Genomic DNA, 72,089 nt, shown 5'->3' on the forward strand with positions numbered 1-72,089 from the left:
AAAACAAGAAAGAAGGGGGAAGCTAATGTTAAAGCATGCACAACATTGTTGAATGGGTTTTGTTTCAGTTGTTTCCTTGCTGCTGAGGTTGCCCTTGGAAGTTAGACTCCAGATTCTTCAGGCTTTGAATAAAGTTTCGTACCAGCTATTCTCCAGGGCCCTTCTAGGCCTTTGTCTCTATCTGGGGCTGCATCCCTGGTCTCTCTGGGTTTGAGGTTTTAGGATTCCTGGACTGAACAGCTACTGTTTTCCTCAGCTTTCCAGACTTCAGATAGCCATTGTGGGACTATTAGCCTTTGATCATGCAGATCAACCTGATAAATCCCCTCTTATATTTCCACCCATCTGTGTCTCTGGAAAACTCTAATTCACTAAGTCATCCCATGGCAGAAGGCAGAAGGGCAAGAGAGAGACCGTAAGGGGCTGAGCCTGTCCTTTTAAAAGAGCCTACTCCGGTGATGACAGCATTAATCCATTCTGCTCTGATGGCCACATGAGTTCTTAAAAGCCACTCCTCCAAACCTGAGATGTCCTCCCACCATTTCACTCCTTGATTCATTGTCCTCTTGGGGCCCAGCTCATGGTTCTTTCAGCACCAGCTTGCACCTTCATCCTCTTTGCTGATGTCAGGCGGGTAAAAGGGTGACTCATTTCTTCATGTTTCCTTTCAGTTTCTGGACCTCTTCAAATACAGCAAATCATTCCTGCTCCACTTAACCCACCTGGTCCCACCCACACGTCCTGGCTCTTATCATCACCCAGAACCCTTCTACCTCAGTGACTTACATGTTCAGCTCTCTTCTCTCTTCACTTCCCCATCCCTTGATCTTTAGCCTCATACAGGTCACTTAATCCTTTGATCTCTTTGATTTTCTTCCAGTCATTAAGACTTTCTGGCCTCATTCTCAGACTAGCTAGCCTAGATCCATCCAACACACTTTCCCTCCTACCCCAAAGCCCTTGAGCCCTGTGCTGCCCCTGCTCCTGACTAAAATCCTCTGAATGAAGTTTCAATCCTATAGCTACTTTTTCTTCCCCATGTGAGAGGAGATAAGAAGGGGTACAGGGGTATAGATGGGTAAAATAAATCAATGTCAGAAGCAAGGAGACCAATTGATATGTTATGGTGTATGTTCCTCTGAAGTGGACCCTACTGGGCAATAGCACAGGGATGGAATGACTACAGGGAAGCCTGGCAGAAGCCTTGCCAACTGACTCGACAGTGGGTATGGAGATTGGTTATTAACATTTAGTGACTGAAGAAGCCTTCAAGTTTGGGCATCTGAAAAAGAGTGGCACATCCAGGTGATACTGCTTTGGGAAAAGGATGGTAAGCAGCAAACTATTTCAGGACAATGGGAATCTTGAGCTTGGGAGAGAAAGAGATCACAGCAGATGAATGTTTATGTGAGAGCTGACCTAAATCTCACCCCCACAAAATTTTACCTTGTCAGTAGAAATGTTTTCATACCCATTTTTTGAGCTTTTGTGTAGACATGTTCACCTTTTATTTTTGCAAAAATTTTTTTCCTGGTTTAACATCTATGGTTCAGTTCTTCAACAAAGAAGTGAGTCCTGCAAAATTATACAATCCTTCTCTCACCATTCCCTTGAAAAATAAGAAGATACAAAGTGAAAGTGAGATCGAAGACATACAATGGGGTTCTACTTAATTTAACCATTAAAACATAGAGGGCTCTTTCACTTTGTTTTAGCTCTAGAATCAATTTTTAATGTTTTACAAAGAAAAGAGTAGAAGTAAAAGGAATATTGAAAGCAATACTAATAAATTTCTTGAAGCAGGTATAAGTCTTCTTTATTGCTCATTCTGTTGTTCATTCCCAGCTTTTGGATTTTGCTTCTGAGAGAGGAACCCCAAGCCACCTTCTTAGAACAAATCACAGGATAGGAGCATTGTTCTTGAACGTAAAGAAGGTAAGATCCTGGTTCATGCTGCATGGTGGGATGGTTGTTTCCTCTTCTTTTACATCTCCCCTAAATTTTCCCCCCATTACAGGGCACTCTACCTTTGGGCTACATCGCCAACCATATATATATATTGTATATATACATATATAATATTATATATGTAATATATTAAAATTATATATGTGGAATATATATTACACAAATACATACATATATATCACCTCGTGCTGGCTGGAATGCTGAAGTACAGTTGAGGCTCAAACATCCATCTTGTGCCATGAGACAGAAGGTATGCTAAGCATGATGGGACAATGAGATACCAGAGCCTGAGTCTCTGATCATTATGAAGCTACCCTGTCAACTTTAAACCACTTAGCTGGACTCGGGTAAGCCATTGCTATTTGGGAGTCTTTTGTACTTTCAGCTAAATCTATTCCTAACTAATACAAGATACGTGATGCTTATGTTCCATCTATTTACTCTCTGATGAGTTTTGGAAGCCCTTAGGGAGGAACTTACTTGCTAAGAGCTCATTTTTCATATATCTCATGGCATTTGCTCTCCCTCTTCTCTAGGTGTTGGTGCCCCTGGCTAGAAATCTTTGACCTCTACCAACTTACTTCCTCATAACAGTATCACCAATATTTGATGCTTCGATGAACAAAGGTCACTGTTCAGACTGCGCTCTGCTCTGTGGAGCACCACTTGGAGGCTGAGAGCTACACATCATCTGTATTGCTATGGGAGAGTAGCCTAACCTATTTCTTCCACCTATAAAATGAGAAAAATGATAGCATTCACCATATGGGGTCATTGTGAAGACTGAAAAAAGTAATAATAATAAAAGGCAATATTAATTGAGCACTTTCTATGGATTGTGTATAAATCCGTTCATTAAATATTTAATAGATGCGCACATCATGTTTCCAGGATCCTGTCCCATTCGTGGTACCTGCAGAGGTGGTGACAGTGTTGTCCATGCAAGTCCCTGTAGCTTAACCCCTGGCCTCTTCTCCCTGGGACACATCTGATTCACAGGACATTCATCTCCTGGGACAACTCAAGTGAAAATAAACTTTTCTGTGCTCAAAATAGTTGTTTCCCTATCCTTAACCCTGACTTACTGTCCTTAAATCAAATAACAAGAGGCATTCCCAAGTGTCCTTAACCCTCATGTAAAGGGAAGACAGTATACCAGATATTCTCTGCAAGCCTGTGTATTCTCTCTTACTGACACCACAGGAAACCCTTGAGTTAGACCAGAGTGCAAGTCTGTGAAGGGAAAATCAGAAACTGGGATGAGAATCACCCCTTTTTCCTTAGGAGGGATTAAAGAAATTAAAAAACCATGTCAAAAGACTAGGGACTGCTGCCCTCTAAACATGGGCCCTGGGCCATTTAATCTTGTAGGCCAGACTCACGGTGTTATTGGGAAGCTGATAGAAATCAGCAGATCTGTATTCTCTACAGGAGGCTCCATGCTGCAGAAGAGCAGGTAACTCAGACTTGTCCTGGTTTGGCACTGAATAGAGGCAGCTCTGGGTGAAAGCTGGGGTTCGTCTTCACAAGGCGCCTCTGGCCTGGGATCCCTAAGAGCAACCACCTGCCCAATGGCTCACGATAATCTTTGTAGAAAGAGAGCCAAACTCCACTACTTGCTTTTTCCTGATGCTCTGCTGCTTCAAAGGGTAGCTGGGGTACGGGGTCCAGCACTCAAGCCTGCCCTGGCTCTGGACCTCTTATTCTGTGTTATGGTTTAGATCTGAAATGTTCCCCAAAAGTTTCTTTGTTGAAGTTTTGGCTCCAGTGCTGCAGTGTTGGGAGGTGGAGCAGAGGAGGGAGGGTGCAGTGTTGAGAGGTGATCAGATCATGAGGGCTCTGACCTCATCCGTGAATTGATCCATAGATGGACTCATCATGGCTTATTGGGAGGTAGTGGAAACTTTAGGAGAGAGGGCCTAGTTGGAAGAAATAGGTGTTAGGCAGTGTGACCTTGAGAGCTATGTTATGATCCTGGCCCCTTCTCTCTTTCTGCCCCACCCCTGCTTCCTAGCTGCCATAAGATGAGCAGTTTTGCTCTACCACGAGATCCCTGCCACGATGCCCTGCTTCACCACAGACCCAGGAACATTGGAGCCAAGCGACCATGGAGTGAAACCTTCCAAACAATGAGCCAAAATCAAATCTTAATTTGATTGTCTCAGGTAGTTTGTCAGAGCAACAGAAAGCTCTTACACTTTGTCAGGAAACAATATCCAAAGTGGGTTCACTGAAGGAAGCCTGGGGCTTAGCTCAGCACATGATATCACTTGGAATGGCCAGGAGAGAAGGGCACTAACGACAGACATAATAATTTTGTGTCTATTTAATTTATTTTAATAGGTTGTTTTTGTTTTGTAAAAAAGGATTGAACCCAGGACACTTAATGTCTGAGGCACATCCCCAGGGTCTCCCTAAGTTGCTTAGGACCTTGTCGTTGAACTTGCAATCCTCCTGCTTCAGCTTCCCTAATCACTGGGATTATGGACATACACATGCCTAGCTGGAGACAAAAATTTTGTGAGGAAGTAAGTGAAGCTCCTATTAAAGGACCTTCCTTTTTATTTCCTTTGCAGTTAAAAAATGTCTCTGTGTGTGTGTGTGTGTGTGTGTGTGTGTCTGTATATACATGTTTTCACAGTCTATATATTCCTCTCCCTTCCCATCCCCATGAAGTAGAATGACAACTTCTAGAAAAATAACATTACCAGAGATATTTTGTCCTGGCATTTTTGAAATGGTCTCTATTTTAGCTGTTTTGGGACAAAACATATTTTCTGATCTAGTCAACAGAGTATGTGGTCTCTGTGCTTTATCATATGCCCAGTAGTCTCTAAAATAATCATCAGTCCCCACACCATGCTCTAGAATCACTCATTTAAAGTTTTTTTTTTTTTATTTTAGTTGTAGATGAACACAATAACTTTATTTTATTTATTTTTATGTGGTGCTGAGGATCAAATCCAGTGCCTCACACGTGCTAGGTAAGGGCTCTACCACTGAGCTACAACTCCAGCCCACTAAAGTTTATAAATACTACACATGTGTGTGTGTGCATGTGCGTGTGCACTTGCATTACTTTGAACCCAGAGGTGCTCTACCATGGAGCTAATACCCTTTTTATTTTTTTTTTGGAACCGTGAATTGAACTCAGGGACACTTAACCACTGAGCCACATCCCAGCCCTATTTTGTATTTTATTTAGAGACAGGGTCTCACTGAGTTGCTTAGTGCCTTGCTTTTGTTGAAGTTGGCTTTGAACTCGCAATCCTCCTGCCTTAACCTTCCGAGCTGCTGGGATTACAGGTATGCACCACTGAGCCTGGCCCCTTTATTTTTTATTTTGATATTGGATCTCACTACATTGTTTAGGCTGGCCTTCAACTTGCAATCCTCCTGCATCAGCCTCCCAAGTCCCTGTGCTTACAGGTGAGTGACACTGTGTCCAGCTCAAAAAATATATTTTGGCCCTCTCCAAAACTAAGGTTCCCTACTTCACTCTGTTTGGGTTAAGATGGCACTGTAGTTTGGATCTTGAACCCCCAAAAGCCCATGTGTTGAAGGCTTGGTCTCCAGTAAGTGGTGCTGTTGGGAGGTGTTGGGACTTTTTGGAAGTGGGGCCTGATGGCAAGAAATTAGATCATAGGGAATGTGTTCTTGAAAGGGATATTTCCATCAATCTCTTCCATTTCTCTCTTTCACTTCCTGGCAGCCATGAAGCGAGCAGTTCCTCCTGCCACTGTGCCACCACAGGCTCAAAACAGTACGACCCAGCAACCACGGCTTCATTCAGACTAAAACCATGAGCCAGAAAAAAATCTTTCCTCCTTGTAAGTGGATTATCTCAGGTATTCCATCACAGCAACGGTAAGATGACTAACACAAGAAGCATTGCCATTTTTTTTCTTTTTTGCCACAAGTATTATGAAGTGATCAGGAAAAAAAAAGGTGGGGGAATATGAGATTAGGGTTGGGGAGAATGGGAAGGCCAAGGGGGAAGGGATAGGTGGGCCATTATTTTTCAAACATACAGAAACCTTTTGGTTTCCTGGTTCTTAGATTATAAGTTTTAACTAGAGTTACTTCTAGCTTTGTAGGCCTGGTCCCAGCTTTAGACAATTCAGTGATTTTTCACACCAGATGACCTGAAACCATAGAGTGGCAGGCCTTAGGATTATCTCCAATTTTTGCTACTCGAAGTATGGTCCAGGGATGGCAACGCATGAGAAGTTGTTAGAAATGCAGAACCCCAGACCTTGCACTATCTCCACAGAGAAGAAGCTACATTTCACCAGGATTCCTAGATGATTTCTATGCACAATAGCTTTTGAGGGGGATTATCTAGAGGACATTCATTGCACAGACGTGGAAACTGAGGTCTGGACAGGCTGAGGAATGTGGCCTTGATGTCTACTTTTGTGATGGGTTTGAAAAGATGAACTTTATTTCCCTAGTTACTAAACCTGGCTTTTGAGCCCAGACTTGTGCTCTATAGGAGAAACCATATTCTTACCCAATCAGGGCAACTTGGCAGTATGGATTTTTTTGTGGTCTTGTTTGGGTAAATAGTTAATTCAGGATTGTCCCTTTATTTTTTCTCCTTTGATCAATGCCAGAGCCTCCCAGGGCTGGGGTTCTAATCTGTGGTTCTGGAGTCAGAGAGGTGGGGCAGGAAAGCCATGGACCATAGTGCTACTGGCTCATCATCTGGATCCAGAGGGAGGTGAAGGTGGGATTCCTTCCTTCCTTACCTCTCCAAGCAAGCCCTACATGAGCATGAGGAGGCATCCACCTGTTAGAAAAGATATATTTTAGTACACCACAAAAGGCTCTGGCAGATCAACCAGCCAGGGCTGGTTGATCCATGGTATTCCTCAGTAGAAGTCAACAACGACAGAGATAAGATTCCTCTCATGTGTGTTGGCTGAATGACTTTTCAGGAAATGACCGGTTCATCAGAGAAGTCATGAAGACTGCACATTTCCACCAAAGAACATTTTTATGTTCTTAGGGCTAAAGAACTTAATAGATAATGAAATAATATGAGTTCCTTGTTGGATTTTGTATGTCTTTGCTTCTTAAAAATTCATAAATGTCTTTTTCAAGGGACTTTACCTAGGTGATAATCCTGAATATGGTCTTAATTTCTTCGAACAGATGGAAGAATTAGTTAATTTACAACCTCATCTTAAATGGGAGAGATCATCTCTTTAAAGTCAAGTGCTCCATTACATAGCAACCACAGGTGGGGTTCATGCATCCTCTCTACTCCTGCTCCTTCGTTATGAAGCTTCTCCAGGGAAGTCATAGATCTCACTGTTCATCAATTCTCTTCTAATCTAGGCTTCATAGTTTGTGCTTTCTTCTTCAAGTTCTGGATAGTGACTGATTATATTTCCAAAATGGACACCTTAATAGCTCTCATTTCACAAGGTCCTCTAACCATGTGATTCTCTCACTCCTTCATCAAGAGGTGGAGACTGACTCTCCTCTTTTTGAATCTGGATAAGTTAGTGACATGTTCGGTGTAGGGGAAGTGATACTGGATAACTTCCCAAACTAAGTCACAAAGGTGATGCTCATCCTCCTTGTTCACTGGAACATACACGTGTGTGAAGTGTTGAGCTGCCTTTGAAGAAGTCAATATACAGCAGGGCATGCCTTGCAATCCCAGAGGCAGATGCAGGAGCATCATGAGTTCAAAGCCAGTCTCAGCATCTCAGCAAGGCCCTAAGCAACATAGTGAGACCTTGTCTCAAAATAAAAAAACAAAAATGGCTAGGGATATGGCTCAGTGTTAAAGTGCCCCTGGGTTTAATCCCAGTACCAAAATAATAATAATAATAATAAATAAAAAAGGAAGTCAGTACACTATGAAGCCAGAAATGTCTATGGAAAGATGAAAATCTACACAGGAAGTCCATGCAAAGATGCTGTGGTCTTCAAGTTGTCCCCACTGTACTACTTCTCTAGGGCTGCTATAACATGGTAAAGCTGTCCCCTCATATCTGCAGGGAATTGGGTCCAGAAACTCCTGCAGATACCAAAATCCACAGATTACAAAGTTCCTTATGTAGAAGGATACAACATTGGGCTGGGGTTGTGGCTCACTGGTAGAGTGCTTGCCTAGCATGTGTGAGGTCCTGGGTTTGATTCTCAGCACTGCATATAAATAAATGAATAAAATAAAGGCCCATCAACAACTAAAAATATATATTTAAAAAAAGGATATAGCATTTACACATAACCTATGCACATCCTCCTGTATATTTTAAATAATCTCTAGATTATTTATAATACTCAATACAATAGAAATATGATATAAATAGTTATTATACTATATTATTTAGGGAATGGCAAGAAAAAAATCTTTGTGCATGTTCAGTACAGAAACAATTTTTCCCAGATATTTTCAGTTAGTGGTTGGTTGAATCTATTAATGAAGGACCCTCATTAGTAGATAGAGGGTGAACTGTAATGTGCACTGTGTGGCTTAAGTCATCAGAGTTGATTCCACCGAGGACTGGGATATAGAACCTGTCCCCTGCCTCTGTCCTGGCTCCTGGGGGTTTGCTGGCATTCCTGGGCTTCTGCTCCATCACCAGTCTCTGCCTAGATTTTTAAATGGTATCCTATGTGTATGTGTGTGTATATCCCGATTTCCCCTCCTCATGAGGACACCCATCATATTGGATTAAAGACAACACTGCTCCAGTATGACCTTAATTCTTGTGTTGGATATTGGATATGATTAGAATGTGCTAGAAGCTTTGTCCTCCTGTGGTGATGCGGAAGTGGTAGAACCTTTAAGAGGTGGGCCTAGTGGAAGGTGTTTAGGTCATTAGGGGTGCTCCCCTGGTACCCTGGTGAACAACCAGGACCCTGAATTCCTCTGGCTTCCTATATTTTCATGTGAGCATGAAGCTGACTCCCTTTCCATTTCTCTACAGTGTTATGACTCAGCAAAGGGGTCCCTTACCAGAGGCTGAAAGGATGGGGCTGCCATATCTTGGACTTTCAGCTTCCCAAACAGTGAGCTAAATAAACCTCTTTTCTCTATGAAGTACCCAGTTTCATAAATTTTGTTATGCAGCAGAAAATGGACTAATACAATCCTAATTTAAGTAATGACACATGCCACAGTCTCATCCAAGACTGTAACGTTCTGTGACACTGAGGTTTACAGCATCAAGAAATGAGTTTGCGAGGAACATAATTCAGTCCTTAAAATCAACTTGGGTATCAGACAAGTGAATAAAAAACCTTATCTGACTACAGAGAAAAATGGTCCCCATGGTGCTCTTTCCAAACTCCTGACCAGTGGGATCTATACCAGTTTCCTAAAAGTGCCATAACAAATTACCAGAGTCTGGGAGGCTTAAACAACAGAAATTTATTTTCTCAAAGTTCTGGAGGCTAGAAGCCCAAGATGCATGTGCAGGCAGAATTGGTTCCTTCTGAGAATTGCTCCTTGGCTCCTGGATGGCTGTCTTCTCCCCGAATTTTCACTCTGTAAGTGTCCTTGTTCAAATTTTTCTCAAAAAGACACATGTTCTATGGGAATGAAGCCAGTCTTTCCTACTTTCCTCGTGCATAGTATTTGGCTTCTTTTTGATGGTGCTAATCTCTTTAGCACCCACCCCTTGTTGGCGCTAACTTCAAATATGCTCCTTTTTCTAGCGAAACCATAGGAAGTGAAGCTGCGATTCAGTCAGTGTCACGTTCTCAACCATTAAGAGCAAAGTCCTGAGTGAAGGCATTGCAGGACAGTACCATGCATTTGCTTGCTCAGCAAGCACTTATTAAGCACTTACTGCTGCTATGTGCTCTAGGGAGGAGGATGATCTGAATCCAGCCCCTTCCCTCCTGTAGCTAAAGTTTGATGGGGGAATCTGATACTTAATTATTCACTAAAATATGGTGTCATAAATGTTGCAGGAAGGAAGAGTATAGTGCTGTGGGAATGTCACATGCTTGAAAATCAGGAGAGGCTTTTCCAAGATAGAGAATAAACTCCCATCTGAAGGAGGTATGGAGTTGGCTTACACACAAGTCAGAGGAAAAATCAAGTCCAGGATGATAGAGTAGCACATGTGTGGGTGGCCAGACAGGTCCAGGACTTGGATACTCTTTAAGATTTGAAGTTGCCAAGTTAGTAGGCAGGAGGTCATAGGCAGGAGGTCACAGGGGGTGATGAGGGCCTGGTGGGTTAGGTAGAGAAACACTGAGAATGTGAGTGAAGGGTTCAAGACAGACCTCATACCTGGAGCTGCTTCCCCTGGCAAGGATAAACCCCTAGACACAGGGAGCTCCCGACTCAACCAGGCCTCAACCCTGTCCCTGTAATGGCTTGGAACAATACTAACATAGTTTCTAACAGCTCAAGGCACGTCTCTAGGAGTCCCCCACCCCCTACCAAAGTGCTTGCTGGAAAGCTCAAGGCTGCCAGGGAAATGTACAGTTCAAACCAACACCCAAAGCTGGGCTCTACCACCCTCATGTGTAGCTTTTACTAGAAAGGTCTTATGATTGTGAATCCTTTCTCTGTGACCTTTGCCATGCACATGTATCTCTTGCAATTCAGAGTGTCTTTCTCCAGGACATGAAAGCTACTCCTTTCAATGTAATCATCAGGAGGGATGGAGCCCCTCTGGGGGAACAGAATCCTTACTTCCTTAAGGGCCGGCCAGCACCAGAGCTGGCCCAATCACATCCCCACAGACAACCCTGCTGAGCCTCACTGCCTCTCCTCCCTGCTCCCTCATTTTCCCTTAAAAATTCCCAGTTGTGTCTGACAAGTCCAAGTTGAGTTCAGTTCACACTGGACTCTTTTCCCTATTGTAATAGTTACCCCTGACGAAAATCTGACTTTACCACTTTAATGAGAGCCTGGCTTTGTTTATCTTTGACAACAGTCCTGCCTATAACAAGCTCACTGGGCTGAATTCCTTTATTATGAACAGTTGCTTACAGTGTGAGAGCCCCCACAGTCCAGCACCCTGGGCCACTACAAAGTAGGCTGGAACTCCTGGGCCCAGCATGGCTTGCCATACCTCTGTGCAGAACAAGAAACTGCTGGCTCACTGAAAACAGAGCACATTTATAAACAGGAAGCTGAGTGTGTGACCACAGACATTTAGCATCTGATAGCAATTGCTGAATGTGGTGGGGGAAGAAAATTTGAATTAAAAAAAACAAACACACACACACACACACACACACACACACAAACTGCCACTAAATAAGAAGTCCCTAGCTCATGGAAACACAATCTTCCTATGGGTCATTTATTAAACGCTTAAATAAGGAGAGTTCTTATTTGGTTAAACCAAGTTGGTAAGTCAGGCAGGCTGAAGTATTTTATGGTGTCCCTCAGAGTGTGTGGTTTTCTCTTTTTATTCTTCTCTTCTCTCCCTAAGCAAAGCAAAAGGGCTCTTTGGTGAGATTTTGGTGTCCTGTGTAGAAGAGATTTGTTTACCTATGAGCTCTGATAGTCTGCCCACCCCACGCCTGGAGCTCTGTGATAGCACAAGTGATGGTCACTGCTGTACAAACACCAGCAGGGCCAACCTGGGCACAGACTGGACAGTGCAGGGTTCAAACTTGCTTGGATCCAGCATGGTAAAGAGCGTGTGAGAAGACTGGACTCTTCTGAGTTTCAGCGGCCCTGGAAGAGGCTCAGTTTATTTAGCGATGGTTGGCAGTTATGGGGTTGGTTTCTAGCAAGCTGACCCAAGGAAAGAATCTGATGATTATTTTCTAAAAGTTTATCCTCTGGGAATTGACACCATTGCTGCTTTTGCCATCAGGATAGAGGTCTCAGCGATGTTTGGAATCTGTCCCCTTCCCTTCCATGGAGTCAGCCTATGGATGATAACAGCACGGTGCCTGATTCACAGTAAGTTCCCAGTGGGGTGTGACCATCAGTGTTATATGTACTGTTTATTTAACTTTCACAATAACCTCAGGAGATAGGTTTTGGCAACCTGAGTGGATAAATATTGTAATGTCCTTATAGAATCAGAAAGAAGTGTGTCTAGGACTATGGCTCATGTGTACCTGGTTCAGAGCACAGCCATTTACCTAACTTGTCACTGAAGTTTCCATTCATGCTGTGTCTCTTACTTAATATTGACATTGTAATTAGTAGTGCTAATATTCAAGTATTATTACACAGTAGAAAACCCTATTTGGCTATTGATCAGCACCTCACAGAGCAGCTGATAGTAATTGCTCCTCTATTATTTACAAAGAAAATGTTCTGCCAGAATTTGCAAACAGCAGTGATTGTGTCCTCCAAGTGCCATGGACAACATATTACTATTGATAGTGCTAATAAAAACTACCTTTTTAAATATACATTTTGTTGTTGACAGATTTTTATTTTATTTAATGTGGTGCTGAGGATCGAACCCAGTGCCTCTCACATGCCTGGCAAGTGTTATACCACTAATCCACAACCCTGGCCCCTAAAAGCTGTCTTTTATAGAATATTTATGATGTGCTGGATATGTTTAGTGCTATAACATTCCATATAGATTCAAAACAACCTTTTGCCATAGATGTTATTATTAGCTCCATTGTACAGATGAGGTTCAGAAATGCTAAACTAGATTTCAATCCAAGCCAAATGATACCAGAACTCCCTGTTTTCTCCAGGCATGCTATACCCTAGGACCCTGGGGTTTTATTTATTTAAGAGCAGGTTGCAGTTTCTTTGTTTCATCAGAGACTGAAGAAAGGACTGAGCAACGACAGTTACTACAGACTTTCTTAAGATTTGCCAGAAGCAGTCCCTGACACAGGCTTCTGTCACTGATTTGTAAAGGAGGTACTCATAGTAAAGAGGAGGAGAAATGGGACTGCAAGAGGAGGAAGCCAAGCCAGAGTGCAATGTCAGGCCCAGTCCTGAAGAGGGAAGTTTCCACCTGACCCTACAGGGAGCTCTGGAGTTTAAGTTCTGGCTGAGTTTGTCCACACAGAGAGCAAGAGAGCTGGGTATTGAAAGAGGTAAGTGTAGAGTCAGCCAAGACAGCCAAGCCCTCTACTGAAGGGCTGTCCTCAGGGCATATGCATTCTCATGCATTTCTAACTTTCCTTCCTGAGGCCAATAGCCTGAGGGAGATCCTCAAAGAGAATTCCAAGTCTGAGCCTTAGGAGCAAGCCACAGAGCCCTGTGATCCACAGAAACAGCCCTAGCACAGGACTGGTACAGGTTGCATCCACTTACTGTAAGTAGGGCTGTTTCTGTGGATCACAGCAAGCTTTATCTACCAGAACAAGAGTGTCTTTCTCCTGTAAATAGAGCCTGAAGAAAAGCAATCTGTATGGGGGTCTCTAGTAGGGGCTGACAAATTTAGTCTTCAGCCTTCTTTCGCGCAGCTTTCCAACTAAGAACTAGTTTTACATTTTTAAATGGTTTAAAATAAGTCAATAGAAGCATATATTTTGGGATATGGGAAAATTATTGAAATTCATATTTTTAGGTCCATAAATAAAATCTTAGTGGAACATATTTCCTATGACTGTTTTCATTCTAAATGGCATCATTGGTTAGTTATATCAGAGACCCATATGCTCCACAAAGCTGAAAGCATCTACTATCTGACCCTTTACCGAAAAGGTTGGCCTGGTTCTTCTTCTTTAGTGTTAGAGAACTAGGCTTTCATTCTGCTGCTGCTCTACCATTCTATTATTATTATTATTATTATTATTTTTATTATTATTTTGTAGTTGTACATGGACAGCATGCCTTTGTTTTATTTATTTATTTTTTAATATGGTACTGAGGATCGAACCCAGTGCCTCACATGTGCTAGGCAAGCACTCTACCCCTGAGCTATAGCCCCCTCCTGCTCTTAACATGTGCTTTCACCTCATGGCCCAAGACAGTTCCTTAAGCTCTAGCCATTGTCTGTATTCAAGCCACTGCAAAAGAGAACGAAGAATTTGATTTCTCCATTCAAAAAAGTTTTTTCTCAGCAAAAGAAACAATAAGAGAGGTAAATAGGGAGCCTACATCCTGGGAACAAATCTTTACTCCTCACACTTCAGATAGAGCCCTAATATCCAGAGTATACAAAGAACTCAAAAAATTAAAAAATAAGATAACAAATAACCCAATCAACAAATGGGCCAAGGACCTGAACAGACACTTCTCAGAGGAGGACATAAAATCAATCAACAAGTACATGAAAAAATGCTCACCATCTCTAGCAGTCAGAGAAATGCAAATCAAAACCACCCTAAGATACCATCTCACTCCAGTAAGATTGGCAGCCATTATGAAGTCAAACAACAAAAAGTGCTGGCGAGGATGTGGGGAAAAGGGTACACTTGTACATTGCTGGTGGGACTGCAAATTGGTGCGGCCAATTTGGAAAGCAGTATGGAGATTTCTTGGAAAGCTGGGAATGGAACCACCATTTGACCCAGCTATTCCCCTTCTTGGTCTATTCCCTAAAGACCTAAAAAGAGCATGCTACAGGGACACTGCTACATCGATGTACATAGTAGCACAATTCACAATAGCAAGACTGTGGAACCAACCTAGATGCCCTTCAATAGACGAATGGATAAAAAAAATGTGGCATTTATACACAATGGAGTATTACTCTGCATTAAAAAATGACAAAATCATAGAATTTGCAGGGAAATGGATGGCATTAGAGCAGATTATGCTAAGTGAAGCTAGCCAATCCCTAAAAAACAAATGCCAAATGTCTTCTTTGATATAAGGAGAGTAACTAGAACAGAGTAGGGAGGAAGAGCATGAGAAGAAGATTAACATTAAACAGGGATGAGAGGTGGGAGGGAAAGGGAGAGAGAAGGGAAATTGCATGGAAATGGAAGGAGACCCTCAGGGTTATACAAAATTACATACAAGAGGAAGTGAGGGGAAGGGGAAAAAAAAACAAGGGGGAGAAATGAATTACAGTAGATGGGGTAGAGAGAGAAGAGGGGAGGGGAGGGGAGGGAAGGGGGGATAGTAGAGGATAGGAAAGGCAGCAGAATACAACAGACACTAGTATAGCAATATGTAAATCAATGGATGTGTAACCGATGTGATTCTGCAATGTGTATACGGGGTAAAAATGGAAGTTCATAACCCACTTGAATTAAAGTGTGAAATATGATATGTCAAGAACTATGTAATGTTTTGAACAACCAACAATAAAAATTAAAAAAAAAAACAAAACACCTTCTGAAATGGAAGGAGACCCTCATCGTTATACAAAATTACATATAAGAGGATGTGAGCGATGTTCATAGCAGCACAATTCACAATAGCAAGACTGTGGAACCAACCTAGATGCCCTTCAATAGACGAATGGATAAAAAAAATGTGGCATTTATACACAATGGAGTATTACTCTGCATTAAAAAATGACAAAATCATAGAATTTGCAGGGAAATGGATGGCATTAGAGCAGATTATGCTAAGTGAAGCTAGCCAATCCCTAAAAACAAATGCCAAATGTCTTCTTTGATATAAGGAGAGTAACTAAGATCAGAGTAGGGACGAAGAGCAGGAGAAGAAGATTAACATTTAACAGGGATGAGAGGTGGGAGGGAAAGGGAGAGAGAAAGGAAATTGCATGGAAATGGAAGGAGACCCTCAGGGTTATACAGTGGAGGGGGTAGAGAGAGAGGAGGGGAGGGGAGGGGAGAGGTGGGGAGGGGGGAGGGTGGAGGATGGGAAAGGCAGCGGAGCACAACAGACACTAGTATGGCAATATGTAAATCAATGGATGTGTAACTGATGTGATTCTGCAATCTGTGTATGGGGTGAAGGTGGGAGTTCATAACCCACTTGAATCAAAGTGTGGAATATGATATGTCAAGAAATTTGTAATGTTTTGAACAACCAACAATAAAAAATTAAAAAAAAATAAGAGGATGTGAGGGGAAAGGGAAAAAAAAAAAAACAAGAGAGAGAAATGAATTACAGTAGATGGGGTAGAGAGAGAAGATGGGAGGGGAGGGGAAAGGAGCGGGGATAGTAGGAGATAGGAAAGGCAGCAAAATACAACAGACACTAGCATGGCAATATGTAAAAACGTGGATGTGTAACCAATGTGACTATGCATTCTGTATACGTGGTAAAAATGGGAGTTCATAACCCACTTGAATCAAATATATGAAATATGATATGTTAAGAGCATTGTAATGTTTAGAACAACCAATAAAAAAAACCTTCTGAGAATCACACTCTGTATCACACATTGTATATGACCAGAAGTTAGTTTCCTTACCATATCTAGTAACCTTACCTATAAAACCTTGCTCCAAAATCTATGAGCTCAACAAAAAAATTAGTATTTCATTTTTAAGGAAAAAAGAGGAATATATGTCTTGAGACTATTTGCAGTTCTGCCTCACCTAGGTAAGAGTATCAAAATAAGAAAATTTGAAAGAATATTATGTAATAACACAAGGTATAAGAAAAACCAAGTTGTCTAACTTTTTACGTTTTGATTACAATGTTTCTTCTCACAGATCCAATCATTTCCCCTAGTCTTTAACAGCAGGATATCAAATTGAAACACCCTAGTTTCCTTCCTTCTTGCCAGCATTTTGTTCCTACAAAAAGAAACAAGTGACCAAATAAAAAAGATTAAAAAGTAGACTTATCCAATATTACCACAAATAGACAGAGGAAGACTGCGGTCAGAGGCCCTTACAGTTCTCATTGAGACCACTGCAGCAGCCTCCTTTGCAACCATGCAACGGAGGGTCCAGACTTCTTGCCCAAACGTCTACCCTTGGCACATCTGCCCAAATTCCCGTTTTTATCTGTCTACTATGCATAGATCACCATATTGATTCCTGTTTGCTTCCAGCAGGTGAAAGCCCTTCTCTCCTGTGTATCTTCTGAGGCCTTCTGCCTAATCCTTGGGCATCAGAAATTGCTGTTTGCACCTTGCTCTTCATATTCCACAAATATCACACTCCTGGGAGGAGTTGTTGCTCCTCTTCTTCTTCCTCCTCTTCCTCTTCCAACTCCTCTTCTTCTTCTAAATATATTTAATTATCAAAAGAAACTTTGTTTAATTTATTTATTTATATGTGGTGCTGAGAATCCAACCCAGTGCCTCACACATGCCAGGAAAATGCTCTACCACTAAGCCACAACCCCAGCCCTGGAATTGAACTTCTATATTTAGATTCTAGGGGCTACATGAAGGATAGTTTCTGGGTTCCCTGTTGTCACCAGCATCCTTATACCCAATTCCCACTTTAAACCTAAACCGGTGGTTCTCAAATCGGACCAATTTTTTTGCCCCCAACAGACACTTGGCAACATCTGGAGATATTCTTTTAATTGTCATGACTGAGGCAGGTGGAGTATATGATTGGCATCTAGTGGGTGGAGGCTGAGGTGCCATTGAACATTCTATGATGCACCAGATGGCTCTTCTAAGAACAATTATCCAGTCCAAAATATCAAGAGTACTGAGGTCAACACTGGCCTGTACTAGGTCAAGAAAATCTGCGATTTTTAACAAATAATGCTTTACAAAGATAGCTGTGCACTGAAAATGCTTTTAGCTTAGTGAGAGACACAGGAGAGTAAACAGGGATGATTCACAGTGTGTGTGCATGACCTGGGGAAGCATAGGGTGCTGAGGACCTCAAAGCCACAATAATCAATTGGGGAGGAGTTGAGGTGAGCAAGGAAACGTGGCAAAGGAAGTGGAGATGCAGGCTGAGACCACTGGAAGAGCTGGAGTCAGCCAGGTGGAAAAGGAAGTGCCCTGCCCCAGCCAGCTGGAAGCTATCATGCTCAGGGCCCAGAGACCAGGAATCTTCATTCCTTTGAGAAACTTAATTTAAGGAGTCTTAAGGCGGCACACAGGAAGTGACTGAGAAAGCAAAGCCAGGGTGAGAGGAAAGCAAAGAACAGACCATGAATAGTCTTCAAACCCAGTAGTGGAGTTAGAGCTTCCCTCCGGGGCAAGCAAGGGGGAGTCCCCGGGAAGCCAGGTGCTTCTATCTGGGAATCTGATGAAAGACAGGGACAGTGGGTGGAGTATGGACACAGAGGAAGTTGAGGCTTCCTTCTCAGGCAGCCCTTAGCCCTCACATCTGCTTTGTGAAGTTTGTGATTCTTGCTATTTAGACCTGTTGAGAGAACCCTAATTTCCCCCCAGGAAATTTCCTTTCCCTCTATCTCTGATCATGATGGGGATTGAAAGTTGGGAGATTGGTCTGAAGTTGAGATTCCAATTACAGATGATACTCAGGGTCATTAGAAATGGAAAACATTCCTCTGAGAGAGGCTATGATGATAAGAGGGCTTGGATAGAACCCTGAGGACACTTCCATTTAAAGAACAGTGGAAAAAAGATCCCAAGGATACTAAGGGAAACAGAGAAGTAGGAGAAAAGTTCAGGCTCTCTGTGCCGGGGGTCAAGAAAAGATAGTGGTTTTGCAAGAAGAAAGAATATAAAATGTTACAAAGAAGTTGGAGGGATGTCCTCCTGGGATTGGCGTTGGTGGCTTTGATGAGGATGCTGGGCATGGAAGTCAGTTATCAATGAGGTGAGGAGTGAGTGCGAGGGGACGTGGCAAAGGAGTAGACAGGGGATGGCGCCACCAGAATCTGGTAATGGAGATAGAGGCGATATCTGTGTTGTAGGTTGCTATGACAAAGAACTGAAAATTAATTGGTTCAAGTAACAAAACATACTGGGGGAGTCTGAGGTCAAGTAAACAGATGGTTCTTTCTGAGACATTAGCTCAATGCCTCCCCCAGCTTCTACTGGTTTTCTGTGAATTTTTGGTGTATCTTGGCTTATGGAAGTCCTACCCCAATCTTTGCTTCCTTCTTCACACAGCATTCTGTGCCATTACTTCCCCTCGTATACAGACAACAGTTATATTGGATTAGGGAGCATCCTAATGACTTAATTTGAATCTGATTTCATTTTGTCACATAGGATCACATTTAAAGATATGGGGAGGGGAGTTAGGGCTCAGATGTATCTCTTTGGGGAGACACAAATTCACAATTTTTTAGGATATAAATGTAATATATATATTCACTATGAAATTTTAAATAACAGTGTTGTGTCTAGAGTACAATTTTAAAATTAGGTTCAAAGAAAGAAGAATGCCTCTGAAGGATGAGAGAGATAGGACAGAATTTAGAGGGAAGGTAGTCAATTGAAGGTCTTTGTTGTTTGTTAGTTCAAGATGAAAGAGTATGTGGAAAGATGGACGGAAGGAGCCAGTAGAAAGGGAGAAGTTGAGGACTGAGGATAGTATGTTTAGAATAGTGTAGCTTTTTTTTTTTGTAAGTGTGTGTATGTGTGTGTGTGTGTGTGTTGCTGGGGATAGAACCCAGGGCCTCATATATGCTAGGAAAATGCTATACCAGTGAACCACATTCTCAGCCCCTTAAAATGTTGTTCAGAAAAGCATTTACAAAAGAAAATGCACCACGTTTCCTAATATTTATATAAATATTTAAAGCACATAAAACTAGGGTGTTTATCACCTATGGATATACTTGTAACATATAATAAAAGTTTGAACATACATACATGAAAAGAAGCACACTAACCTTAGGCTAGAGGTTACCTCTGGAGAATGAGATAGGGGATCGGATGGGTGTATTGTATTTATCCTGAATGCTTTCCATTTGTTGTTTAGTAAAAGAGACAAACTTGACTTTACAGCAAATAAAGCTAAATGTTGACATCTGTTAATATGGTAATAACCAGTACATGAATATCAGTTAATATTTTTGGTATTTTGCTGTATATTTGAAATGTCATCATTAAGCATTTAAAACATTTTAATAAAGACTATCACTGCATGTAAAAGCACAACAAAAGATATTCGTTTAATTATATCATTTTATTTTTATTAAGAGTGTGTAAATACAGCAGATATTTTAATACCAGTTTTACTACAACATAGAACATCATGTATCTGTTTTTGTGTATATCTCTAGTTATAACTGTTTTCAATTCATCCTCCCAAAAGTGTTTTTCATAAACAGATATAGATTCCTTATTTCATTGTAGATCTGTATTTTCATCAAGTGTGGTCATTTGGCTTCTATTTTTCTAAATTAGAATGACTGACAAAGCCAAATGATGGTTTCCTTAGGTCAGTAAATGTGCTGGGCCAGCACATCATGGGGGGCTGCCAGGAGGCCAGGCACAGGTCTGAATGGTCCCAAGAACCCTGGCCTGGAGACAGGGCAGCCACAAGCCCTAGGCAGCTGAGAAGACTCCTCATCTTTCCAGTTTCTGAACAAGGCAACATGCCTGGGAACTGTCCCAACAATGCTTTCAGCATTCCTAATTCTGTTTCCAGTTTTGAAAGAACTTTAAAAAAAAGTTTGACTTAAGAGCAGGGTCAAAAGGTAATGGATTTTAGGAATAGCCTACAAGTTACAGGAGATGAGTCTTTGTCCAAATTGGTGTGTGTTTATATAAACTCTGTTACGGCCTAGCTATGTGCTATCTAAAACCAGGGGGTTCTCTAATGACCTGACCATATTGTGCTACCCACTCTGCTCTTATGGATAAGGTCTCTCAGCTGAATAACCCTCTTGTTATCTTGGGGGTAGGCTCAGTGTCTGTTTTCTGGAAGCCCACAGAATTATTAGAACAAACCAATCGTATCCTTCCATAGAAACCAGGGCTCACCCTGCCTCCTGCACTACAAAGCCCGCCCTCCCCTGGCCCTGCTTCTTTACCCAGGTCCAGCCCCATATGGGGCAGTTTCTCCTCCCCCAGACTGACACTGCTGCTGTCAGTCTTGGGTGCCAGGTGTTTGGTCAATCCATAGATGAGGGGTGGAATCCTTTCTTCACAAATCAGTGGAAATCAACAGGATGATAAGAATGCAAATAGCAAGCTGGTAGATTTAAATCCAACCATGTGAATAACTGCATTGATTGTAAATGGCGTAAATATGCCAATTAAAATGTAGGTTTCCAGATTGGATTAAAAAGCAAAATTTAATTATGTTCTGTGCACAAAAAAATCCACTTTAATATAAAGATGTAAACTGGCTAAAAGTAAAAAGATAGGGAAAACATGCCACACTAACATAAATCAACAGAAAGCTAGAGAGACTGTATCAGAGTGGCAAAGATATTACCAGAGATAAAGAGGGCCAGTGATAATGGGGTCAGTTTGTCAAGATGACATTACAATCTTAGCTATTAGTGCATTAAATATTAGAGATTCAAAATTTATACAGCTAGTCTCTACTGCAGAATCTAAGCAAGAAACTTAGGAGCCAGGTTAAAATCCTGAGCAAATGATTGACCAGATTTTCATGTCAAATGACTAATTTCTGAATCCCATATTAAGATTCTAGGGTGGAATTCTGATAATTTCCACAGTATCTTGTATGTAACCTCATTATAACATTTACTACATTGTATCTTAATTGATTGTCTAGAATTGCATATGATTTGCTTTTGTCACCTGATGGTGACTTTTTTAAAGGCAGAGATCCATGTCTTACTTAATTTTGCATTTCATGAAAATGACAGAGTCCCAGACACAAGGAGCTAAATAAATGTTTTTACTATTAGTACTACAATAATATTCAGGGAAAACTTTTCAAATGTAATACCAATTTTCTAAGATAGCAGGTGTATGTATTCTTTATATTTTACAGATGAAAAGTGAGAGAGAATAAGTAATTTCCCAGATTTTATTTAAGTATTGGGCTACTGAGTTATTCATTATATTATCTGCACTCAATTTAATCATAATTTGAAGATGATTCAACTTCTAACATTAAGGTACTTGATGAGGCAGATGGCGCATCTTAAATATAACTTCTATTTTTAGGTGTGTGAATTCTGAATAATTTTCTAGGTAATCTTCTGGAATTGCTAATTTAAGAGCTATAAAATAAGGAGGTACACAGTAGTATGAAGTATTATTTCTAAGGACTATTTAGGCACTATTCCATGTGACCAAACTTTTGAACCTTGGGTCACTTCGAATGATATATTTTAAAATTCCCAAACTATTAATAATTCTATGTCCCTATCATCAAATGTAATGATTAAGGAGTCATAACAGCATCTATAACAATTTAAACCACCATATTAGACCTAAGCATGATAAACAATATACAATTTCTTTCCTCCCAAATGATCATGTATATTTTTCTTCCTAAAGATTCCATTCTGAGAGAATAATATCTCCATTCTCTACACTTGATTTCTAATGTGGAGTTTAATTATTGAAGTTCTCTTATGGCCAGGAGTTAGGAAAATTATGTTCTTAATCTTTGATCCTATAATCTGCTTTGAAAGCAAGAATAATACCAACGTGCCTTATGAATTCCAACTTGTGACTCAATGCTCTTTAGATTTAGATACTCAAATAGCTGTTGCCTGCCAACTCCCATTGAAACTTATGCTGCCAATGAAAGACATACCCCCAGGAAGCTCTGGTCTGGCCAAAGGTGCTGGCATCAGCAGCAGTGGGGGATATCTTTTGTGCTCATCTGAATTTTAATTCCTGAAGCCTCTGTAAGTCAAAAGGTACTGCTTGCTGGAGAGGAAATGTTTCTTCTTTTCACTCAATATGAGGCAAGTTCCGTGACTTTTTTATAAACACTTTCTGGAGGAAAGGTAAGAATTTTTTCATGTTTAGGGTCATGTTCTTATAAGTCATATAAATGTGGCAAGTCCAGGGGCTGTGTATGTTTTGCTTTTTGGTTCTCAACAGAGAAAACTAATAATGGGAACAAAGACTGGAGACAGGAAATAGGGCTAATTTTAGAAAGAACTGAAACAGCTCTCCTACCCTCTGCAATGCCCCTTCCTGCTCCAAACAACGCTTCTGCTCACCCTTAAGGACCCAAGAAACTGTATGGGAATTGATCACTAATGACCTGTGGTTTTGACTACCTTCCCCTTTAAAAACCAATTACTTTGGAAAACCATCCCTTTAGAAAAGTGAATTCTTTCATCATAACTACCCAATTGTCCTCATAGTAAATGCACAAACTGGGGACTGCAAAATGCAAGTCAGAGACATGTTTGAGATCGACTCACGTTTGGTTTGACAATTGCTTCATGACTGAACCAATTTGTATTTTCTTTCCAGATACCCTGGCACCCATTGTCCTGCTCTGGGCATTATCTTCCAGACTTCTGTAGAAAATGGGAATTGTGATTGCTGAAGTTAATCTCCTCTATTGTGTGAAAAAATAAATAAAGCTTTTCTGGCATGTTTAAACATTTTGCTAAAGGCTCTCAAGAAACAACATGAATGGAATCATGCTAAGAAATTTCAGACTCTCGTGTCACATGCAGGAATGTGGTAGAAATAGCTCTGGCCAGATAGAGCTCAAGTTTATTAATATCCTTTCACATATGGCCAAATGGATTTGGGTAGCTTTATTTTCTTGATTCTAGAAGTCAATTTAGTTTCAAAGAATAAAGACATAAATTTGCTCAGTGTTAGTGGTACAAACCTGTAATCCCAGGACTCAGGAGGCTGAGGCAGGAGGATGACAAGTTTGAGGTCTGCCTCAGCAACTTAGTGAGACCCAGTTTCAAAATAAAAAATAAAAGGGACTGGGGACATAGTTCAGTGGTAGAGAACACCCCTCTCCCCGTCAATCCCCAGTACTAGAGAAGACAAAAATACATAAGCTACAGAATTGTATTTTAAATGAATAAAGATGAATTATTGTTTAGAGTATTCACTCTGGAGAGACCAATGAATGGTTTGCCTAAGTAAAGTGGTATATCAGAAAAAGTAAGAGGGTAGAAGTGGTATGTGGCCTGTCCTGACTCAGCAGAACCTGTGACCAGGAGATTCCAGGCTCAGGGTTGAAGAGCCTATTTCTACAAAGGCTTTAGAGTGTGTGAAGACAGTATATTAATTATAAGTACTTCTTCCTTCTCTTCCCCTTATTATGATTATTTTTTAAACGTTCTTCTGTGGATTTGGACAATTTAATAAAACTATTACGGACTGTTATGTAAGAAAAGAAACAGGACCCAGGCAAATTGGTTGAAGTATAAATGCATTTCTGGCAACGTTTTTCTTGCTCCTCTGTTATTCCTGGCTTGGCCCATGGAGCACAGTGGGAAGACAGGTTGTCAGTTGCACATTCTCTGTTTTCTCACAGACAAAGATCCTGGAAAGACAAACTTTGCAGGTGTCTGCCCTGCACACAAATGAGGCAGGTGACCCAGTTGAAGTTTGGAACAAATGCTTCCCAGTAATATCCAGTATTAAGCTAACATTAAACAAAACAAAACAAACTCTGATTCAATTTGTCCCCATTAGGCTAAAACTCTGATCATCACAAAACAGATGGCTTAAAGCAATAGAGTAGGAGTTGGATTACTTTATAGCATAATTTAAATTACTAATAAGCCAATTCCTACGTAATAGGAGCTTAGAGAACATTGACAATTAACTTGCCAACAAAAGTCTTAAAAAAAGCCAACCAAACAAACAAAAAAACCTTGGGAGCAGTGGTACATGCCTGTAATCCCAGTTACTCAGAGGCTGAGGCAGACCTGCAAGTTCAAGGCCAACCTGGGCAATTTAGAAAGGCTCTGTTTCAAAATAAAAAAATTGTAAAAAGGTTGGGTGTAGCTCAGTGGTAGCGCATTTGCTTAGCATGTGCAAGACCCTGGGATCAATCACACAAGAGAAAAAAATAGAGGAAAAGAAAAAAAAAATACAGTTACAGGAAGTTATGATGGTTTGTGTGGTGAAATAAAAATAGACCCAAGAGTCAGAGGACCTGAACTCAAGTCCTGACTCTACTTACTATGTGCTTCCTGCCTATGAACCTTGATTTAGCCGTTTAACCTCTTCAAGTATCAATTTCTTCATCTGCAAAAAGAAACAATAATTATAAGTACTTCACTGGGTTATTGGGAAGATTTTACAACATTTTATTCTTTAACTTAAAAAAAATAAAGCCTTTTTGTTGTTGTTATCATAATATCAGAAGGAAGAACCCACACTAATATCTTTGCAACGTGTTAGACTTCCTGTCTTTAAGATGTTTATGTTATCACCCTGATACCTAAACCAGACAAAGACACTTCAAAGAAAGAAAACTACAGACCAATATCTCTAATGAACCTAGATGCAAAAATCCTCAATAAAATTCTGGCGAATCGGATACAAAAACATATCAAAAAAATTGTGCACCATGATCAAGTAGGATTCATCCCTGGGATGCAAGGCTGGTTCAATATACGGAAATCAATAAATGTTATTCACCACATCAATAGACTTAAAAATAAGAACCATATGATCATCTCGATAGATGCGGAAAAAGCATTCGACAAAGTACAGCATCCCTTTATGTTCAAAACTCTAGAAAAACTAGGGATTAACAGGAACATACCTCAATATTGTAAAAGCAATCTATGCTAAGCCTCAGGCTAGCATCATTCTGAATGGAGAAAAACTGAAGGCATTCCCTCTAAAATCTGGAACAAGACAGGGATGCCCTCTCTCTCCACTTCTGTTCAACATAGTTCTCGAAACACTGGCCAGAGCAATTAGACAGACGAAAGAAATTAAAGGCATAAAAATAGGAAAAGAAGAACTTAAATTATCACTATTTGCAGATGATATGATTCTATACCTAGCAGACCCAAAAGACTCTACAAAGAAACTATTAGAGCTAATAAATGAATTCAGCAAAGTGGCAGGATATAAAATCAACACGCATAAATCAAAGGCATTCCTGTATATCAGCGACAAATCCTCTGAAATGGAAATGAGGACAACCACTCCATTCACAATATCTTCAAAAAAAATAAAATACTTGGGAATCAACCTAACAAAAGAGGTGAAAGACTTATACAATGAAAACTACAGAACCCTAAAGAGAGAAATAGAAGAAGATCTTAGAAGATGTTCATGGATAGGCAGAACTAACATCATCAAAATGGCGATATTACCAAAAGTTCTCTATAGGTTTAATGCAATGCCAATCAAAATCCCAACGGCATTTCTTGTAGAAATAGAGAAAGCAATCATGAAATTCATATGGAAAAATAAAAGACCCAGAATAGCAAAAACAATGCTAAGCAGGAAGTGTGAATCAGGCGGTATAGCGATACCAGACTTCAAACTATACTACAGAGCAATAGTAACAAAAACAGCATGGTACTGGTACCAAAACAGGCAGGTGGACCAATGGTACAGAATAAAGGACACAGAAACCAATCCACAAAACTACAACTATCTTATATTTGATAAAGGGGCTAAAAGCATGCAATGGAGGAAGGATAGCATCTTCAACAAATGGTGCTGGGAAAACTGGAAATCCATATGCAACAAAATGAAACTGAATCCCTTTCTCTCGCCATGCACAAAAGTTAATTCAAAATGGATCAAGGAGCTTGATATCAAATCAGAGACACGCCGTCTGATAGAAGAAAAAGTTGGCTACGATCTACATTCGGTGGGGTCGGGCTCCAAATTCCTCAATAGGACACCCATAGCACAAAAGTTAATAACTAGAATCAACAAATGGGACTTACTCAAACTAAAAAGTTTTTTCTCAGCAAAAGAAACAATAAGAGAGGTAAATAGGGAGCCTACATCCTGGGAACAAATCTTTACTCCTCACACTTCAGATAGAGCCCTAATATCCAGAGTATACAAAGAACTCAAAAAATTAGACAATAAGAGAACAAACAACCCAATCAATAAATGGGCCAAGGACCTGAACAGACACTTCTCAGAGGAGGACATACAGTCAATCAACAAGTACATGAAAAAATGCTCAACATCTCTAGCTGTCAGAGAAACGCAAATCAAAACCACCCTAAGATACCATCTCACTCCAGTAAGATTGGCAGCCATTATGAAGTCAAACAACAACAAGTGCTGGCGAGGATGTGGGGAAAAGGGTACACTTGTACATTGCTGGTGGGACTGCAGATTGGTGCAGCCAATTTGGAAAGCAGTATGGAGATTTCTTGGAAAGCTGGGAATGGAGCCACTATTTGACCCAGCTATTCCCCTTCTTGGTCTATTCCCTAAAGACCTAAAAAGAGCATGCTACAGGGACACTGCTACATCGATGTTCATAGCAGCACAATTCACAATAGCAAGGCTGTGGAACCAACCTAGATGTCCTTCAATAGACGAATGGATAAAAAAAATGTGGCATTTATACACAATGGAGTATTACTCTGCATTAAAAAATGACAAAATCATAGAATTTGCAGGGAAATGGATGGCATTAGAGCAGATTATGCTAAGTGAAGCTAGCCAATCCCTAAAAAACAAATGCCAAATGTCTTCTTTGATATAAGGAGAGTAACTAAGATCAGAGTAGGGACGAAGAGCAGGAGAAGAAGATTAACATTTAACAGGGATGAGAGGTGGGAGGGAAATGGAGAGAGAAGGGAAATTGCATGGAAATGGAAGGAGACCCTCAGGGTTATACAGTGGAGGGGGTAGAGAGAGAGGAGGGGAGGGGAGGGGAGAGGTGGGGAGGGGGGAGGGTGGAGGATGGGAAAGGCAGCGGAGCACAACAGACACTAGTATGGCAATATGTAAATCAATGGATGTGTAACTGATGTGATTCTGCAATCTGTGTATGGGGTGAAGGTGGGAGTTCATAACCCACTTGAATCAAAGTGTGGAATATGACATGTCAAGAAATTTGTAATGTTTTGAACAACCAACAATAAAAAATTTAAAAAATAAAAAGATGTTTATGTTAGATTGTCTGACCTGAATTCTTAGGTTTGATTTCATCTCCATTTTGAAAGGAGAAAAGTTCAGCCAGTCACATGATTATCCCAGATGATTTGGGCAATGACCACAACCAATGAGCTACTGCTTGTCCCTTGTGGTCTGCATTTTGATGTTTTTAAGGTGTCCTCTGTATGAATATGGGAAGAAGTGAGAGACAGTAGGCTTTATTTGTAAATAAACTACACCCCCTGTAGTTGAATAGAAAGAGTCATGGCATTTGCAGGTAAATGGATGGCATTGGAGAAAATAATGCTAAATGAAGTTAGCCAATCCCCCAAAAACAAACGCCAAATGTTTTCTCTGATATAAGGTGACTGACCGATAATGGGGGCGGGGGAGCATGGGAGGAATAGATGAACTCTAGGTAGGGCAGAGGGGTGGGAGGGGAAGGGAGGGGGCAGGGGGGGTAGCAATGATGGTGGAATGTTATAGGCATCATTATCCAAAGTACATGTATGAAGACATGAATTGGTGTGAACATACTTTATATTCAAACAGAGATATAAAAAATTGTGCTTTATATGTATAATATGAATTGTAATGCATTTCACTGGTATTTAAAAAATAAAATCAATTAAATATTTTAAAAAATAAAATAATCCAGTAAAAATAAAAAGAAAGAAAGAAAGAGTCAGCTATTAAGCAACAAAAATCCAAGGTGACATCATCACAGACCACCACTCTGATGTAGATGACCCTCTTCTCATCTACTTTCTAAGAGTCAAAGGTTTAGGATGTTCTGTTTCTCTCATGGAGCCACAATAAGGTATACTTTTAACAGAAGTTTCTTTTTTGTATCCTAGTGTATAACTTTCTGATGTATCTGTGTCCCTGAGACTGATTTGGGGGGCCTTGTTATTAAAGGCATGTGGGAAGTATGGACAGGACTTGCAATCCCATTTTTTAAGAGACTAATGCCCTTGAGTTTCATCACCCTTTTAGATTTGTTATCATCTGACATTAAAAATAGTTTCCAAAAAGAGCTGAAAATCAGATTTATAACAAAGAATTTTTCAAATCCATCATCTCTTATTTAATGTTACAAGAATCATCCCTGGAGCATGCTCCTCTATATCAGGGAATAATTTCTGGGTCAGATAAACTTTTCCATGAAGGCCAGTTCATGATGCTTAATCCTTGATCAGAAAGAGGATTGGGATATACAGGAATAATGAAAGGGCTCTCCCTTTGGCTCCAGGTGGCTGTGGAAGAAAGGTTGACAATGCTCAGCTAGGAAAACTCTCAGACATGTGGGTCCTTAATTCTCTGTTCTGGGCTCTAATTTCACTTCCTGTTAGAAATCCTCATGAGGTATTTGTGTAATCAACCCCGTGCCAACAAGGAGAAGGTCAGCAGAGTTGAAGGCAGTGGGGCCCGACAGAGAATCTAGATGGTACTCCTGGTCCCCCCTAGTTCCTGTGTGACAGAAACACCCAACAGGTCATCCTTGAGGACACATGGTTGGGATGAGATGACTGAATAATGAAGTCTGGGGAAGAACAATTTGGAATGACAAAGACTCAGAGAATCTATCCTGTAGAGACAACAGGAAAAAAACCACAGGACCCTACTAAATCAAGAAAGAATCCAGCAACAGCCCACTGCAGATCAGGCTCTCCACAATCAAGACCACCTAGCACTGGAGGAATCTGGTGGGCCTGAGACCCTTTTACTCTACTGGTGTTCCCTTCACATTCTAGACACTATCCAAGAGAAAAACAAGTGAGTCTAGACAAGAGCAGTTATCCCCAAAGACTCAGCATTACCCAAAGAAGCATTTAAATTCTAGCAATATATATCCATATATCCCAACGGCAAAGCAAAAAAAGCATCATGAGAAATATCAGGTCTGAAAGTACATCTCTGCATTCTGACTTGTTATGTTAGTAAATCTGCAAGTTCATCACACAATGTTTCCTAAGCAATATGCTTCATTCAAAATTTATCTATTGAAACCTTCCTGTGTGGCAAACATGAACTAGGGACTATAGATTGAATAAAGAATGAAGTGTAGTAAAGGCCTTGCCCTTCAAGAAGTTCATGGTGTAGTAAAAGAGCTATCTCAGATACCATCACCTGGGCTTAGTTAGCCCTTTCTCATCCACCAGTTCTCAGATCCATCAGGGCGACTAACCCCTGACATTTCCCAAGACGGGATCAGGTGACCACTCCCTACTATATGGTATGATGGACCTTTTCTTTGTAGTGCCGAACCCAGTGGTAATTTCATAGCTATCTGAATGGCATTCACATTCTGCTCTAGACTGTAAGAAGCATGAGGCTAGAAACTATATGGTTCTCCCCTCCCTCCTTCTTTCCCTTCTTCCCTCCCTTCCTCCCTCCCTTCCCTCCTTTCTTAATTCCTTCCTTTCTTCCTTCTTTCCTTCTCCCTCTCTCCTTCTCTCTTTTTGCATCCTGGGTCACACTTACCTTGTTGACATTTTATCTCCGTTACCTGACACATAGAAGGTGCTCCATAAATTCTTGTCCAATGAATGCATGAGCAAACAGACTGTCACAAGGACAGGCAAGGACAGCTACCACAGCACATGTTTTAAAGTTTTCAAAGCCTCTTCACACACATTATCTCACTTGACAAATAAGCAGTTGAGGGAGAGAGGGAGTTAGATTCCATTCTTAGGATGCTGTTCCAGCTGCTTTAAATAGAATCTGCCTTCAGGAGGGAGGTCCTAAAGCAAGCTTTTGGGGCCAGGTTTCAGTGGGCTTGTGATGAATGGGGCTTTGTGATACGCTTTCTGTGAAGCATGCCCCACGGGGAATGGGTTTTATATGTATAACACATATACATTTTTATGGGCACTGCACAAAATAGGGGTTAAGAAGTAAAATGAATGGAAAAGTGCCAAAGGGGACATACTTGGGAAGTTTGTAAACCAGCAATGGTCAGGAAAGAATAAGTAACTAAAATAAGCTAATGCAAGGAAGGAGGAAATAATATCTGGCAGTAAAATAGATAACCTCATGGTTAGAGGGAAAACAGGAAGCATAATATTGAAGAAAAATTGCCCCCCAAAAGTGCAAACTCCAGAATGTCAGTGTCATTTGGAAGAAGGGGGTTAAGAGATCAAGGACCACAACCATGCCATCCCCGCCACCACTCTCCTGAGTACTTTGATTTGTGGATGTACTTAGGTGCCTGGGGGAAAGACAAAAACACAACACTCAGGAACATGCTCTTGCCTTATTTCTTCTTTGCATCTATCATTATCATTAAGGAGGCAGGGGTATGGAAAAGAACTCAGAGAAATAAGAGATTTGAAGATGAAAAAGAATTAGGTCAGAGGGCCCCTCAACCTTTCCTTTTCAGGTCTCTGAGTAAACTCTGGTCTTTGGTAATGTTAACGCTCTCTTTACTGCTTCCTCAACTGAGTGCAGCATTCTGCAACACTTTTTCTGTCTCTGGAATCTGAGGGAAGAGAGAGAGAGAGATAGACAGACAGACTATTAAGTGGTTCAATGGGAGATGCAGGTTCAATGGGAGATGCAGGTTCGATGCAAAAAGCATGCCCCTGATCATTTCATTACTGTTCCCACCTTCTTAACTCTCTATTCCTGTACTTACTGTATCTCAGTCCCACTTCTCTTCCACCAAAATTGCTGTCATTCCAAAGCACATTGTTAGGAGTCATTCATGGCATCTAGCACTTTCTACATGCATTATCATTTGTGCATGCATTTGATCTATTTTGTGTATAATAGATGCAAGGCAACTGAAGGCACAGATTCCCACCTATGGAGATTTATCATCTAATTTCTGACTCTTCAAGGCACTTCTCAGTGCCTGGAATGTAGTAGGCTGTCAATATTTGTTGATCCGAATTGTTAAAACCACATTACCTTAAACTACTTAGTGGCGTTTGTCTTCTGTTTTTCCTTCTCTCTCAAATATGTCACAGGAAGAAGAAGAGGAAAAAAAGGATTTCATCTGACATAGCCTTCCAAGGATTTTATAGAAATTCAAAACACATATTGGATCCAAATCATGAACTCATCAACTTAGCATGTATCCAAGTATTTGGAGGAGACTGGTAAAAAAAAAAAAAAAGAAATAAGCTAAAATAGAATATACTTTTTCTGTTTGATTTTCATGAGAATATTTCTAAATTTTATACAAGATATACTTTATATATAATACTTAGTGTTATACATACATTATGTATTAGTGCATATATATTTTTTACACAAATGTATTTAAAAGTGAAGTATGCTTGATTGAAAAGCCTCAGCCCAGAGACAAATTTTGAAAACTACAATGCTGCTCCTTAAGACTAAGACCTAGTTCCTGCTGATAATGGAGATGGAGAGGCTAAATTCCCTCAGCTTCGCCCTTGATGTTGTTCCAGCTAGCTCCCATTAACTGACCAGAGAGGAACACATTGGCAAGGCACATACATGCCCACACAAGCAACACAGAGTCCTGCCTGGGTTCCTTGCAATCGTGTCACTGAAGCAATAAAGGCATGTTGGAGATCTGGCTCTGGCTTGGGTCAGCTAGGACCTCAGCTCTTGGTGAAAATATGGAGAGCCTGTGGAGGCCACTGCCAAGGTCAGCTTGCACAGTGCTGTTCCTCCTCTTACAATCAGTAAGTCAACAGATCTTTGTTGAACACCTACTGTAGGTACCACATGTATAGTGCTATTATAGGCAGCAGAAATGCAGGGTGAGGCCCTCAGCTCAGGTTTCCTCAGATACCTGGAGGCTCAACCTACAGCAGGGTGCTCTGTCCTTCCTCCCCCCATCTCATCCCAGGTCACAGATGATCCCCAGCAATTTTAATTCTTTGTCCCTTCTGCTCAACCTAGGCAAGGAGGTGTCATAACAGACTGGAGTATGGCTCCTTTCAAAGCAAAAATAATAACGACCCTAGGATATCAAAGTAGACAACAAAGTGCACTACTGTGACCTAACAGCATGCCAAAATATGAGTGATTTTTAGATTTTTGGAGCGAAGAAAGAAGGAGGGAGAGCTAGGGAGGCAGATTATGGTTCGTTTTGACAAACAGAAAATTAAAATGAAGAGGTTCAACCAAACCATTGTTATGTCCATTAGTGAAAGTGAAGAAAGGTTGGTGGGATAGGAAAACAAAAACAAAATCAAAACAGAGTGAGTGTGCTCATTTTTTCAATATGCTTGTATGCCCCAGGCCCTCTGCCAGGTTTTTAGAAAAACAGTAGTTTTCCTGACATGAGACAAGTCTATCAGGATGCCAAGGTTTTGACCTGGCTTTTAGCAAATGGATCTTGTGACCCTGAGAAGACACTTGAAGTTTCTTCTTTCCTTCCTTCCTCCTCCCCCCTCCCTCCCTCCCTCCTTCTCTCTTTCTTTCTCTTTTTCTTTCTTTGACCAGGGACTGAACCTAGGGGCACTTAGCCACTGAGCCACATCCCCAGCACTTCTTATATTTTATTTTGAGACAGGGTCTCTCTAGATCCTCCTGCCTCAGCCTCCTGAGCTGCTGGGATTTCAGGCATATGCCAGTACACCCAGCAACATATGACATTTCTTGTTCTGTGACAACATCTATAAAGTGGGACTGACATTGGAGGGAAGCCAACATTTTCTAGCTTTCTTCTAGTTTGATCACCCGGGGACTCTAAGATCAGGAACCCAAACTCTTATCAAGAAAAGGGAGGTCTTGGTGTCCCCTATCCCTCCGTGAAGGGCTGAGAGACTGTCCCTGGGACCCCGTTGCCTGTAGACAGTGAAGATCCAGATTCCTGAGGATCAAGCAGAGAAGCAATGATCTCCATTGTTCCATGCCAGGAAATGCCAACTAGGAGTCCCACATTCAGCTCCTTCCTCTGGGCAGCCCTAGGAAGGAGCCCCTGCCTCCTGCCACTCAGTGCTGATGTTCAAGCAGGCAGTCAGCACATTGCTTGCATTCCTCTGCCTCAAGGTCACATGAGCATCAGGGTTGGCAGCTAGTTAAAAGAGCAGTTCTGACAGTGGATGAAAAGGGGCAGGCCATGTCTGGTGCAAACCATGGGCTGAGGTTGCTAGGGAGGAGTGCAAATTTGATACAGAGGCCCCTCATCTCTTCCTGGGACCACTCCTTCATAGAGAAGAACCACCCAGACCACTGAGCTCCACAGATGGTGATCCTGAGGGCAGTTAATAACAACAGCACTTGAATAATCATGCTGTCCTGGTCTGTGCAGAACTTATTTATGTTTTGGGGAAGTTTTTTTTTTTTTTTTTTTACCTCTGAACATCATTAGGAAGAACCATAACTTGCACATCCAGGGTTCTTCACCATTTTTGTGAAGTCTATGAACCATCTCTCAGAAGAATTTTTTAAATGGAAAAATCTAAATAGATACATAGAATTATAAAAAGATATCCATCATATTAAAATTCAGTTATCAATTTTGTTGACAAAGTGATACACACTCTACTTTATTAATATATGAAAAACAAGTTCAAAGTAGTGATGCCTGCAAAAGATGTACTGGCTCCTTTGGCAACAGCTGTAATTTGATATCTAAGTATGGTGATTTATTGGTGACATAATCCCAGGTACTACTAATGCTACTGTATTTGCTGTCTACTGTGTTACTTTTCTTCTGCTGCACAACACAACTTAGCAACTTCAAAATAATAAGCACGATCACTCAGTTTCTGAGGGTTGGGAACCCAGGAATGGCTTAGCTGGGTGTGTCTGTTCAAAGGCTCCCAGGAGGTTGCAGTCAAGCTGTTGGTCAGAACTGTGGTTATCTGAAGGCGGGAGGATGGACTTCCAAGCTCCCTCATGTGAATGTTGGCAGAATTCAGCTCCTTGCCGGTTCTTGGCCAGACGCCTGAGGTCCTTGTCACACGTCAGGACATGGCAGCTGGCTTTCCTCAGTAAGTGATAGAACAAGAGAACAAGAGTTAGAGATTGAAGTCACAGTCTTTCATAACTTAATCTCAGAAGTAACAGACCTCACTTCTTCTTCTATATCCTACTGGTCACTCAAGACCATTGTGGGACAATGGGGAAGGGGGCTACTCTGGGCTGTGAGCATCAGGTGGTAGGGTCACGGGAGAATAGGGAAACCAACGAACACAGTTACATTCATAATAGAATGATACGCTAAATTTCAGTTAAATTTTAATAAAAATCCAAAGAAATTTTTCTCATTCAAGTTCCTGGATCCTGAATTCTATCCACAGACTCCAGGTTAACAGTCCCAGAGATTGAGAAGACTGAGAACATCTTTTTTTTTCCCAGACAATTTGTGGCCTTTTTATTTCCCCCACTATTTTTTCACTTTACTGAGATATAAATAACAAAAATTATTTGTATATATTTCTTGTACAATTTGATATTTTGAAATACATACTCATTATGAAATGATCACCACAAGCAAGATAATTTACACATCATTATCTCACATAATCTGTTAACAATAGTCACCTTGCTGTAGTTTAATTGGACTTGTTCATCTTGCATAACTGAAACTTCATATGCTTTGATCAATATCTCCTCATTTTCTCCCTTCACACAGTCCCTGGCTATCCTGCACTGTACTGGCTCCTTCTATTAGTTTGACTATTTTAGATTTCACATATCAGTTGGGATCATGCAGTATTGATCTGATTTTCTTGTGGCTTATTTCACTGAACATAATGTCCAGGTTCATTCATGTTGCTGAAAATAGCAAGGTTTCCATGTTTTTTAAAGGATGAATATTATGAGAGAGAGAGAGAGAGAGAGAGAGAGAGAGAGAGAGAGAGAGAGATTGATTTTCTTTTCCCATTTATCCATTGATGGACATTTAGGTTGTTTCTATATATTAGAAATACTGCTTCATTGAACAGAGGAGTATCGCTCTCTCTTTGAAATATTGATTTTACTCCCTTTGAATGTACACCCAGAAGTGGGATTGCTATATCATACAGTAGTTCCATTTTCTGAGGAGCCTCATGCTGTTTTCCATAAAGTTTGGACTCAGGGTACAAAGGTTTCCTTTTCTTCACATCCTCACCAGGACCTGCGTCTTTCTCTTTTTGATAGTAGTATAACATGTAAGAGGTCATATATATCTCATTATGGTTTTGATTTGCTTTTCCTTGATAATTAGTGATATTGAATATCCTTTTATATACCTGTTGCTCATTTATATTTCTTCCTTAGTGAAGCATTTATTCATGTCTTACCCATTTTAAAACTGGGCTGTTTGTTTTGTTGTTACTGCTTTTGTTGTTGAGTTGCATGAGTTCCTTATATATTTTGGCCTCTATCCACTTCCAGCTAGAACCATTATTAAAGTGAATCACTGTTAGTGACAACAATATGTAAGTTAGGAGATTCTACTACTAAGGAGTTTATGGATTTAAGAAGGACAAATAACAGATTTTGGTTGAATTATATATAAGCTAATATATAATATTAGCTTTAAGAACATTTTGGAAATAATGAATACATGTGACTATGAAGTGATTATTATATAATGTGAAGGAATTATTAATTTCTTCAGATATGATAATGCATCATGGTTATAAAGGAGATTGTCTTCATTCTCAGGAAATGAATGTAATGTATTTAGGGGTGAAACGTCAGCTATGATGTTGGTAACCATAAGTGGTTCAGTAAAAACTAAATATATACTCACATACAATCATAAATATGTGCTATCTGTAGTGAAAGAAGGGGAGGGCGTCTGGAAGTAGGAAGGATAGTAGAATGAATTGGACATCATTACCCTATGTGCACATATGATTACACAAGTCATGTAATTCTACATCATGTACAACCAGGAGAATGAGAAGTTATACTTTGTTTATGTATGATGGGTCAAAATGTATCCTACTGTTATGTATAACTTAATTAGAACAAATAAAAAAAGACAAGCAAACAAGACAAATGTTAATAACTATTAAATGTAAATGATGAGTATATTGGTATTTACACACGGTTTTGATTGAGCCTGGAAAGCTCCAAATGGCATATTCCTCTGTCTCCAGCTCACTGGCAATCAGGAATTTTTATCCATTTCGAACAGACCCACAGTTGATCAGTTAGTGTTCCTGGAGTCTATACACTTGTCATCACAAATGCGCTCTACGTGATTTAAGTCACTTAGCAGTAACAATAGAAGGATGTCCCTTTCGTTCTCATTGTCCAAGCCTTTAAAAGTAATAGAGATAAGCCTTCAACAGGAATGCAGTTGACACACTTCAGGCCTCTGCCAGAAGGTGACTTTCACATCTGCTGCTTTTTTTCCTTCTTAGTTTGTTCTCACCTCTCAGTTATCCAAACCCTAATGTAGCAGACTCTAGGTATATGCAGTTTAGATTCAAAATTCAGCTCTAACATATAGTTGTGTGACTTTGAGCATGGTGCTTGCTTTTCTGAACTTCAGTTTCATTATTTGTAAAATCTCTGCAATAGTAGTGTAGTAAGCAGGATAATGGCCTTAAAGGCACCCATGCCCTTGATCCCTAGAACCTGTGAATATGTTACCTTACCCAGAAAATGGATCATGTGCTTAAGGTTACAGACCTTGAAGCGAGAGATTATCTAAAAACAAGCAAAAGAAAATAAGACAAAAACAAACAAACATAACCCCCCACAACTTTCCTAAAAATGATCTAAAAAAAAGATGCTATAGTGGAAGAAGGACTTGCTGGGTAATTGTGGAAAAGACATAGTCCTGCAAGGTGACTTTTTGGGGGGTACCAAGGATTGAACTCAGGGTCTCAAGACCCCCATGAGCCACTCCCCAACCCCATTTTGTATTTTATTTAGAGACAGGGTCTCACTGAGTTGCTCAACTCGCTTTTGCTGAGGCTGGCTTTGAACTCTCGACTTCCTGCCTCAGCCTCCCAAACTGCTGAGATTACAGGCATCCACCACGGTGCCCAGCTATGATGACTTCTGATTAGAATAGATATGTGAATAGGTATCACTAAACAATGCTGATAGAGCCCTCCACAAACTTCAGAATTTTCCTGGTAGCCATATTTTTTAAAAGAAAAAAATAGGTGTAACTTTAATAATATCTTATTTAATCCAATGTGTCCCAAATAGTATAAGTTGAATATACAATCAGTGAAAATTTTTTTTATCAAGATCTTTTAATTTATTGTACTAAGTCTTTGAAGTTGTTGAGTGCTTTAAACTTTTGGCTGATTTCATTTGAACTAGCCACCTTTCAAGTGCTCCATAGCAATCTGGGGCTCATTGCTACTATATTGACCAGTGCAGACTCTAGAGCATCAAATAAATGGCCTCTAGATTGAGGGACATCAGGTGCAATTGAAACAAAAGAACTATACTGAAAAGTGGGAGTTCATAAAAGCTTAAATTCTAAATGTTTCCCTACTGCATTATCCCTCACAACCTTGCTTCTTCAACTGGGTTTTCAAAGTTCATGGAGACCAAGTGTCCACCCTTAAGGCAGCTCTGAAGTGTGAGCAGATAGTCAAAGATCATTAGACATTTGAGGAGAGTGTTTAATGTGAAAGATAAAAGTCAAACAAATTTTAGTTCTCTCTGGGTCTTTCACATTTTTTTGTGGCTTTCAAGCAAAGGCACCGAGTGCTTTTTGAAGATATCTTTTCAACAATGTTTGTGTAGCAAGTGTCTTGCTCTGCAGCAAAAGGCAGGTTTATTTTCTGTCCAATAGTATACTGTCTTACTTTGGGGCAGAGGTCAGGAAGACTTGCTGTCCATTTTAAAAGATTAGGGTTCCCCAAGCTCAAGGTTCCTCTCCTGTGGCACAACTTAGTGTGGAGGTAAGTATCACTCAGGCTTCTTTCTGTCACCCCAGGAGAAAGATGCTCAGAAAACTGCTACAAATGCTGAATCACTGGCTGCTGCTATTTCTTGGAGTTTCTAACTCAGGAGTCTCCTGTCTCTTGTCAGAATCCATGTAACTGTAGCAGGCTAACTTGTTTATTCTCTCTCTTTTATCTTCAGAGAAAAAAAAAATTAAAGGCTATTTCACCCATGAAATAAGAATGGAATGCCAAAGAAATGAATGACATAATCATAGAATAAAAATAAGTTTGGGTGAGTTAAAACTGTGATGGCAGAAATGTAAAACTTATTAAAAGTGTCAGAAAATTGAGTTGAGAAAAATAGGACAGAAAAATAAGAATATTAGAACATCCATCTAGAAGATCTAACATCTAAATAATAGAAGTTTCAGAAAGAGAAGAGAAAAAAAGAGAAGAAAATAAGTCAACAAAGGAAATAATTTAAGTAAATTTGAAACATGAGTTTTTAAATGGAAATTTCCACGGAATGTAAAGCTTAATGGATAAAAGCAGATCCACACCAAGGCACGTCATCATTAAGTTTCACAGCACTGGGGAAAAGGGAAAAATAAATATTACCAGCTTCCAGAGAACCAAAACAGTTTCCATGCAAAGAGCCAACTATTAAAATTGCTTTGGATTTCTAAACATCCTCAGGAGATGTTTACGGTCAATAGCAAATTGCCTTTAAAATTGAGAGAGGTCTCTTTCCTAGCCAAACTATCAATTGAGTGTGAGAGTAGAATAAAAATATTTTCAAGCGTGCAAGGTCTCAGAAAGAAAGCTGTAGAAGCAAATGATAAAAAATAAGATAATACAGTAAAAAATATATTCAAGGCAGAAAAAAATGACAGTGTATAACCTGGTGTCATGGTGAGCAGTGTCACAATTGTGTAAACAGTTATTGACATATTTTACATTGTGCTGTAACTATATTGAGAAAATAAGGATAGGAGATGGGCTTGTAAGATCAGTGTGATATGGTGGAAAAAAGTTATATTGATTTTTTTTCAGTTCTATCCATTATTGATAATGAAGAAGTAGAAATATAGGCATGTTACTCAGAAGTCTGGAGATAAATGTTAAAAGAAACTATTAAAATTGCTGCATCTGGTTGTTTTTAAGAGCTACAGTGGGCTGGGCATAGAGATCTACTCTTGGTTTGGTAATTAACGTGTGGACTATTTAATATTCTGTGCAGGTACAACTTCCGTAAAATAAAAACTCAATTTAACAACAGAATTTAAAAAAAATAAAAGGAAGATGCCATGTAATTCTGCTTTGTGTTTTGCCATTTCTGCTACCATGGCAGTGGGCAGTTGGCTTCAAATGAGTGGTCAGCTGCAGGGAGGTTGGTGTGGTCCCATGGAAGTTTTCCCAAAAGCCTAGGGCAGTAGCGGCAGCCAGTGTATCCCCTGTTCCTCCAAGAAGCCTCCTCAAGAGGCACCATGACTATGAATGAAGCATTCAGGCACCCACCTTCTAAGCTTGTCTCCCAAGGAAGGAGCGGTGTGGGGAAGAACACGGAGAAGGGCTTTGTCTGGTAGAGGGAACAGGGCAATGGCAAAAGTGCCCTTAGGTTGACTTCTCATTCCTTCGTTCCCAAGATCCTGAAAAAGGAAAGGTCAGTCCATTTTTATTTCCTAACTGTTAAAAGTTATGATGTTTATAATCAGGCATAGAACACAGCTATTTGGGTATAATAATCAGTGCTATAGAATCTTAGATTATTTCCCCGACACGGGAGCTGGTCATCATAGTTCCATTAACTGTAGGGTTTGGGTAAGTTCTACCAGATGCTCAGTAAACAAAATGCCTTGTCCTTGGCCCTGAGGTGTGCTCACTGTCAGTTTGCAATGAATAGGAAAAAGAAGGAGATAAATTATGAAAACTCATGATTAGGATTATGAAATGCCCACATTATAGGAATCAGGGAGGGAAAGATCTCATTGGTTACAGCATTAATGAGAGAAGATCTCATGGCTGAGATAGACCTAGAGACAAATGAAGGATTTCCATAGGCAAAAATGGTTAGGAAGAACATTCCCGTCAAAGAGAATAGCTTGAATAAATATACAGAAATTTGGAAAGACAAAACTTGAGTGCCAACTATGTGTTTCTGTTAATATACACCCCATATGGTAATAAAGACCAAATTCTCCCTTTCTGTAAATTGACCCAGGGTCACAGACTAGTTAATAGCAGGATGAAGATTTAAACCCCAGGTCTGCCTGACGTAAAATCTGTGTTTTTGCATAGATTTCCCACCATCTGTGCTGCCTCTTATGCAGACACAACAAAGTTCAAGGCTATTCAGGAAATAATTTTGGGCTCCCTCCAAGGCAGCCCAGATAAAACTGAAGTGTGAGTAGCTCATTTTGAAGTTAATTCCAGGAAAGTTTGGAAAGAGAATGGGGAAATGAGACTGGGAAGGAAATAGGCAACAAGCCACTATGGGCAACTGGAACTGAGCCTGCAGGGGAATTCTGGGATCCAGGGTATAACCTGCACCTCAGAGTCACCCCTGGCAGGGGCGAGAAAACTGGGCTAATCATGTATGGCAGCCATTGATTAAAAGATGTTGGCGGTGAGCCAGGTGTGATGGTGCACGCCTGTAATCCCAGCGGCTCGAGAGACTGAGGCAGGAGGATTGCAAGTTCAAAGCCAACCTCAGTAAAAGTGAGATGCTAAGCAACTCAGTGAGACCCTGTCTCTAAATAAAACACAAAATAGGGCTGGGGATGTGACTCAGTGGTCGAGTTCATCATATATGTGTGTGTATGTGTGTGTTTGGGGTGAGGGGAGAGTTCATTCCCCAACACTTTAACCAAGAGTTTTCCCTGATAAATTATTTTACTCTTCTAATCTGAAATAATAAAAAAAATTTGTTCAATTCATCCAACTGTACACTTTAGATATGTGCAGTTCTTTATATGCCAATTATACCTAAATAAAGGGAAAGGGGTGGGGGGAAGTAGAAAGAAGCATTAAAGTGTATCTAAAATAAAACTAATCAACTGTGAAGTAGATCATTACCAAAAAGCATCCCCAGCATTTGGCCTGCAACAGAGTAAAAGGGACTTTTTTTTTTCCTAGTGCTAAATGGGGCCTATCTTAATGCATCTAAATTTCTAGCAGCCTCTTTCATTCCAGAAGGGCCCATAACAAAAGGCCTGTAGGGACTTAGCCAGTAAATCAATAGGTTTTGACTAGGAATATGTGTGTAATGGTAGTTCTGAATACATGAAAATAATATGAAGTCAATATTATTTCTAAAAATAAGAGAAATCAAATACGTGAAGCCTGTACTTGAAGTATCAGTGCTTATTATCATAGTTTTTTTTTTTTTTTTCTGTCCTACTGTGATGATTTAACAAGGTTCATGGTGCTAGGCACGCCTACCCTATTTTTGTCTGGAGAATTGCAGTCTGGAAAAATGTGATCCGTGCAAAGTTGAGTCAGTAGTCTGCTACTATGACAGCATTGAAAAGGAGGAAAATGATTGAACTGGCAAAAAATTTGACAAGAGAAGCCAAGAGAAACCAAGCTCCTTGGCTATTCTAACTCAATGTGTTGTTTGAGCTTGGTAGCACATGACACTGGGCTGAGTGTATTTTGTTTTCCTTTCAGGTCCACTCTCCACCCTTCTTCGGAAGATCCGTGCCCTTACAGACTGCTCCTACAGCTGAGTGCAGAGGAGGACACGAGTGAGCTGCGATGAGGATGCTCATTTATTTCTCCAGATTCACTTCTTCCCTGCTCTTCTTGCGGACATTTATGAACCACACCAGCCAGCTCCTTTGTGCTCCACATCTGGTTAGAGAGCCAGTGAGATGCTCTGGCAGAGGTCAGAGGAAGAGAGGAAAATGAGGTTGAGGTAATCCCTGCCCCACCCTGCACCCTAGGGCCCTGAGTTCCAGAGACAGCTCCTCCCGATAAGCCAAGCTCCTGGCAAGCAGGCAGCGGTCCTGCAGGGCTTCCAGGTCAAGAGCCAGTCTCTCTACTGACCTCAGGGTGGTAACAGCTATCTGTGGCTTGCTATTACTACTCCTTACTGGGTACTTTTAACCCATCTTTGTAAATCATCCCTTCACTAAACTCTCCTCAGTTTCACTGTGCCATTTGTTTCAGGTAGAGACTAACTGGAAGCTTGTTGTTTAGAGGATGTTTTCTCAGTATTTCCACAGAGCCGGTGGGGAAGATAATTTGCCTGCTCTTCATTACACCTCAGTTGGCTCAGCTCCAGTCTGGAAAAGAGCCCAGCTGGGCTTTCCTCCGTCCTGTTGGGTTATTCATTCAGTACTCTGGTGTGGTTACTAAGGGTTAGAGTCTGTTACTATGATATCAGCTTCAGTTAGGAAGGTTGGCGTGCGCCCTGCCTACCAACAAGCCTACTCAGTCGAGAGTCAACCCTCTATCCTCAGAGAGCCTGGGGCTTTCTGAACCAGACAGCTTCAGTGCTTCACTTTCTGCTAAGTGCAAAGCGTCAAAAGGCTTCTCTTCTGTAGAATCTGCCTTTTTAGGTTCCTATCTGGTTAATTAGAAGAATGTTACTCAAAGAATAGTCTGGGGACCACTGTTGTGGGCTGACCGATGGAGCTTGCACCAGAATAAATCAGCTATGTTTAGTGGCTATTAGACCCATGGAGCTTGCATCAGAATAAATCAGCTATGTTCAGCTATGTTCTTCCCCCATCCCTGCAGTAGCAAGACTTTCCTGATGACAGAAGCAGTGTTGATTTACCTTCTTGCATAAGCTCTTTCTCTCATCACACTCATTACAAATGGGGAACAGACATTTCTTAGACTGGAATTGGGTACTGAGAGTATAGAGGACTGTGAAATCAGGCCTGGGTAATAAAATAAATCATCATTTTTTTCATGTTGGGCTCTGCAGAATCTTGAACACCCTGCTTGCTAAGAGTGGAAACTGTTGAGAGATTTGCAAATCTCTCATGAACATGTTAAAGGCTCTGATAAATTCTGCAATAAATGGATTTGCTTACTTTTGTTTAGCACAGAATTCCCCATACTTGTTTGAAATGATTTTGTCTTGTCATGGCTAGTACCATTTGTGAAATGGGTGTCCTGTGAAACTTCCACTGGAGGTGCTCAGCTAGTTGACCTCTAGAATCTCTCGGAGTGTATTCATACCTTTCCCCTTCTACCAGAAATACCTTACAATCACGATTTTTTTTTACTCTCTTCATTGTTCTACCTTTTCCAAAATGCCATATGATTAAAATCACACAGTATATGATCATTTCAGATCACCTTCGTTCACTTGGCAAAAGGCATTTTTACATTTCTTCCATGTTTTTCATGACTTGATAGCTCATTTCTTTTTAGTGCTAAATAACATTTCATTATCTGGATGTACCATAGTTTATTTTTTCATTCACCCTATAAGGGACCTCTTGGTTGCTTCTAAGTTTGGGAAACCATAGAAAGCCACCACAGAGGGTCTGGGATTGTGGCTCAGCGGTAGAGGGCTCCCCTAGCACAGGCAGGACCCGGGTTCGATCCTCAGCACCACATAAAAATAAAGGCCTTGTGTTTTGTCCATCTACACCTAAAAAATAAATATTAAAAAAAAAGAAAGCCACTGTAGATAACCAAACGCAGGTTTCTGGGTGGACATAAATTTTTAGCTCCTTTGGGTAAATACCAAGGAGTGTGATGATGGCTCAATCTAAGGTTCAAGCTATGTTTAATTTTAGAAGAAACTGCCAAATCATCTTCCATAGAATCTGTGTTATTTTGCATGCTCACCAACAGTGATGGAGAGCTCCTGTTGTTCCACATTCTTCTCAGCATTGGTATTGTCAGTGTTGTGGACTTTGGCCATTCTGATAGATGCACAGTAGGATCTCATTATTGTTTTAATTTGCAATTCTCTAATGACATGTTTTGGAATATGTTTTCATATGCTTACTTGCTATCTGTATATCTTCTATGGTGATATATGTGCAAACATTTTTGCCAGTTTTTAATTGGGTTGCTCATTTTCTCATTGTTTCCAGAGTTCTTTGTATATTTTGGATTGTAATACTTTATTAGATGTGCCTTTTGCAAACATTTTCTCTGTGTCTTGTCTTCTCATTCTCTTGACAGTATCTTTTGCAAAAGGTTTGTAAACTTCTCATTTGTTTCTTATTTCAGTGTATCAATTATTTTTTCCTAAATATCATGGCTTTGGTTATTGTATCTAAAATCACATTACCATACCCAAAGTCATCTAGGTTTTCTCCTGTGTTATCTTTTAGGAGTTCAAAATCTCTGATTCATTTTAAGTTAATTTTATGGTAAAGATATAAGGTCTGGGCCTAGGGACGTGTGTGTGTGCGCGCGCACATGTGTGTCTAGATATCCAATTATTCCAGTAAAATTTATTGAAAAGTTTATCTTTGTTATTTGCATTGTCTTTGTTATTTTGTCAATCATCAGTTGATCATATTTATATGGGCATATTTCTGGGCTCTCTATTCTGTTCCTTTGGTTCCCCAGCTTTATAGTAAGTCTCACAGTTGAGTATTTCATACCTATAGTTTTGTTTTTCTTAAATTTTGAGTAAACTATTCTGGACATTTTCAATCCCTGTGTACACTTTAGACTTTGTTGACACCAATAAAATAACTTTCTAAGACTTTGATTGCAATTGCTTTGAATCTATACGTCAAGTTGAGAATTGACATCTTCACAGTAATGAGTCTTACTGTCCATGAACATGGAATACATCTCTACTTATTAGCTCTTTTTAAATTTCTTTCACCAGAGTTTTATAGTTTACCCTCATATAGATCTCGTACATATTTTGCCATATTTAAATGTAAGTATTTCATTTGGAGGTTGTTAATGTAAAAGGTAATAGGTTTTTGAGGTTCAATTCCACTTTCTCATTGTTACTATTGTTTAGGGGGGTGATTATACCTTGATGTCAATCTAGCTTCTTTACTTAATATATTTTTATGAGTTTGGTAGGTAACTTAACCTCTTTGTCTTCAGGTTTCTCATTTTAAAAATGAGGATGATAATAATAGTACCTACATGTGAAGCACACAGCAAAAGGATGCCACTTCTTTATTCCTTGGTAATAGTGGGCACATTTATGGGCTTTTAGGTGCCAGATGGTAAGAGTGAAGTTTTCAGTTGACATGATAAGGAGAGATTGGTGTTGGAGGGAGTGTTGGGGGGCATGATATGAAAGAGAAGAAACACCATTCAAGGAGCAAAGAATGGCAGAATGGCAAAGGCTGAAGTTTAGTTCAAAACCAACTTCATCTCTTCCATTTCCATTTGCTTATACTAAGTCTAATTGATTACTTCAGAAAACCTCTGAACATCAGGAACGCTGAGGAGGAAGGGAGTAGGGACTGATATTTCATTTCTCCCTCCTCTCCCTCTGAGGAATTCGGGGCTTCATTGTGATCCACCTCCCTACTCCCTAGCTGTCTCCCTGGCAGGGACTCCATAAACCCCAGTTACTTAAACGAAAGAACCCAGCTCAGATTCAAAACTCAGCCAAGTTCCATCTAAGTCAGCCAGAACTGCACATGACATTCTAGTCCAGGTGTAGAAGAAGGCATTTTTAAGCACAGCTGGGTGTCTTACACATCTAGAAGATGCCAGAGGAAGGGACTACAATAGCAGCTGAGGGCAGGTCATGGGAGTAACAATCCTACTTGCTATTTGTTCTGGTCTTCCTGCCCAACCAGAATGACAACACAGGGACATGTATTACCTGTTTTACAGAGAAGTTCAGTGACCTTCTCAAGGTTGCAAAACTTGGAAGAAAATGTTGAGGCATTCTGGTGCCCATTTTTGTGTTTTTGCTTCTTTCTTTCTTTGGTCTTAATGACCTATTGATGGCCTCTTGCTATTTAAACTGCTATACTTAGTTTTATAACCTTGATTAGATTGAATTGATATGAGAAAAAATAATATATTTGTGATCTCAAAGTAAAGAAAGATTTTTTTCAATAAGTCATGAAAGCAGCAACTACAAAGGAAATGACTATTTATAGTGATTTTTTGTTGTCAAATGTAAGCTTTTAAATTTAATGTGAAAATAACAGCTACTGACTGGGAGAAGAAAATGGATCTTTATATGATCATTAAAGAAAAAGTATCTAGCACATAAAAATAATTTTTACAAATCAATAGGGTGAAAAATGAATATATCCAGGAGAAAAATAGGCTAACAATATAAACCAGAAACTTACACAAAAGAAATATAGAATGTGAAATAGATAAAGCAGCAATCCTTTTGACTAGTAATCAGGAAAATGCAAATTAAAACAACCGTGATATCCCATTTATCCATAGTATTTTTAATACTTAGGGGTTTTAGGCTTTTCTCTTTATGTTAATCTGGTGACTATGGAATGGTAACTGAGGATGGAGAAGAAGGACATTTCCAATGTGGAACTGATGCAACTTGGATATTCATTCCACTTGGACAATGAGAGAAAGGAATAATCAAAGATAATCTAATAGATTGGCCACTTGAAAAATGAGGTGGCTGATGTCATTGAGAGCACGGAGGGAAGATAGTCTCGGGTAGGAGAGAGGTACAGATTGGGGCTGAGGTTCTCATGGGTCATTCAGGCATGGACATGTGGTACGAATGTAGGTTCAGCCTTGGAAAGGTGCTGATTAGCATTCAACCCTGTGATTGGCATCTCACATGTACCAGTGCACCCGCCTGCCCACCCTCTGCACTTTCCTTCAGACTGTTAACTCTTCCGTCTTCTATGGCTTGATGATCATATCAACTCTGCCTGCTTTGGCATTGCTCGTTTGGCTCCCCATTCTGTGACACAAACATTGCTCCTTTTCTCTTCATTTTAATTTCTTGATGATATGTCCTCAAGGCTAAACCCACCAGAAGTCAGAGAGGAAAGGACTTGGTTGATGGAAGTCTCTAAGAATCAGCCTCCTAGGGAAAAGGCAAGCCAGACAGTGTAGAGAATCAAACTTTTCTGGATGCGGGGAGTACAAATTGGGAATAACCAGGAGAGCCATATTTGGTCCAAGAGGGAAAATATAACCCAGTTAATGTCAGCTGGGGGATGGAGGACTATGGCCAGCTCAACCAAAGTCGTGGTTCACAGGCCAGGTTAAAAGAATTGGTTACGAGAAAAAAGAAATAAGGAAGTTTGCTTGGCCTTGAAACCTGCCTCAAAACTCAACCAAGCAGCACTTGCCCTAGAAGAAGATGCAGCAGATCTATTCACTGAGAGGAGAGGGCACAGATGCTCTGCAGTTCCGATGCTCATGGAGGAGCTCTGAGAAGAAGAGGTAGCCCAAACCAGAGTGAGAGCCAGTGGTCAGAGTGATGGGAAGAAAATGAGAAGAGTGTGGTAACTGAAGCTGAGGGTCGGGAGAGTTTCAAGGAGGAAATGCCCACAGCAAAAGTACCAAACTGATGAAACTGATGGAAGAGGATAAGGGGGAAGGGAAGGCAAGGAGAGTCGCCCACCGTTATGGTTTGGGGAGGTGACGGAGTCTACTGAAGGGGTTCACTAAAGGTAAAGAAAGAAGAGAAAGATAGGACAGTGAGGAAAGAGTAACAAAATTAACAGGAAGGAACTGAGAAGGTAGGCTCAGTCCATCCCACCCTAAAACAGCCTTAGAGGAGAGAAGATTTGGATTATGCCAGATAATTACGATTATTTTAAAACAGGAATAAAATCTTACATTAACCTCTTTCAATTACATCTTTACAGGGAATCCATGGGATTCTGGAGCCTCCATAATTCGCCATCCTCAAATTATAGCCCGTCACACTATCTTTCTAGGGGGAAGCAGGAAGGGAGAGGAACAGCCCACGGTGGTTCCACTGCAAAACTGGACCATGGAAGGCAGAGGTGGTGACAGAGAGCGCCACAGCCTGGGTGACTTGAGGGCCCAGTGCCAGTCCCAGTTCACTGCCAAACAAGGGGCCAGCCACCCAAGTGTCCCCAGGCTTTGTTTAGGATTGGATTATGTGTTCTTCCAGCTCTGTCTGCCAAGCTGATCCTTGAAGACAGGGAGAGAGGAAGAGCCTAAGGACCCTCGATGACTGAAGTTTGGACAGAATCCTTAGGCTCTTCCTCTCTCCCTGTCTTCAGCAAGCATACCTGTGGCATCTTATTGCTGGTACTCACAGGTATGCTTGCTGCCCGGCTGGGGTCTCTGGGCTGTGTTCTCCAGGGCCCAGATGGACTCCAGAACACTTTACTTGGCTTCTCTTTTCACAGGTTCACCTGGAGCAAAGGTAGCAGCTCTGCTGGGGCAGCAGGGAACCCCTAGAAGGCAAGAAGCTGGCACAGTGCTTAGAGCATGAGCTCATAAAGGGGGCAGGGCCTGCCCAGAATGGAAAGTCTGAAGCTGGGTAGCTGTGCTGGAAGCCGGAGCCCATTTGGAAAAGTTGCCAAAATCACTCAGACAAGCAATTCTTGGGGGAATTTCAGTTGTCCCCAAATTACCTTTTAATTTGAAAACAATCAGGAGGCAGGTCAGAGGGTTTTTCATCACTTGGCAGTAAGTGGCCCTGCGTGGTCCTGGAGTGCCTGGGCTTGGTTGCTACAGGCTCCAATTAGGTCTGAGAAATGGTTGCTGGTGCCTGCCAGCTGGGGAGGAACCAAGCAGCTCATCACTCCTTGTCTAATCAACCTAAGGGGCCGCGGCACCAAGCAAAGCAAGACCAATGGTACCATTCATCACATGGAGTTTTCCAAACACTGGCAGAAGCTCACTGCTTCTGCAGCAAATCTATTCACTGAGAGCCTAAGATGGTGCCACTCAGAGGTTCCTGAAACTAGAGATGCTCATGGCATAGCAAGCATAAGTGGCTGAATGACCCTGAACAATTTCCTATCTTCCCAGGCAGAAGGAGGGTGAAGAAAGCTTTCAATGGAAACCCAGGAAGAAAATGTGTGGCCACTTTTTGGAGGAGGCCTTAGGATATGGGCTCTGCATCAGGCTCCTAGCTAGGTGATCATGGACAATTGTCTGACCTTACAAGCCTCAGTGTCCCCAGTTATAAAATGGGGTGATCAGAGTGCTGAATTCATAGGCTGGTGGTGAAAATAAATAAGAGACTCCTGACTTGAGCATTGGGTGTGATGAATGATCAGAGAGAATTATGTGAGTAATAAGCAACACACACTCCTAAGGCGCTGAGAGGCTTGGTTTAAAGGTTAGCCATGGCAAGGCACTGTGCATTGAGCCTAAGAAAGGCTTTTTAAAATATCAGATGTTCTCCATTCCTAAAGTATGAATCTAATTCTATTTTAAATTAAATTGTAAATGTTTATAAAATAGATAAATTTTGATTTTTTCTGTTACATAAATTTAAAGAAAAATAGCAATCATATATCAATATTTTGTGTAAAATATTATTTCACTTTTTAAAAATTCATCTTTTTGTGATTCATTCTGTCTTATAAAATAATTACTTTGATGCTTTCTTCTAAACAAAATGAACAAATTATATATCACTTAAAATTTGAAGTTATTATTTAGAAAATCAAATCTGTTATCAGAGTATCTAGGAAACTAGAGTCTAAATATTTAACAAGTGGGGGGTTAAAAGGGTTCCAAGTTAAATCATTATCTCTTTCTGTCCATTAGAATTATAGACTTCTTAATATCTAACTTTCAAAATTTAAAGCTGAAAGAATGGTAGCATAGCAAATTGTAAATTTTAATATTCTGTTCTTCCCATGCTTATAAATGTCTTTTCTCCGTGGTTTATGCTACACACTTTCTAACAGTAATAATGTAAATATTTACATAAACCAAAAAAAAAATAAAATAAAATAAATTAGCAGATGTTACCAGCAGGCCCTTTCATTGAGGAAGACTTGGAGCTTCCCAAAGTGCTGGTTTGCACCAGTTCAAAGAAGCCAGGACTAAAATCCAGGACTTTTGATTTTAAATTGTATCTTAATCTCATAGTATGTAAGTCATTTTAAAAAATCATGTCAAATATCTTCTAAAGCAAAAACATGTGAGGCATAGATGTTAGAAAAGAAAGGGGGGAGGGGGAAATCAGTGAATGCTCCTGCTCCCTAGAGTAGGGTTTCACATCAGTGTGACCCAAGATATATATTGCATGCACCTAGCCTGGAAGACATTCTCTGACCACCCGCCTCGTAAGTCCCACACCTAGAGCCATAAGTGACATTTGAAAAAGGCACCTTTGCAATCACCTTCTCTGCAATATTTCCTTTCCTTTTGCCTTGATGTGCCTACGCAAGAGTCACACACATCTTTATGTTATATTTCTTTCTTGAAAAATCACTTTCACAGAAATATATGAGATTATTTAAGAAGCATAAAGTCCTGGACAAAAACACTTAGAAAGAATTAATATCCCAGAAAGAGGATCTCCAAACAGAGGCTCTTGAAATCTGTTTAAGAGGAGTTGACCCCTCAAGGCTGAAGTCTCCAGGCAGATGACCCTTTAGTGATTTTCTTATACCCCATCAAGATGTGGCCTACATTCTCCAAAATTCCTCCTTCCTGTCCACTAACACCTCCTTTTCCTCATCGCTCTGTGGAGGTAATTATCTTCTGTTATGGCATTCATTCATTCACATATTTAAGCCTCACTTGAGGGCAGGGTCAGTGCCATGGTTTGGATGTGGTTTGAATGTGTCCCCGAAGATTCATGTGCTAGAAACTCGGTCACCAGTATGGTGATGTTGAGAAGTGGTAGAACCTTTGAGTTGGGGCCTTGTAGAAGGAACTAGGTCATAGGATTTCACCCTCAGAATGGATTAATGCTAGTTTCATGGAATGAGTTAGCTGTCACAAGTGGGTTGTTATAAAAAGAGTGAGTCTGGCCCCTGAATCTCTCTGGCTTCCCATCTCACTGTGTGACTTCTTCTGTACAAGCTTTTGCCATTGTGATTTCCTATGCCATGGGTCTCTTACAAGGGGCTGAAAAGATGGGGCTGCCTAATCTTGGACTTTCAGCTTCCAACACTTGAGCTAAATAAACCTCTTTTCTTTGCATATTACCCAGCTTCTGATATTTTGTTATAACACTAGAGAATGGACTGAAACAGCCAATATCTTACTACTCTTGTGGCAGGCAGAATCCAGGATGGATGATATTGCAACCTAACGCCCTGGAAGAGGAATAGAGTGCTCCTGTGTATTTTGGATCCTATGGTTTAGGGAAAACATTTGATTTTACCAAACAGTATTTAAATTTCTTCCATCTACATTACTCAAAAGTTATCTAGTGGGTCCCTGCCCCTTGGACATCCAGATCAAATTAACTCAATCTCAGTCTCCCAAATTTGTAACTGATGTTTGCCTATGAACCTATGAATTCCTGGAAGCACAGTTTCTCATAAGGTCTCCCTTCTATGAATGCTAGCTCCATGTTGTAACATACTAGGAAACATCAGCCCTTTCTCTGGGTTCCACCAAAAAAAATATAAACAAAAGTCATTTATGATTTTGAAGTAAAAATGCTTATGACACAGGAAATGAGGGGGCTATAGTTTGGGTCTGGAAGGCCCATCAAAGGCCTGTGTGTTGAAGGTTCGTGGTGTTATTGGGAGGAGGTGGATCCTTTAAGAGGTGGGTCATAGGAGGTGAAAGGAAGTTAGGTCTTTGGGAGCATGCCTTTGAAAGGGACATTGGCCCCTTAGTGTCTCTCTGCTAGCTTCTTGGCCACTAAAAGATAAACAGCTGTGCTCTACTACATGCTCCCTGTCATAATGGTCTGCCTCACTACAGGCCCCAAAGCACCAGAGCCTAGTGACATGGACTGAAACTGTGAGCCAAAATAAACCTTTCCTCCTTTTAAGTAGATTACCTCAGGTATTTTGTCACAGTAGTAGAAAGCTGACCAGCATAGCAAGGAATTTCATGTGGAAGAGCAGCCTCCCCACTCCTCTTTCATGGCCTTGGCTGCCACATGAGTGGGCCATTTCACCAGCTGGTACTCTCACCTCTGTGTACTTTGCTCCATGCTCTCTTTCCCTCCTCTTTTTATTTATCTTCTCATTCTCATTTTATCTTCCCCTTTTATCTCCAAAGCAAAAAAAATGAATTTCTCTGTACATCCAATAAAGACCAACTTTATGTTTTTCTTTGAAGTTTTACGGTCAAGAAACACTCAAATCTTCACTATCCTGAGAACATTTCTAAACAATAGCTTATCAAGGGGCTGGGGTTGTGGCTCAGTGGTAGAGCACTTGCTTAGCATGAGTGAGGCACTGGGTTCGATACTTAGCACCACATAAAAAAATAAACAAATAAATAAATGAATAAAATAAAGGTCCATTAACATCTAAAAATATTTTTAAAAAACAATCGCTATCAAGTAATAAAATTTTGTTTCAGTTCACTAGGTAAAGATCCCAAGCAGTTTGTAAATATTGCTAGTTAGGAAGTCCTTTCAATCCTGTCTCATAGCAAGAGGAAGTGCATGTTTTGGTATGCTGAGGCAAAGTCAAAATAAAGAGAAATGCTCAGTTCATCATCTAGGGTCGCTTTTGAACAACACAAATGTCGGTGAAAACCCTGCCAAAGTTACAAACATCCAAGTCAGAATGTCTCCCGAGACACATGCTCTCGGGGCCTGAGGAGTTCTTTTCTGCCCTCGATCACTCCTTCTCTCATTTTCCTTCCCTTTTGATGAAAAAGAATCCAACCTCCAATTGAAATAGACAAAAGGGAAAAGTAGGGCATCTCCCTAGCTCTGAGGTTTGCTCTTTCCCAAGCCCCCCTCTTCCACTGCCCTTACATGTAGGAGTGAGGATGTGCTGATGTGCAGAGGCACCGATGTGAGCAGGCTGGCGTGCAAAAGTCAAGGCTCTCAGCTCTGGAGCTGGGGAAGGACTGTGCCCTGTGGGGGAGAAAAGAGAGGGATCACACTAACTAGGGGCCCATGGACAACTGCTTCACTCCCATCTTCTCTGACCTGAATTTGTTGCTTGGATCTATCAAGAGAGTACATTAAGCACTTTGATCATTTAAAACCCTAATGGACTTCTCCCCCTCCACATTAATTCCAGAGAAATGATATGCACACTACGTTCTTTGATTGGCAGCCTGGGGCAGTCTTTTTCCCCAAGGATCTGGGTTCAAGTAACCAATTGCAAAGGAATTCCAGAATCCTATTTAATTTTGATGCTTTGGATACCTGAATTTCATCTTGGTTGTCTTTCCTGAAAGGCTTTAATTTTCTAATTCTCTCTCTTTTTTTTTTTAACCCCATCTCTTCCCAGGTCAATAAAAGCATCTGAAGGTAAATAAATCCATTGAGTAGCTCACAACTCTAGACAGCTATGTTTTATTGGAACCTATAAAACAAGCCATAGTCAGTTAAACTCGCCCAATTCTCTTCAACCTCCACTCCCAAAGCAAAAAATCACCCAAGTGTGTGTGTTGCACATTTATTTTTCTGGTTAAAAATAGATGTTGCTGGATTTTGTGTTTGTTATAAAAATAAAACTAATTTACAAAACCCACAAAGAACCTAATGTCAAGAAATTGTACTTAGATGTATCTGAAGAGGGCACATGCAAAAGAACTAAGTATTAAAGTGGTTGCCCCACCTGAGATTTCTGGTTGATTATATTAACCTCAAAATTATATGGATGTGTGCTCGTCCTTAAACTTAGGCTAATTTAATCAAAGTCTACTTTCAATGTCTTAGGGGGCAGGGTAAAGTTTGAGGTAGTAATGAAATTCTATTTCCCCATAGTAAGTGACACTGAGTCACTTAGTGATTTTAACTAAAGCCATTGGTTCATATAGAGGTCTTTTTGCCCAGAGACATCAGATCTAAAACTCCATAGAACAATCAGTGGCTTGTCCACATGTGCCAATTTTATAGCTATTCTTGCAATTTCCACACAGTTACAGATGCTAGTACATTTAAACTACCCACTCTCAGTGGGAGAACTAAGCTGGCTTTGTAAGGTTAAAATGCAAATATTTTGAGTCAAATGAGTGTTTTCAGCTGTGAATGGGGGGTGGATGGTAAGTCAGCTTCCCATTGCTATGACAAAATGCCTGGAAAAAAAATCAACTTGGAAGAATAAAGATGTATTTTGGTTTATGGTGTCAGATGTTTCAGTCCATGTCATTTAGTTCCATTGACTCTAGACCTGGGATGAGGCAGAACATCATGGTGGGGAACACATAGTGGAGCAAAGCCACTCACCTCATGGCAGCCAGGAAGCAGAAAGAGAGAAAAGGGCCAGAGTCTCAATATACTTTTCAAGGACATTCCCCAGGGACCTACTTACTCCAACTAGGGTATAGTTCTATAAGTTTCCATCGCCTTCCAATTGTGCTACCAGCTGGGGTCCAAAGCCTTCTATATTTATGATTTGGGGAGAGATTCCAGATTCAAACTGTAATAGGCAGGCATTAACTTCTCCCTTTTAGAGTATCTGGACTTTGCTGCTTTCTCTGAAGTCATTGTCAAGTATGATTAGAACTGGGGAACAAATTTGGAACATACACTAAATCTTGATGCTCTTTGCAAAGTGATTTCCAAGAAATTTCCTGAAAGAGTCTACATATTGAAAGAGGAACAAAGATTTCCTGACACTTAGATAAGGTTCTTAAAATAGAGAACCTTCAAAGAAAATAATGCCTGAATCCCAACAATGTACAGAGACTCATGTCAATGAAGATCCAGACTGGGTCCCCTGGTTAAGAGAACAGAAATCTGAGGTTAGTGCACAGGTGGTTTATGAAGGAGTGCTCTTGGGACTGAAGGGAAGAGCAGAGAATAGGATTGGGCACAGAGAGAAGCTGAACTGTGATGCTCGATATCTCAGTGGAAGACTCAGTCAACCCTGCAGAAATTTAGAAGGTGGAATCATCTTCCGAGGTGCTCCACAGAGGGGAGAATACCCTCTTGTTGGTTGGTCACTGGACATGGGCCACCCAGGAAGGAGATGAGACCTCATGCTAGGTGGCTCTCCTCAGCTGAGGCAGAGACCACAGGGGCTGCTGGCTCAAGACATCCCAGCAATTAGGAGAATAAGTACTTAGTTCCTGAAGGGTGATCTAGGTTGACCATGATTGACCACATCCTGATGGATGCCATACATCACTGTGTCTACCAGACTGGGTGACATGGAAGTGAGTTATGTGAGAAGGTTGCTATGAAAGCTGGTAGGATGTTTTATTTCTTGCTTATGAGGCAAATTCAGGAATAAGACTGCACTCGGGTAGTCCTCCCTCCAGTTTGGCTAGGCATTTCTTCACAAAGAACGCTAGAGGATGTTTTTCTTTCAGCTAAAGTGTGATCCAAAAGGCATACTATTCTTGCCCAAGTCCACACTCTTGGGGAGGAGGAGGCCTACTTAACCTATTCTCAAGTGATAACCTTAGGGCCAAAAGCAAGGCCAGAGCACTCACATTTCAGAGGTAGAGCACTCACATTTCAGAGGTTGCTTTTTACTTGGGCTATACTGGTTCATTATGGTATAAATTTGTGCAGATTTCTCCATCCATGAAAGTCTAGTACTGCTGAATTATGTTTAAAAATGTTTTAAAGTATTTTTTTATTGATTTTAATAAAAATTAAGTGATTCTATTGGTTTTTTGTAGTTTCTTATTTTTTGAAGATTGATGTTTATTTATTTAAACATCATAAGCATAGATACTTTATGGTCCATATCCTATAATTCTAATACTTGAAGTCTTTGTGGCTTGGTCCTATTATCTGTTATTTCTGCCAGTTCTCACTATGTTGCACATGTTTGTGCAACTAGTTATGTTTGACTATGGGCTGGTGGTTGCATTTAAAAAATAATTTAGGAATGATTGATTTCTGCAATTATGGTACTTCTCTCTGGAGACTGTTTTACTTGTTCTTGGGTGTTGCCAGTTCTGTTTAATCCAAGTTTAAGACTTGGAGTTCCTTGGACGATTGGATGAGGCAAATCTGGACTGCAAATCCATGCAAGGGCTGGTCTACTTTGGGCTTGTCATTTCCCTAAGGACCTAGACTATTGGGCCCCAGCTTGTTAGGAAATGGGACTCCCTACTATGGACTTTGAGTTCTTCCTATTCATTTTGTGAGGTCCCCAAAACAGTTCCTCAGTTTTGCATGTTTCTTCAGGTTTTTGCAAATACCACTGAGGTCAAAGTAGCTTCATGTACTCAGTTTATCTCCTGGAATTTTGCCTTCTCTATTTTTGTAGATTAAGTCTACAAATTTGATAGATTGTCTCGGATTTCTTTTTAAAAAATGTAAAAGACATTTAAAAATTATTTTATCTAAGTTTTAAAAAGTTGTCCTTTTTGGAAAGGAAAAAAACTTCAAGTGCTTCTTACCTTAGAGCATTTATACTTTGTGAAAAACCAAAAGGGTCAGGAAGCATTTTAATTACTATTACAAACTTGCAAACTTATTTTATTGATTGATGTGGAGGTCAAATAGAGTTACACATTAGCTCTTCAGAGTTTTAAAAACTTAAAATAAATAAAACCTTAAAACTCTAAGCATGGATTTGATTTTTCATTTAGATTATAACCACATATACATAAGATTATCACAATTTCTCTAAAACTTACAGGATATGATACCTAAACTTAAAAAAAGAGATGTAGAAACACTTGCTTCATCAAAAACACTTTCATTTTTATGTTATTCATAACTTACCAGAAAAGGGATTAACTTTTGATAACTTCTTTGAGTATGAGATCATTTAAAAAGAGAATTCAAGTGGTTTTTCAATACCAGAGAGGCAATCATTACATTTTCCTTGTAATTAGAGAGCGAGCACATAATAATTGCAAGAGAAAAAACCTCTCAAAGATAATAATGTAATCAAAACCATCTACTTTAGGGTCATTTTCCTTTTTAAAAAGTGCCAAACACAATTAATGTTGCAGAATTTTCAAAAGAATGGACTTTCATCTCTCTGATTCAAGGTTACTCCTACCTGGAGGGGCAAGTTTCCTATTTCAGGGAGCTAGGCACCCTCAAGTAAACCCCCATGACATGAATGAAACATAAAACTCTTTAAGTGCTAACTTTACTCCCATGAGGTCAATTTAAACTAAAAAAGGTTTAATTATTTCAAATAAATGATTACACTTCCCTTGCAATGCTATGGTTCATAATAGAGTTATTATTGGCTTTGACCACAATGACACTACCCTGACAGCTTCTCCACCTGCCTGCACAGAGTGATGTCCCTATGCCTGGAATGCTGGTCGCACTAATTCTTCACACCACCCAACTGCCCCTTAGCATTGACTAATGCCACTTAGCCTTCTCAGGGCAAGGCTACCTCCTCAAGGAGGCTGAGTCCCTGGAGGACAAGGACCATGCCATGCCCTGCCTCCCTATATGTCCCTGCAGTGCCAAGCACCTTCTACATCAGGGGCTCTATACATGTTTCTTCTGGTAATCATGATTCATACTCTGGTAATCATGATTCATCATATTCATGATTTGGGTGAGAAATGAATGTTATTTATCCTGTTATTTTACCTCCTAGGACATGGCCTGGGTCAGGGCAGGTGCTAAAAAAAAAAAGTTTACTGAATGAACAAATGAATAAAAGAATGAATTATTAGATGAAAACCTGGTTAGAAGCATACAGACAGGAGAAAGGAGAAGAACAGTATCAGATTGTTACTTAGCCTTTTTTTTTAACTGCAGAAATAATCTGTCCTATTCCTCTTCCTCCTCCTCCTCCTCCTCCTCCTCCTCCTCCTCCTCCTCCTCCTGCTCTTCCTCCTCCTCCTCCTCCTCCTCCTCCTTCTTCTTCTTCTTCTTTTTTGGTTGACCATTCAAGGATGGACTATGATTGATCACTTTAACCAAGTACTGTCAAATCCCAAATTTTCTTGCCCCAGAGACATAAGTGTAGAGTGCCCTTGCTGTCTCACCAATGTTATATACCCAGTTCTGTGAACAACCCAAGGGGTCCAGTGTCAGTGACATTCAGTCCACTTCACTTTAGAAGAAGAAGGTAACTGCTCTCTGCAATCATGAGCGAACAGGATGTTGAAAAGTTCTGTTTGACCATAATAAGAGGAAGTGTCAAAATGATTTAAAGGAAGCAGTTTAAACATCACAGCTCTTAAGCAGGTTTAAATATCAATTAAAAGTTAAGTGTATCAGGGAGTATTTTTTAGAGCAGTGAAACTATTTTGTATGATACTACAATGGTGGATACACATCCTTATAAGTGTGTCCAGACCCACAAAATATAAACACCAAACAATGAGCCCTAATATAACTATGGACTTTGTGTGATAATTACGTGTCAGTGTGGGTTCATCAATTATAACAGATGTACCACTGCGGTACGGAAAGTTGATGGTGGGGGACGTCGGGCATGTGTGAACCCGGGGTATACATATAGAAGCTCTCCATACTTTCTATTCAATTTTGATGTGATCCCAAAACTGCTCTAAAATAGTTCAATAAATCAAATAGTGAAACTTGGCTTGACAGAACTCACACTATGGTTGGTTAGTTGGCCCATGGACCTTTATTCATAGTCAATGTAATCGGGTGAAATGAATGTCAACTTTTCAAGTAATTTTTCTTTAAGTATAGTGAATGGAAAGCTTTATAAAAGTAGGACTTAAATGGATGTGTAACTGATGTAATTCTGCAATCTGTATATGGGGTAAAAATGGGAGTTCATAACCCACTTGAATCAAAGTGTGAAATATGATATATCAAGAAATTTGTAATGTTTTGAACAACCAACAATAAAAAATTTAAAAAAAAAGTAAGACTTAGCTATTTCCTTCTTTTCTCTCTTCTCTCCTCGAGAATATCTCTAGAGAGTCAAAATCATAGCAATTCCACAGCTCATGATGCATGGGGCCCTTCCATAATGATTTAGCTTAGTCTTCATCCTCAAGCCAGTTCTTTTCTTATTGCCAAGTACAACTTTCATTCTGTGTGTTCTCAAAGAAAACTAGGGTTTTAAGTTCTTTCCAAATTCACAAATGACCAAAAAAATAAATAAAAACAATGTTCAACATCTTTACCAATCAGGAAAATGTGAATCAAAACTTCACCAATATTTCACATCCCTCTGGTTGGAAAGACAATCATCAGGAATACAAATAATAATCTAAACACTAGTGGGACTACTCTCTCCTGCCTTCCTGATATTAGACAGAGTCCTGCAATTTGCTTTGACCAATGACATGTAAGTAGAAGATATATATGCTGGTGAGGATATGGGAGGAAAAGGTACACTCATGCATTGTTCGTCGGATTGCAAATTAGTCCCACCACTTTGGAGAGCAGTATGGAAACTCCTCAAGAGACTAGGAATGAAACAACCTTAGGGCCCAGATAATCACTCCTTGGTATTTATTCAAAAGAACTAAAATCATCATACCATAGTGATATAGGCATACCAATATTTATAGCAGCACAATTCATAATAGCCAAGTTATGGAACCAGCCTAGGTGTCCATCACCAGATGAATGGATAAAGAAAATGTGATGTGCATATACACAATGAGGTTTCACTCAGCCATAAAGAAGAACAAAATTATGTCATTTGCTGGATGGAACTGGAGCACATCATACTCAGTGAAACAAACCAGACTCAGAAAATCAAGGGTCCAGTGTTTTCTTTCATATGCGGAAACTAGAGAGAAATAAGAAATTTAAAAAGTGCAGAGGATCTCATGAAAATAGAAGGGAGAAAAGTATAATACAGGAAGGGGATCCAGGGGAAAGAAGGTTGTAAAAGGGGAGGAACTGCAGAATGAAATGGACCAAACTATGCTTTATGTGTGTATAAATGTATAACAATGAATTCCACTTTTATGCATTATGATAATGTACCAATTAAAATGATAAAAAATAGAAGGAAGACCAGTAGAAAAGAGGAAGCGGATTAGGGGGAGGGAGGAGGGGAGGAATGGGAAATACTGGAGAGTGAAATGGAGCAAATTATATGTATTTATGAATACATCAAAATGAACCCAAAATTATCATGTATAATTATGAGGCACTAATAAAAACATTAAAATATTTTGAGGAAGCTATTCCATTATGTCAACCTTCTTTCTTTCTTTCTTTCTTTCTTTCTTTGTAAGAAGAAACAACTTTAGCTGCACCCCACTTGGCTTCAGCAAACAATTAAACAAATAAGAAATTAGAGTGACAGGAAAATCAGTGCGTGGTTGAATCCAATTTGGTACAATGTGTTTAATGCCAAACTATTATTTCAAAAAGTAAAATTCAAAAAATCAACATTGTGAGCCGCTTAAGGGAGAAAAAAAAACTGGAGGGGTAAAAGGCTCCAAAATAAAAAAGTAATGAATTGGAAAATAGGAAAACTAGAATGGTTTAGATTAATGTCCTCCCAAACTATTCCTCTCAACTGACTACAGATGATACCAAGAAATGAGGAGGTTTTATTTTTTAATTAAAATCATTTGGCAGGAAGCATTTTCCTAAGCAACAAACACATGCGGCAAAGTAGAAATGCTAGAGCTTTTCAAGAATGAGCCAGCTTTTGAGGAGAAGAGAGGAGGCAGAAGGCAGGAGGCAGAAGGTCCATTCCTTCCTCCTGCCATATGCTCATTGTTTATCAGTATTATCTTCCTACCGTCTCTACAAATTTCCTTTTCAGACAGATTTCAGGACAGGCCAATCCATGTCAAGTTGACCAAATGTATATTCATTCCATTGTAGTTTTTATTCTTGAAACCCAGGCACCCCCCAATACTAAGGTCAATTATCTACAATTGCTTGCTATGGCAACTTGACTCTTGAAATTAAGAAACAAAAGTTGGTGTAGTAGGCACTAGGGCTTTTCATCAGCATCAGCATTTCTAAATCTCCTTCTAGACACTAGTGGGACTACTCTCTCCTGCCTTCCTGATATTAGACAGAGTCCTGCAATTTGCTTTGACCAATGACATGTAAGTAGAAGATATATATATATGCATGTATGTATCTTCTAGGTGGAAGTCTTTAAGAGCTTTCCAATGTCAAGGTCAATACAAATATAGAGACTAATGTCCAGTAAGGAATTTTTATTTGGGAATAAACAACAAATAATATTGCACTCCTGGACACATGTACAGGCTGGGTGGCCTCTGGTATGTGAGAACAAAGTAAAGGTTGACAGTTTTATTGGGACAGAGAAATCCTGCAAGTTATTTGGGAAGAAAGATTGTTGGCACTTTCGTATCTTGTGGTAGCTGGCAAGCTCTGATTGGCAAGTGGTGGCGGTTTTATGCAAAGTTAGTTTTCAGGTCATAGTTAGCAGTTCTGTAGTCAGTTGCTAAGTAAAAATAATCTTAACAATAGAGCAGATTGTCTCATTACATTAGTTCTGTGAGATATTTCCTGGAGCAGGCACCTGTGACCTGTTTTGCTTTCTATCCTGTGGTCTCTCCACTCCATTTTGGTGGGATATGACAGGAATCACTCCATTTGTATAATAAATTTTCACTCAAGTGATGATTCACCATGTTCTTTTCTCCATGCCACTGTGATCAGTTGTGCTCTGGTTTGTGGGGGTCCCTGAGTGCTGTGTGGAGTGGAGTCCCCTGATGAAGCACACTGGGTGGCTGGCCTGAGGGAGGAGCGAATGTGGTTGCTTTAAGCTGCTGAGAACTTAGTCTGTTACTGCAGCACAATCAGGCCTGTGTTGTTTAGAACACTCGTCATCAAGGCAGAAATAACTAAAGCCACAAATATTCCATGCTTCTTTATTTTCAGAGAAACTTCTCTTTGCAAAAATTGGACATTTTCCCATTTACTGAGGCTCTTAAAAAATCAACTATTCTTGAAATGTGACTCTCCTACTGCAAATATTATCAGAGTAAATGTTTATGACACCAGTTGGATTTGTGAGGTATCATATGCATGGTTAAATACCACATGCTTAATATATCCTAAATCCCATATGCAATTTTAAATTGTTTTATTTTTGAAATGCTTTTCTGATCTACTGATATTGATGTTATAACAGCCTAAGCAAGCACTTGTACTTCAATATGTAAATATGAAAATACAAAAAAATAGTTCACTATTTAATTTAAAACAGTTCAGTCTAAAATTAATGAACTCCCCCTTAGAAAGATGATTATTGTAGGTAGTTGAGTGTAAAAATATGAAAAAAAGATGAATGGAATTGCAGGACTCCACATAGATGAATGTTACCCATAAAAAATTCCAAGCTTGTTGACTTGGGCTCAATTTAGAATTATATTTCATGTTTTCTAAAAGCTATTTTCAGTATTCAGTCAAGAAGAAGTTTGAATATTGTATTTGATATATCAAAGTGAGCTTTACATAGGGCAAATATTATACAGGTAAAAATATGAGCTTGGAAAGTTGTTGTATTGATTTTCATGTTTTTCAATTATGAGTTTGTAGAGATGATTTGTGCTTTAAAACAAGCATCTGAGATAAGTGTTGAAGTTTACCAACTCAGATTTAGTTCCACCCTTCTGAAAGGTAATCCAAAATGCACTTTTAAACTCAACTTAAATTTCAGGTAGCAACTGTTGCCTGGTCCTCATTTATAGCATGCATCTTCTGAAAACTAATACAACCTAGCACGAAATAAATACTTTTTAGAAACATGGAATTCATATAAAATGCCTTTTGCTCCCAAGAGATATTTTTAAAGAGAAAATGATTAATATAGGCATCTAAGCTTTTGCTTTGGACTAGACTATCCATGCATTTCTGAGCTTTTCCAGAAAGGATCAGAGCCAGATGACAAAATCAGTTCCCCTGAGGCTGGGCTGACTCAGAACATCTCCATATGGGTGTCCCAAGGCAATTTATACTCAGCATGTCCCCACATGAACTCATCATCTTTCTTTCAAAGCTATGATCTTAGAGTCCCATTTAACTCTCCTCTCGCCTCTCAGGTGCAGCCATTCCCTGATTCCAGAATTCGGTCCTCGCCTCTAGTCTCACTTTTGTCCCTCTGTCCTGGCCCTCACCTCTCTATAGGTCTTCCTGCCTCCATACTCTCTCCTCTCTCATCTCATCTAATCTCATTTCTACTGAAATGAAATTAAACTGTATAACACAAGTCAAACTATGCCATTCTCATTTCAGAAATGCCTCGTGATTCTGGTGCTGCCATCTTGTTCATCTCTGTAGACCCACTTCACATCCTTCGCCCCTGTTTTGTCTCCAAAAGCCCAAATGATATGGACGGTATCAGCCAACTCTCTTGCCCTCTGGCTACAAGTTTCATTTCTACACAGCCCTGGAGGAGGAGAGTGAGCTCGGATGTTTATTTCCTGGCTTCGGCCTTGCATCATCGACATTTCATCTATATTTCCCAACTGAAGGCCCCATTCCTGTCTAGAACCTTTCCCACACACCAGGTTTGAATGTGTCACATACTGTATGCCTCTTTACATCCTTGTTTTTGTTTTTCCTTTTTTCTTCCTGTCCATCTAAATTGCTCTTCCTTCTCTCAACTGACATCTTTTTCACGAAATCCTGCATTATCCTTTTATTGGGTTTATGATTCAGAAAGATAGCGTGGAGTTTTGAGATGGAAGCCATCAAGAGCCTGAATGTTCTTGGGACTGTGGAAGACTGCCCTGCAGATCACCCCTTTGAGACTTGGCATGAATGAAATGTGACAGCTGGTACAATCCATGAATGTGGGGATTTATCTGCTTTAACTGCTAGCATTTCCTTAATTTGTTGAATAAAAATGTTTAGAAAAATCAAGGTGCATTCCTCACTGATCATTCAATGAGTTTCCAAGTGGATCACCATTATTGTGAGTCTAAAGCACTCAGGTAAGAGCTGTGGTCACAAGGAGTCTACAGAAGTTCGCAGAGAATACTTTCTACAGGGGTAGTTCACTGGGTTGGCAAAGGAAACCCAGCAGTCATAGTGTTTCTGGACTTGCCCAAGTACATTTGATAAAGTTTTTTCATGATATTCTTTTGTTTAAGAGGAAAAATTATTCACAAGAAAAGCTTGGGTATATATGATATTAAGTGAATTATTCACAGATTGAATGAACCCTATTTGTGCTATAGTTGGAGAATCCAGGAAATAAGCCAACCAGCTGACAAATGCCGCACATCATTTGTGTGGTGACTGTTGGTGTCATCAAGAGACAGCTCAGAAAACAAGTAAAATGATCCTAGAGATCTGTGTTTGTGTTTGTGTAATGAATGAAAGAATCTGGAATGATCCTATGAATCTGCACTATGCATGGATATGCCGCACCCCCTTTTGCCTGTCCCTCTCCTCCTGCAAGGTACAGAACTGAAGTGATTACCTTTGAGAAATGATCATTCTAGTCAAGAAGAAAAGGCCATTTTTGTTTTCTATTTCTCATCAAGCAAAAACCTTGTCAGTCAGTTTTCATGACTTACTATTATTATTATTATTATTGCTGTTGACAAAAAAAAGTAAGTTAGATCAAGTCTTTTCACTCTCCAGAAAAGAGCTGTAAGAGAATTAAATGAGGAGGGATACTGAGGAAGCGTTTTCTGTTGTTGTTGAGCTGGCACTGGAGTTAGGAAGGGATGGCAGAGGAGGAAACACCAGAAAAGAGATCCGTATTATCAGCAGGATCAGGGGTTGGGTGGTGCTGCTAGTAAAATTTTGTAAGAGAGGGGTGGTCTGGGCACACAGATCCAGATTTAATAATTACTGGGTACATTGGGCTTTGGGCAGAGCATGGACATGGAAAAATTAGACTGCTGGTTTTCGATCCTTCATTTGTCTAAAATAGATCAATGTAGAACCTTCTGGTTGAATGGCTTTCCTAAAGCACCTCTGGGAAACCCTAGGGATATTTGGACATAGTTTAAAAACCACTGTGATAAGTAAGCCAAAGTGAATGTAGGGCAAGCTCAAACAAACAGATGGTAATTCCTGGGCTGTATCATTACTGAACAGGGTTCTCTCCAGGCTCTCCTAGTACAGCAGGGCTAATCCAAAAGACATCGGTGGGCACCAGTTCTTTATCTTGTTTCAAAGGACAGTGCTCCTTGTCTTATTATTATCCATATCCCCTTACTCCTCTCCCTACCACTGGTCTCTGTTCCTTTTGATACATGCTGAGTATAGAAAACAGTCTAATTTTTTTTTTCCTGAAGTGTTTTTGTAATACCATTCTCTTGCTCAAGAATCCACATAAGTACCCTGTTACCACCATGTATTGAAGCTTCCCCTTCCCATGACCCTGTCCTCAGGCAATCTTTATTTCAACCCATGATGACCTTTATCCAGGCTGTTTCTTCCCCAGATTACTCTCTGTAGACCCACATGCCCTCTTCTTCCCCTGCTGAACCCTGCTGCTTACATTTACATGTCATCTCCTTTGGAAAGTCTGGGCACAAGGGTGCATGCTCTAGTGAAAGCAATGTGATGAGAGTGGTTTTAGGGCTATTTTATTATATGTATATCTCATTACACTAATAAATAAATAAATATATGTCCACACCCTATTTACTCTTAGATTTCCAAATCCTGGCAGTATAATATTTGTTAAGTGAATGAATTAATTTAACAAATATTTGTCAAATGAGCAAATAAATGAAGGAACACACAGTACAATGATTGCTAGGTAGTGCCCTTTTGCAACTGTATGGCCCTTCTTTTTTATTTATTTATTAATTTTAAATTTATGTAAATTTTTTTATTTGCATATGACAGCAGGATGCATTACAATTCTCATTACATATATAGAGCACAATTTTCATATCTCTGGTTGTATACATAGTATATTCACACCAATTTGTGTCTTCATACATGTACTTTGGATAGTAATGATCATCACATTCCACCATCATTAATTACCCCATGCCCCCTCCCTTCCCCTCCAACCCCTCTGCCCTATCTAGAGTTTGTCTATTCCTCCCATGCACCTGCTCCCTATCCCACTATGAATCAGCTTCCTTATATCAACAAAATGTTTTGACATTTGGTTTTTTGGGATTGGCTAATTTCACTTAGCATTATCTTCTCTAACTCCATCCATTTACCTACAAATGCCATGATTTTATTCTCTTTTATTGCTGAGTAATATTCCATTGTGTATATATGCCACATTTTTTAAATCCATTCATCTATTGAAGGGCATCCAGATTGGTTCCACAGTTTAGCTATTGTGAATTGTGGAATACAACCAGAGACCCTGGGTCTAATAGAAGAAAAAGTAGGCTCTAATCTGCATCATGTGGGATTAGGCCCCAACTTCCTGGAATTAAAATCAAGAATCAATAAATGGGATGGACTCAAACTAAAAAGCTTCTTCTCAGCAAAAGGAACAATCTGGGAGGTGAATAGAGAGCCTACATCCTGGAAGCAAATCTTTACCCCTCACATATCAGATAGAGCAATAATCTCTAGAGTATATAAAGAACTCAAAAAGCTAAACACCAAAAAAACAAATAACCCAATCAATACATGGGCCAAGGACCTGAAGAGACACTTCTCAGAAGATGATATACAATCAGTCAACAAATACATGAAAAAATGTTCATCATCACTAGCAATTAGAGAAATACAAATTAAAACCACTCTAAGATTTCATCTCACTCCAGTCAGAATGGCAGCTATCATGCATACAAACAACAATAAGTGTTGGCAAGGATGTGTGAAAAAAAAAGGTACACTCATACATACACTGCTGGTGGAACTGCAAATTGGTGCAGCCAAAATAGAAAGCAGTATGGAGATTTCTTGGAAAATTGGGAATGGAACCACCATTTGACCCAGCTATCCCTCTTCTTAGTCTATACCCAAAGGATTAAAAACAGCATACTACAGGGACACAGCCACATCAATGTTTATAGCAGCACAATTCACAATAGTATGGTTCTTCTTGACCTGCTATCAGGTGGCCTTTCAGGTATAATTCCCATGGTTTGGGGTTACGTGTGAAAGTTCCCTTTATCTACTCCTGAATGGGACAGCATGATGGACGTTATGATCCTTTTAGACATGAGACATTCTAGGTGGAAGGGGGAGGCTGTTGCGCATGTTTGGAGAACAAAGAAGAGATTCAGGGGACAATCTCTGAGGAAGTTCTTGATGTTGGTGGGACAAACATAAGAGGAGCTGGAAAAATTCTGTTCTTCTTGTCAAAGGTATATATCCAGATTATAGCCACCATTATGATTAGCCTGTTATTCAGAACCTCCCTGTTTTACTATTGAAGAAATCAGGGTCCCAGAGAAGAATGAGGACTTTCCAAGACTCAAAAATATTGACAGAATCAGGCTTGGAGCCTAGTTTTGGGAGAAACATTGTCTGCCACCTGTTCTGTCCTCTCCACTGCTTTCTGAAAGCCCTTCTTGGCTATGTGCTAACTCAGGGTCATGCATGCAGTGCTTCCTCCACAGTGCTACTACCCTGGCCTTTGATGCTGTGAAATCAAGAGGCCAAGGTCAGGGTACTTCCTTGACTTAGGTTTTCCACAGAGTAAAGCTGTGCCTGTGTGTGCAGGGGGTGGTGTGTGGGTGAGACAAAGGCCAGGACAAGCAAAACCTGGGAGAATTACAAGACAGAGATCTCCACACATGTTCTTTTTCTCCTGGGGCTTTGATGACAACCCCACCCTTTTCTTGAGATTTTTAAGTAGAAATATTTGCTTGGATGGGTTTTCATGTGCAAGTTCATATGAGGGCACATGAAAATAGCCAAGGTTTATGATACCACACTACATATAAGGAAAGACTCTGGCTCACTTACACAGCCTTCATCATGACATCTCTGATTTCACTGGTGGAATAGAGGGCTGCTGAGGTCTCCAAGTACCAGCCCCAGTGAGCTTGGAGTCAAGGGGTAACAGAGGGTTTCTGCAGGCATCTGTTGCTTTAAGGCCAAGACCCCAATTTACAGATGGATAAGTCAAAGTTTTCTTTTTTCCTACCTTCCTTCCTTCCTTTCTTCCTTTCCAAATGTGTAATAATAAATATAGATTCATCTGTAGAAATCTTGTTAACCTATTCCTTGCTTTGCACATTTAGAAAGCTCTGGTGAAGCTGGGTTCCTTATCATTGAGATGAGCACTGTTCCTGGCCATAGTTGTTGGTAATGATGATTCCTCAAGAAACCCAGCTCTTTATCTGTTAAATGTCCATGAATCAGGAAGAGAAATGAGTCAAAGTTAAATGGCAATGACCCTAAACCCACATCCAACACACACAGACAACTGTTCTCTCTCTCTCTCCTCATTTCTTTTGCCCATTCATTCATTAATTCAAGCACTTTTCTCTTAGAGATCAAGAAGCTCACAATCTAAGGGGACAGACAATTAAAAATTTGACCATTCTTGTAAAACTATATTAAGATGCTTATATCAAAAAGGTGTCAAGGGAATAAAGAAAAGGAGTAGCATGGTTCAGGGCAATTAAAGTACAATGGGGAGGCCCTTCAGAGAGGCGTCCCCCACCCCCAGCAGGTGAACATTTGAACTGGGCTGCAGAAATAACCACCCTCAGATGTTAGCTGAACTTTGCACTGGGCCAAGCCTCAGTTTCCTGAAATAATGTGTGTTAACCTCTGCTAACACCCTCTGTACAACAGACCCCTTCCCCCAAACTACCCACAGAGTGAGATCGCACCCAATCCCTTTCTTACAAAATTTCCAACCTCAATATCTGATTAACAAGTGACACATTTTTCAGGCCCTTTCAGTTAGGAGCTATAAATGTAGCTGCCATTTTGTAAAACCTCAGAACACTCTCTTAGGACTGTTTAAATCTGTGTTTTCCTGGCTTGCAATCCTAATAAACTCGAAATAAATGTAATTTTCTTTGTTCTCACCTGAGTTGATTTTACTCTCAGTCAACACAAGTGGCAAAAAAAAAAAAAAAAATCTGGTTCAGTCTGGTCCCAATAAGGAAGGAAATCTATTAGCTGACGTTACTGACCACTGTCAAGGAGGGTTTGCATCAGGCAAGATATTCCCAGCAGCTCAGCCTTCAGGATTCTATTCAGTTTTTCCACTTGTCTGTTAGCATATTGGCAGCATTCAAAAGCTAACCCCCACCCCCAAAAGTCCCCAAATGGCCATAACTCTCAGAGCTACATGTTTCCTTGTTCCAATTCAGAAAGGGAAAAAAAATTGTCTTTGCCCCAGAAATCCCAGGATATGCCCTAGGATCTCTGTCTGGCTCAGGTGTGGCACTGGACATTAGATCAACCACATGATGGGAAGATGGTCACATGCTCTACCTTGGAGCAGGGGTGAGAGTCGGCTGCACAGGAATCCCTAAATGGAAACTGGAGCTTGGATACAGGAGAAGGAGAGACACCAAGAAATGTCTATCTCAGGGAAAGGACTTTGACAGGGCTGCAACATGCCATGTAAAACATAACATAGGGGACTCCCTCAACCTAAGCAGGCCCAGGGTTTTCTACAAGAATGAACAGTGGATATGGAAGGAATTTGAACTGATCAACCACTGGCATACCCTTCTAGCAAATAGAGCTGGAAGCTACCCAAGGTTAGAAAATGATGAAGTCATGATTGGCGTCCAAAGACAGGAAGGCTGGGAGTAGTCTTTATGCCAGGACTTAAGAGGCTGTGTGTTTGGGAGTTCTTCTCTGTCTAATAAACTCACAGAGAAGTGAATGAAAATATTTAAATGCGTCAAGAGGACTGTTCTTAGGAAAGTTCTGGTTCCAAGACCTCTGTGATATTAAACTGTTTCACCAAGACAGGTCTAAGCTTGAGTCCATCCAGCCTGGGTTTGTGTATAAGCAGCACCATTCACTCATGATGGCCTTGGGCGATTCACCTAACCTCACAACTTTCCCTCTTCATACTGAAAACTCAAATAAGAGCACTTGCCTCATACTGTGATTGTGAAAATCAGAAATAATACCTCAAAGTGTCCAGTGTGAAACATGTCTTAAGCAACTATGATAATTTTACTTAAATGGAGCCTGTCTTTTGGGAATGATGCAAGGTCTGAAGGAATGTGCACTTTCTGGAACAGCCTGGCTTTAGATAACATCACAGCCACAGACACAAACATTTGAGAGGAATAATATTAGAGAGATGCTGACATGGCTGGAGTCTCTGCTCATTTCATACCATGCCCCCCCTGGATTAATTCCTAGAAGATAGTCTTCCTTTCTGGTAAGGACTTTATTCTAGAGAAGTAAAGCATGGCATATGAGCTGGGTTCAAGGTAGAAGGTCCATGCAGAGAGAAAAAGTGTTAAACCACACACTTTTCTGTTCCAGTCACCAGTGACAAGGTCCTAGAGGAGAACAAAAGTAAAAATGTTACTGTTGATACCCCAGTTGGCAATTGTTAGATGGTCCAGAGGAGAGAGCAGGAGGGTGCCATGGTGCCTCTGGATGGGGTTGGAATTGAAATGGGTTGGATCCCAGAATGAATAGTATTTGTACCCCAGCCCAATCTGGGAGGAAGAAGAAAGGAGGGAGGCATCACATTGGGGGTATGAGCAAGTGGGACGTCAGAGCCAACAGCTGCAGCAGCAGGCACAAGTTCCAAGGTTTTAAAGTATAGCCTCCACAGAGCTTTTGTCTCAGTGGAAGTGGCCATCGCCACAGGAAGCCCTAGCAGGAGGGAGCTGAGTGCAGGGGCCACATGGGAACTGAAAGGGCCATAGAGGTGAGCACACATGTGCCATCCCTGGGGATGTCCAGGAACAGCTGGGAGGAGTCCTCAGTGTTGACTAGGGGCAAAGCCAAACTGGCTAGTTATTCTAATTTTGCATCAGAGTGGTGTGCCCAAGGAAATCCAAGTTAACACAAACCTATCACTCCCCCCACAACATACACACTACACAATTGCTTTAGTGCCACTTTGAATTGCCAAGAGCTTATTACATGACATTGTGCTTCTAAGAAGCTATGATTGGAAGCTGGGGTTGTGGCTCAGTGGTAGAGTGCTTGCCTAGTGTGAATGAGGCACTAGGTTCGATCCTCAACACCACATAAAAATAATAAAATAAAGGTATTGTGTCCATCTACAACTAAAAAACATTTAAAAAAAATAAGAAGAAGCCATGATTGGTTAATTACTACAATCAGTAACCCTCATTACTTTCTTTTTCCCCCTTTTCTTTTTCTTTCTTTCTTTTTTTTTTTTTTTTGTTATTATTGTTTTGCTGGAGATTGAACCCAGAGGTGCTCTACCACTGAGCTATATCCCCAGACCTTTTTAAATTTTATTTTGTGACAGACTCTCACTAAGTTGCCCAGGCTGGCCTCAAATTTTTAATCCTGTCTCAGCCTCTGAAGTAGCTGAGATTATTTCCTTTTACTAATGCTAGGGATGTAACCCCTCCTTCCTTTTCTTTTTTTAAATGTCTCTTTTGCCTTGACCACTAGGGCAGTGAGTTAAGAGAGGTCCTCAGTTGAAGCAGCTCTCTTTGGTATATATAAATGTTATGGTGAAGCTACCTCTGGCACTTGTTGGGGGCTTTTTTTTTTAAATTGTTTTTATTGAATAAGCATTAGAATGTTATGCACATTACAAGCAATTCACTGATTGCCAAGACAGAAATCTCCCCCTTTTATATAGATGAACAGATATAATCGATTACATACTTCTCAAATGATATATCTAGTTTCTAAGAGGACTCATTAGCACCATTTGTCACAAAGTTCATTCTAAATTCACTTGGTAATTTTGATGACCATCTG

General features: G+C 40.2%; 1 long non-coding RNA gene across 1 annotated transcript; it reads left to right on the forward strand.

Moving 5' to 3' along the window:
- The first annotated feature begins 11,533 nt into the window (after positions 1-11,533).
- Positions 11,534-23,198, forward strand: LOC117794843 (uncharacterized). The gene is made up of 2 exons (XR_004618721.2): positions 11,534-11,866; positions 23,067-23,198. It is a non-coding gene; the product is annotated as an uncharacterized lncRNA (long non-coding RNA).
- Positions 23,199-72,089: the final 48,891 nt, after the last annotated feature.

The sequence above is a fragment of the Marmota flaviventris genome, chromosome 5 (assembly GCF_047511675.1).
Source record: "Marmota flaviventris isolate mMarFla1 chromosome 5, mMarFla1.hap1, whole genome shotgun sequence".
Classification (NCBI taxonomy): Eukaryota; Metazoa; Chordata; class Mammalia; order Rodentia; family Sciuridae; genus Marmota; species Marmota flaviventris.